At 38.9% G+C, this 72,089-nt stretch overlaps 2 protein-coding genes across 2 annotated transcripts; both read right to left on the reverse strand.

Moving 5' to 3' along the window:
- Positions 1-591: 591 nt before the first annotated feature.
- ptcd2 (pentatricopeptide repeat domain 2) lies at positions 592-4,453 on the reverse strand. Its single transcript, XM_023279549.3, has 10 exons — positions 4,308-4,453; positions 3,852-3,944; positions 2,708-2,837; positions 2,438-2,555; positions 2,235-2,313; positions 2,056-2,147; positions 1,815-1,928; positions 1,644-1,718; positions 1,448-1,561; positions 592-1,278 (listed from the first exon to the last, which is right to left on the reverse strand). The coding sequence occupies exons 1-10, from the start codon at positions 4,435-4,437 to the stop codon at positions 1,057-1,059; spliced, it is 1,167 nt and encodes a 388-aa protein (XP_023135317.3). The 5' UTR covers positions 4,438-4,453; the 3' UTR covers positions 592-1,056.
- A 6,035-nt stretch (positions 4,454-10,488) lies between these two features.
- On the reverse strand, positions 10,489-31,652 carry map1b (microtubule-associated protein 1B). The gene is made up of 7 exons (XM_023279537.3): positions 31,240-31,652; positions 29,024-29,125; positions 19,832-19,914; positions 18,858-18,998; positions 13,444-18,616; positions 13,105-13,343; positions 10,489-12,857 (listed from the first exon to the last, which is right to left on the reverse strand). Exons 1-7 carry the CDS (start codon positions 31,412-31,414, stop codon positions 12,702-12,704), a joined length of 6,069 nt encoding a protein of 2,022 aa, XP_023135305.2. The 5' UTR covers positions 31,415-31,652; the 3' UTR covers positions 10,489-12,701.
- Positions 31,653-72,089: the final 40,437 nt, after the last annotated feature.

Here is a 72,089-nt window from a genome sequence, read left to right on the forward strand (position 1 = left end):
TCTCATATCTCCCAATTGGGGGGAATCAGAGCAGAGTCAGTCGTGGCCCTTAACCCCCTGGAGCAGGAAGGGTTAAGGGCCTTGCTCAAGGGCCCAACAGTGGCCACATCGGGGACTGAACCTCTGAACTTCTGATCAGTAGTCCAGAGACTTAACCGTTGCACCAACACTACCCCCATGAGGAGGCTTTGAGGATTATGAAAACGTCTTCAGTGCAGGGGTGTTTTAAAATGACATTCTGAACTTCTTAGAAAAATCTCTGGGTTTATGTTTTTCAGAAAAATACTTGGCAGGATGACTCAAATTATTTAATCATAATATAGAAGGTATCAACCGTGGGCGACTGCTGGAGAGATGACAGTGAAAAGCCAGTCTTTGATTTTATCACTCTATAACCATACATTTTCAAAGCTAATGGATAAATCAAAAAGCCTTCGAACTGAATGTGTGGCATTTGAAAGATGTGGGAACGTAAAAGACCATGTAACACTATGTACTTCCTCTGTATATTGTGTCTGTCACATTCTACATTAATAGTATCCCATCAGAAAAGCAGAGTAACCCCCCCCCCAAATAAAAACAAACAAAAGACAAAATCAAAGATTTTATTATTAAATATGTGATAAAGTTTAAATCACTCATTCCAACACTTATATGTACACAACACATTCCTCCCAAACCACTCAAGACCTCCTTGTGAGAATCGTGCAAAGAAATCTAGACCCATTTAGATGAAGTCATTTCTGTAAAGTTCAGCAGCTTTCTGTTGAAGGATAGGAAGGACAGAGTTAAAGGTGAGGTAGAATTCAGTTGGTTGCAATCTGCAACGTCACCACTAGATGTCCCCAAATCCTACACTGACCCTTTAAAAAGTATTTTTCCCATCACATTTTGCATTCCTAAGGTCAACACTGTAGGTTCTCCTATCTGTTTCAGCAAAAATGTGCAGGTGGTTACAGGTTATTGGTAACAGCCCTGAAATTCCATATTGGTGTATCGTTACTGACAAAATCGTCTGTTGCCAAAAACACAGTGTTTAAATGACCAACTCTGGCTTCACTCTGACAGCAGACTGGACTGTAGAGGCTTCAGAGTCCTTCGACTGGTCTTCCTCTCCTCTATTATCATCATTGGTTTCTTCTTGCCTGTGGGCGTTCGGCACAGCATGTCATCAAGGGTCTGCTGAGTCACCTGGCCGGCTTGTTCAAGCTGAGTCACTGTCTGCTCCACTTTCTTTATGTGTGGTCTGCCCTCACTCCGCAAACGGAGCAAATCCACCTGAAACAGGTCACAGGAGGCCTTCGAGTCCACTCTTTCACAGCAGTAATTTACATCTCACAGAACATATAGAAATGTATCAGGACCCCTTCCCTTTGGATGTAAGCATTAAATAATTACAAGAATGTTTAAACAATTCACTCCATCCTAACATCTGTGTTTCACTTACCACCTCTTGTGAAAATTCAAGCTTTTTCACAAAATAAGGGCTTTTGGGCAACAAAGCCGCTGATAGGACAGAAATGGCGTCTGTCACTGCTCCTGACATCGCTAACATTACAACCTAAAACACAATACAAAATGCATTAAGCACTCTGCACCTGCAAGAAATAATGGATGCTACAGTTACAATGCTGCACCTTTACCTTAAAATTTTGGCACAATTTGCCGTCAATGCTCATAATTTGTGAATATAACGACTGTGCTGTTTCCAGATCATTCTGGAACAAAAAGAAAGAAACAGACAATATTTCAACATTCTGCACATCTCTCTGCTTGCATGGAAGGAATAGACAAAGAATATATATATAACTCACCCGTCGAAGTGCTAATGCCACAGCAAAGCAGTAAGCATGCCTGGGGATGAAGTTCCCTCTGGTCTTTTCCTCTTCTAGCAAAGCATTGCAGATCCTGTAGGCCTCCGCTGTGTTCTAACCAACACAAAAAAAGGACATCAGTTCACAGGAAACACCCAAAAACATAAACTCCACACAAATATAAGTCTTAGGGCTTTAATGTGAAATTATATTATTGTAGCTTAGTTATTTGAAATATTACCAGCTTGTAGCAGGTGCCAGTTGCCAGAGTCATTGTGTCTTTGTTGAATGATATACCTTGGTTCTTCATGGTTCTTACTACCTCCAGAGCACCTGCAAATAGTCAAAATTTGGAACATTAAATACATGTTATAATAACTGCAGAAAAACAAAACACAGAAAGGGTAATTTGTCACTTACTTTTATATGAGCCTTTCATGAATAGCATATCTATAGCAATGTTAAAGGAGGTTGTGTCACTGAAAAATCCTTGCATATTCTGTTAAGACAAGCGAGATGAAATATTGTCAATTCAGGTCAACTCACACTAAAACACCTGTCTTCATATTGTTGTTGAATGGCACTTTATCAATAATCACAGCGTTGGTTAATGTAATATTTACCTTATCTGTAAGTGTTGCAGCAGCTAAGCCCTCCAGATCCAATTCATAGCACAGTCTCATGAAGAGAGGACCAAACTTGAAGTCTCCAGGCATTATGTTACGGTTCTCTGCATGATACCTTGAATTGGAAATTACAGGATCATCTAATTGCATTTCAGATATTTTACACATGACAGCAGTCAAATTTTTATGCTCTGTGAGATGGAAATGATTGCGAAGAGCAAAAGGCCTCGCATGGTTTCAGAACTATCACTGAAGGATGCGGTGTACCTGTAGATGGCATCTCTGGCTATCTGCATGTCCTCTGCAGACTGGCAAAGATGAAGGAGAAGCTTCAGCTCATCTCGTAGAATCAGCTCATTCCTTTGTAGTTTCTGGTTGAATAGTTCAATATAATTTCCTGTAAAATTAAACCACAATAACAACAACAACACATCATTTCATCAATTTCTTTTACTGCTTGATATGGGAAACCAACACATTTGTAATTTTTCATGACTACGACAAGAGAAATCTTTCTGGCAGACCATAATTTACTCTGATTTAAGTTTTGTTAGTTGCACTGTGTTTTTGCTTTAAACTTTATTTTTGAGAGAGTTTTTTGACTTTTAGGCTCCACATGTGCACAGCAAAATGACTGAGAAACAGGACAGAAACCCCGAAAAGGAAGATTTGGTTGAAAAAAATCCACCCAAAAAGCAAAACACGAAGTCATCCATCCATCCATCCATTATCTATACACCGCTTAATCCTCACTAGGGTCGCGGGGGGGCTGGAGCCTATCCCAGCTGACTCAAGCGAAGGCAGGGGACACCCTAGACAGGTCGCCAGTCTGTCACAGGGCTACATACAAAGACAAACAAGCACTCTCACATTCACACCTACGGGCAATTTAGAATAATCAATTAACCTCAGCATATTTTTGGACTGTGGGAGGAAGCCAGAGTACCTGGAGAAAACCCAAGCATGCACAGGGAGAACATGCAAACTCCATGCAGAAAGATCCCGGGAAAGCCGGGACGCGAACCAGGGATCTTCTTGCTGCAAGGTGAAAGTGCTAACCACTACACCACTGTGCAGCCCAACATGAAGTCAGTTGTATGAAATATTTTGGCTTAGGTACTAATCTGACCATTTAAATCAGCACCACGAGGTCCTGTATGCAATGTGAAAAGCCAGATCTCAGCACCACTTACACCAAAAAAAATATTTTGGATGCCTTTGCTAGTGTTATACTATATGAGAAGACTTTGAAACTGCTTTTTTTCAATGCACTCTACTACAAAATGATCCCAAACATTCGAAAGTAATAACTTATTTTCAAATCAATCATCTGCAGTTTTCCATATTGCAATATATCTCAAAGAAATATAAAAATCATTCCCCCTCTGTATAATGCAACCCTGTACTCCACCTTGTGATCCAGTGACAAGGTGAGCCACAGCCAGCTTCTTCTGCTGGAAATCTTGCAGTTTGATGACATCTTCTGACAACAGATGCCTTTTAGCTGCAGAGAAAATCGAGTAGGGGTTATTAACATGATTTATACATATTATACGTTGGACAAAGTAAACAATTTTTTAGACAGGCTGGCTCCTCTCAGTTTCTAACATCATAACTTAGCTGGATAATTAATGCAAAGATTTTAGCCACATTCTTACAAGACAAAACTCAATTCAGTCAAGCTTTAGTGGATTTTAGTGTAAACTCAACACACTTTCACTAAGGTAATTCACGGCTAACTGATGTACGTTGTTCACATGTGGATTGTTTACAGGCTACTCGCTTCTCACTGACTGTAAACAGGTCAGTTTTTGTAGTCTTTCGTGTAACAGACGTGACACTTGTTAACGAGTTTTGTCTGTCTTACCTCCTACACAGCTCTCAATCCAGCCTGGCCGTAAAACACCACAAAACACTCCTTTATGTGGTTCATAGAGTAACGACCGACAACACCTACTCAGTCTCCCCAGCGCCATGTTGCCCACTGACTGTACCATGACAATGAAACCGGAGGGGGTGTTATTAGACTTGTTGTGTTTTACAGCGCAGACGACCTCCCAGAATACTTCTAACCATATTGTCAGAAATCCTGAAATACTGTAAAGAAATTAATTTGAAATTGTAACTGTGTCCAGCTATTTGTTTGTTTCCGCAAAACGCAGCTTGCAGTTGGTATCATCCAATATGGCGCCGTCCTGTGATACGGCAGAGAAGTACATTAACTTTTAAACTTTACAAAGTCATTTAGTTCAGCTCAGGAAAATGCAGTTCTGTTTTTTTTCACGTATTTTTCCCTTTCCAGAAATAATAAACAGCATTTTATTCTAAATAACACAGCAGCCAATCATTTCTTCATCATTTAACCTCCAGGTGGTGCTGTTGTTCTGTATACGATGCATTGACAGTCTATGGTAAGATGTCTAAAAGTTTGTTTTTTGTTGCCATATCTGAGGCACTGCAGTATGTGTACTACTACTACTACTATTGCTACTACTAATAACCCAAATAATGATGATGTATGCTAAATGTGAGACAAGAAACTTAAAATTATTAACTGTCCTGAAGGACTTTGTAGATTCTCCTTTATTTTTAGTCTTTAAAATGGCTGAATTTAAAGACTTGACCCAAATTCATTCTTTTTACATATTAGTAGTTTATGTTTTGTTTAAGGCAAAATACATACATTTTGTATTGCTATATTAATGTATACAAATAATAAATATATGCCCCAGTTAAACTACCGATACAGCATTCAAATATTGCATTGCTGCAATGTTACAGCGCAGTGAATAATCAACAAACATGGAGAGGAATACTGTTGCATAATTCATAAGTCCTTATGAATGCTAATAACTCCTGCAGTCTGACTCGTTGTCAGTCTTTGTATTTTAATAAAAATATTTTCAGGTCTGCGTGACTTGCAATCTTGAAAGATATTGAATATGATTCCAGTATACCTTCTATAGCATGTGTATATGGTCTTCTGTAAAATTATTTCTTCTGTTTCAAACAACTTTTATACCAGGTCCACACACACTATGTTCTGAATGTGGAAAACAAGCACTTGTGTACAATGCACCCTGAGCATATAAGGGGAATATACAGGAGCAGCAACTGGGCCTGAAAACAAACTTCTCATCAGGCATTTAAACCATTTAAATGTCACATCCAAAACATATAAAATGTATGTGTATGTGTGTGCATGAAGCATAGATGAAGAATGTAGCTGTTTTAAATTGCCGTGCCCTTTCCTTCCTTAGCCTCCTTTATTAAAGTGACTCTGTTTAATCCTCTGCAATGATGACCAAGTCCTCTTGTAAAACAGACATTGAATTTTGAGATACTTACTGGTTAAGCAAAGGTTAAATGCCCAAAACAACAACAACAGCAACAACGACAAAATAGTACTGTTAAATATTTATTTATGATCAGTAATCGAATTAATGCCACAGTTGTGATTTGGCAAAACATTTCACACAAAATTTGATTTTGGAAAATACAAACAGTACAGTTTTATGTTTTAGAAAAACACCAACTATTATTTATGTTACAATTGATGGAAAAAATAAATAGATGATAATACTGAGGTTACAATTAAGCCTATCATTTTATTTCAAATGGTGTAGTTTCGCCTATTACTTTTGCATAGTGTAGAAGGCTGCATTGAGCTCCATATCCTGCCACTAGTTAGTGTACCCAATGACCTGCACAGCATTACATAACAAAGGACTCACTTCCTGAGAAGAGCTTTCTAGTGCATTTCCTCTGTGATGGTCATGTTTATATCACACATTTGAAATACAGTGTATATATATGAAAATACAGCATGGCTCCTTATGATTACATAATTTTATGTGGGGGTCAACAATTTTGATGCAAAATATTTATGTACACAGCATGCAGGTGTCAAGTTCATTGTACTTAAAATAACATAGCTTTATCTTTTTCTTGTTTTTCATGAAGAGCCTTAGTGGTCAGATGTGATTTTCCACCACAGGCAGTAGGCACACATTAGAAGAAAAATGTCTAAAACTGCAACCGTTTGGGGAAAGTAGCATAAGCTGTATGTAAGTTTTAAAATATTAATTCCAGTGATTAAGGTGCAATCCTATATGAACTCCTTTAAGACAGACAATCTTGCACTGAAAAAAAATAGGGCTGGGACAGGGAGGTTCCCCACTGTTGCCTTAGCAACATGATCTCAGCCCATCCAGCTGAGATTGCTTGCTCAGCCAATCAGACACAGGGCCTTGGATAATTTATGGTATCCTGCAAGGTGTATGTGTCTCAGCAGGGTTCTGTCTGCATATGCATGTTTGCATGGATTTTAAAATTTTTCTCCTACATATAGCTCATCTGTAGCTACAGGCTGAGAGTGTTGTGTGGCTGTAGCTCACTTTAAGCTGCTCCAATAATATCATAATCAACAGGAAACTGTTTGTAGAGGTTCCATTTTAGCACTCAGCTTCTGATTTCCCCTGACAAACAGCCAGGTTCTGCTGGCAGATAGTGGCTCTTGCATCTTCTTTGATTTATCCCTGTGTGCATTTCCCTTTGGTTTGGAAAGTGCCTGGGGTGTCCCATCATCATTAATAAGTGTCCCCACTGAAACAGTTTTGGAACAGAAAAAAACAGCTGTTACTGATTACTGTGATAGACTGGCTGTGCCACATTTATAAAGCCTGTCCTTGAAACACAATTAAATAGGTTAGCCTCCATTTGTAGCAAGACTCCTGATGTACATTGATATGCAGGCCTATTCACCCACTGAATGATTTTCTACTAAATCATGAACGCCTGTGGCTGCCTGCTGGGGTGGGTGCAGGGATGCTCTCTCATTTGCATAACTTGTGTAGATTATTGTAATACTATATGGAAGAAAATATAAAAACTTTCCACTTACTGGTGTGCACTGTATTTGCTAAAATAGCTCCAAGAGCCTGGCTCACAAGCACAGTGTTCACTTGCTGAGAGACATCAAACGTGTGGATCTGTGGTCCCCCACTGTACAACAAAAGGATGCTGAATTGTGGAGACGTGTCCTATTACCTTGAGCTGCTGTGCTTCTTCTTAGTGTTCGCAGCTTCCTCAGTCAGTATCCCTGGGGTGTCTGATCAGAGACGCCCATCAGTTCACTACATACAGAAGGAGCTAAATGTAACCTCTAAATTCATGTTAGTTCTCTCTATTTTTTTATAGCCTTCGAAGGCATTTCTTATTTTATATATGCTTAAACATTTATTTGATATGGGCTGCATATATTTTATTCATTTGTTATATTTTTGTCTTTACTTTTCCTTAGATTAGCACAGTAGTTTCACAGCATCGTCCTGGTTCAAGCTGATACTGCAACCAATTAACATCTTCTTTCATTGCAGGTGTTCCGTTATAATACGAAAAACGAGACACATGCATTGTTATTCATTCAGGTACCATTACTATTTATGAGCTACCTCACAGGCACTGACATATGGCTGCTCCTAAAGAGCAATATGAAAGGCAGATGACAAATTTAACCCCAGGGATTATTAAAAAAGAAGAAGAAGAAGAAGAAAGTTCAGCTGCTTTTACTCTGCACAACTTGATTTTTAAACTTTTCATTCATTCATTCATTTCTGTAACAGAAAAGAAGGTTGCACACAATGATGGACCAAATGTAATGCCTTCTACATTCAAGGCTTTTTGTCATAGCAGTGCAGGGCAAGACAAGTAACTCGAAACAATTTAGTGCAAATATGTTTACTCTTTCAGTTTGGAATGCTGATATTTTCTAATTACCACTAAATACAAAATTGGAAGAAGTGACCCAGCGATGGTCAAAAGTTAATGCATTTCAGACTTAGGGGATCAGAAACGTCCATCACATTTAATTGATGAAAAGCCTGAAATGTTACTCTACTCATAGGACTAGATGAAAAGTAAAAAGATTCCCAATATCTGTAAGATACGTGATCTGGGGACTACAAATATCTGTACAAAATTTTAAAACACTCCATAGCTCTTTTATTTTTATTCTTGACCAGGGTGGTGGAGCAGAGCAGTGCCACCTCCAGATCCACTAACATGGTTAAAAATATTCGTACAATTTCCACACCAAGATAAATTACACACTACAAAATATAGACTAAGTTAAATGCTTACATATAACTCTTAAAAAAATAAACTAACTCAAACTAAATTAGTAAAACTGAGCCTTCAGTCTACACTGTGTCTCTCTTGGGAACATAAATCCCTCCTCATTCCTGTCAGCCTCTCAGGGACATTTGTCACCAAGGAGGCAAAAAGAAGCAATTTCCCTCCTGGGCCACAATGTCACTTGAAGCCGATCATATCACCACGAGTGCAAGGCCTTACCATGGCAGCCACAATTCTGTTCTGTATTGTTATGATAGGGGAGTTTATATGGAGCAAGTAAGGGATTTCTGTTTCTGCTTACTAACCATATATTTAAATTTATTTAAGGTAGGTGAAGCCAAAATCCTACTTCAATCATGTACTTGATGAGAAACACCAACAAACACAGTAGCTAAGACACAAACGCTAATTCTATTGAACCAGAGGTAACATCTTTGTTCAGGTACCTGTCAAGATTGCTTTATCAGCCATGTTTATCTAATGTGATGGCAACGGCATTCTGTTCACCATGTTGGCTAAGTAAATATTTTACAAAGATTGATATTCATGGTCCCCAGAGGATAAAGCTAACTGACTTTAATGAAACCCTGGCTGATGGTGTGTCTTTTTAATATAGTTTTTGTGAAATGTCTCAGCAGCTATTGAATGGTTTGGCGTAAATTTACCTCAATCTTAATATCGTAACATCTGTCGAATTAATTGGTATGAAGTTTTCTTTTTATATAATTTGTGGTCCTTATGGGATAAAACTACTGATGGTGATGAGTCTTTGACTGTTTCTCTGGCGTTAACATGAGAGTCTTTTGAGTTTTTTTACGTTTGAAATTGTGACATGTCTCCACAGGTATTAGATAGACTGCCATGAAATTTGGAACACGAATTTTCACCATAGCATGAACTGTAAATAAATTTCTTGGTTCTTGAATATGTTCCAGCAATATCCGAGACACAGTTCCAGCTGACCAATGGGTTCTAGATACATAGTGTCACCTCCGATTTGTATGATTAACGTTCCCCACCAATGGCAGATGTAAGCCATCAATGTGACCAACTCTATACAGATTATGGGATCCATGGAACCACGTATCAAGTACTTATAATGTAGACTTGACACCTCCCCCAGAATTAACTTTAATACCATGAGTCATCCCTGACCTGGTAGTTCCACAACTGGTCACCCAGTTAGGGGTTGTTAATAATAATGATAATACTACTACTACTACTACTACTACTGCTACTACTACTACTACTACTAATAATAATAATAATAATAATAATAATAAATTATATTCATAGGCACCTTTCAGAACACTCAAGGTCACCGTACAGAGGAAACACAAATAAAAACACATTCAAATATACAGTATAAAATGTAAGAATTTTTAAAAAATTTAAAAGAAGAATGGTCTGTTAACCATGTGATCTTGGGGTCACAATTAAGTATATCTGGGACTTCTCATCAGTCAGTTAGACCTGAGGAAGACTTGTGGATAATTAGCATGTGCTAGCATGCTAGCAACTTAAACCGGTGGTTATCAAAACCTTCAGAAGCCATACCACATTTTGTTATCGATCATTTGCAGCAACAGGGGAAACAACTCATAAAAAAGTAGAATTTTAGTTAAAATAAAGGTAAGCATATTAGCATCATCGGTGTCTTCTTTATTTTCCCTACATACTTCAAATACATTCATTATCTGCATCTGAAGCATCCTGACTTAAAAGTAAGAGATTTCAACGCTTGTTAGCTCTGCATTTGATTTAGTTGAGTCTGTACAACCAAGACCAGAACAAGCAGAACAAACTATTAGTAAAACAATATCAGTATGTTTTTTAAGGAAAATATCTGCTTTAGGGATATGTGATACCACAACTGAGCTCTATAAGCACATAAAAAAAGACAAAAACACCAATTCTTATTTTTTTCACAACCGATTTTATTGTGGTCATTTTTGAATGTTTGTTCTTTAGTAGTGGTTCCTCTTACATTAGATTCGCCATATGGATAGAGGAGCTATTGCACACAAACATCAGAAAGCACTAAGGGATATCTTCACTTGAAACTAATTGCTAGAGGTTACATATGAGTTTGGGAAAGGGGCCAAGAGGATGCGAGATCACAAGACAAATATACCACACAGCTGCAGACAAACATTATTAAAGTTCTCCAGAGAGAAAGATAAGGAGAAAAGGCAGATAAATAGATGGAGAGAGAAATAGAGGAAGTGTAGAGAAAGAAGACAGAGAAAAGAGAAATGTCAGTTCAAGAGAAATGCCAGTTCAGAGTTTGTAGGTATGTTGTTGATTGACGGTAAGGTCACGGTGTTAGTTTGAGGTTCCTCTGCAGGAAAACTGCTCTTTTGTGGTATCATGAACACCTGACGCCATTTGAGGAATATCTGGTGAAGTTGGTGAGTTGACTGAAGAGCCCAAAGTACCAAAGCCTGTAATTGTCATGTTGCGATTTGTTAAATGTTTCTCCAGAAGCTGTCAAAGTTGATCTGTGGCCTCTGCACTGTTAGTCTGGTATGTGTCTTGTTTGTGTATAAAGTGTCTAGTTTTTGTCTTACATACTTTCACCTAAAACAGAATCACTCTCACCTCCGTGTGCTGCCCTTTCTTAAGAGTACGCTTCTACTAGAAGCTGATTCTCTTTCATTCTGGCTTAAGTTTTCAGCCTCCCTAAATGCTCAACATCAACCTGGAAATCTACAATGTGCCGCACCCAAAATCAAGTCTCACATCAATACAGTGCCACTGGCAATTGCTGGAGTTAGTGAAGAGTACATACTGTAGGTCATGGCACAACTTGCAAAAATAACAAAATGCTCCTTCCTTTTATTTATTTAGCCTATAAAGCCCTGTTGTTCTTAATGCAAGTCTGAGCAAAATCCCCATTTAAAAAAAGAGAAAGATCCTAATGTATCATAACTCATGCAGGTCTTCCAACCACTCCATTAGCCACAAAGCTATTTATAATTATAGTACAATGCTATAGAAAAACAAGACATTTTAAGGTTTATGAAAATATCCTGCTTCACCAGCTTTACAGTGGGAAAAGGCAAGCTTCCCCATAGCTCATTGATCACATAAAAAACAGCTCTAAGAAATAAGATCAGGTTTTCTCTTCTTGAAACAACTTAAAATCTGTAAATAAAACAGACAATCTGAAATAAAAGGCAATCTTCTTAAGAGATTTTACAGATGCGCTGAAGGCAAGGGAGAGTATAATGAAGCAACGTCATGTTGCACAAGTGTGAAAGGCTGTCTGGACAATCAAGCACAATGATTTAAACCTAACATAATAAATTATTACTAATACATTAGCAGCAACATAAGCTGGACAAAAATAGACATTCATCAAATAATAAATAAATAAATATAATAAAACCCAGCCAACTTAAAAACACAGAGAACCATTTCAGAATTGTAAGTGCACTCTGATTCACTCATGATGAATAAGAAATCAAACGTCATATCATTGTTAATCGGTGTTGAGTGTCCCTTCAAGTTAAGTTATATTTACCATCATTCAACTCTGTATCCATTTAACAGTCATTTTTGGAATCAATCTCTGGTGTTTAGGGTTACCTGTCCAATCTTCTGCTTGCTGCGCCAGCTCTTACACATTCATTTTGATTCCCTAAGGCAATAACAGAAGAAGTGTTGTTTTATCCTTTGGTGTGGATAACAGCCATTATTTCAGAACATACCAGATCCAGGAAAGTTTTGTTCCTTCAAATCAGTAAAAGTGAATAAAAGCTCACCTATATTTTGATTTGGGGATGCAGAGGAAACTCAATACATCAATGACAGCGTTATTTTTTTGAACTGGAATCAGCATAATTGGACAGTCGTGACTCGGCTGGTTTATTTGGTTTGTTATCCCCCCTAAGTTCAGTCTGTTTATATTTTAGAATCAGATTGAGGATTTCAAGGATGCATTACTTTATACATAAAGTAATGCATCCTTTTGCATGGACCCCTTCAAAGCTAATTTGTATCAGTGTTAGTTAATCCTCATGGCAGATATTTATTTCATTCTAGCATATAAGTGTTTAAGTGTCAGCTTAGACTTTATGCTACATGGATTGGGTTTCCACTTCAAATCTCTCGCGGAACATTCCTACATCTCTATCTTACAAGCTGGGAAGGACTCATCCTGCATGACAACAGTGCTGCTGCTGGCCAGGACCATGATGTTCTGCTCTTGCTGCTTGTCATGAGTCTCCTGGTACCACTCTCTCATCACATCGGTGTCATGGGTTGGAATCAGAGTGACCTGACACATGGGAGAAAGGCCTTTAAATTTATGCCTTCACGTACATTTCCTTCTACTTATAGAAAAAAATATTTCTGTTTATTTATCTCCTTTCCTTACACTTCTCTTCTGATATCTTAAATGTAATCATGATGTTTTCTTGGATGCAAAATTTGGTAGCATTGTTAGCAGAGGCCAATGGAACTTTGTTTAATTTGACAATACTGCATTATTACAAATAACTGCTACATTAATACTTGTAACTTACTTGCATATTGTTTCCCCACTGGGCCTTTCCTTCCAGCAAAGCATCAAGGACAGCCCGATTGGGTTCCTGAGCTGTCTGGTCATTGCCACTGACCACATAGTAAGACGATCTGACACGCTTAAAGAATTCAGCATCCACATTTTTGGCACTGCAGTGATTGGGGATGTAAACCAAGTCCATGTACATGGGAGGGCAGTTGGGCAAAGATGCCCCACCCGATACCTTTCCACTGCCTGTACCTGAAAGCATATATCTTTCTCTTAGATAATGTTTCAACAATATGAAGTTATAATGTGTGGTAGTAGAGACCTAAATAGAGACAGTGAAAAAAGGACTCACCTGATGTTGCACTTTTTACACCTCGGGATGCAGAGGTGTTGGTTGCATTTTTGGCATCTTTCCCTTCTCCGACACCCTTTTTAGGAGAGACAGTCTTTGAGTCCTTCACCTTTGATAGACCACTCTTTCTAGCTGGTGATGAGGATTTCTTCAAGAGCTTTTTCTTATTTGGTTTCTCTCCACCAGCTGTGTTTGCATTGTGGAGGTTTTCTTCAGCCTTGAGCGCCTCTGGGTCCACCATGCAGACATCATGGTGGCCTGAAGATGGAGCAGAGTCCCTGAGTGCCACCGGAGGAGGATCGGCATGTCTGTAGGTCAAGGTTCTGTCAGTAGGTAGAGTCTCAGAGTCGTCTTCAGAGTCAATGTTGGCATCAGCTGTGATGGAAGGGCACTCTTCTGTCCCTGGTGGAACATCTGAATCTGTCTGGGAGGGGGCAGATTCACTGATGGATGTCGGAGGGGTCTCCTCACATTGCTTGGCAGAAAGCTTACTTCCTGGTGGTGGGGGTCCTCCTCCTGACTTAGCCAAAGGCTTTTCCTCATCCAAGGCATTCTCTTCATTAATGAAGTATTCCAGGGGGTTGGGGTTGATGAAAGATGGGGATAATTCTGTCTTGGGGTGACGGTACTCACATGAGGTGACTAAGCAAAGGTCGACATCTGTCTTGGATGGAGCACAGGGACTCCTCTTGGAGTCTGGGTTCCTGGAGCCACAGGCAGAATCGTAATTAGGGGAGAGAGGTAGATATGATGGGGAAGGAACTTTGGGACTCACAGGGGATTTTTTCTCAAATGTAGAATCCTCACATTTAAAGGGATTTGTCTCCTTTGCTGGGGAAATCGTCTCCTCTTTCAACACAGTAAAAGAGGATAATGGGGAAGTAGCTTTAGGAGGTGAGGGTGACATGTCATATTTCTGCTGTGTGCCAGATTTAGCTATGCTCTCCACAGATGGTGCAGATGGTAAAACTGGGCTGCTGCTGTCTTTAGCTGGGGGACTTCCAAGCACTGGGGATGGCTCATTGGAATGGGGGTAATTGGTGAGAGAGGATGCCTTTGGGGTTGCAGGAGACTTATCTGCTTGCTCAGGAACAGCTTGTGATATATCCGTCATTTGACATGGGGTTGTAACTGATGGAGTGGACTGAGATCCATCTGACGGAGTTGCTGACATGGCACGGGCTGAATCACTCTCTTCAAAATGCAAAGGGTTATCTACTGCAGAGTTGGACTCTCCAGATACTCTTAAATCTGTTCCATCTGAGGGGCTGTAGTCCACCTCAGTTGGGCCATTCTCTGTAGCCCGTGAGCTGCTGCCAGCTGATGGGTGCTCTGGAGATTGTTTACTGAAGTCCAGGGCTAAAGAGTGGTCAGGGGACTCCTGGCCAAACTCTATTGACATGGTAGAGTGCTCTGGGGATTTTGTGTCCATCATCTGTGCCCTGCTTTTTGTTTTCGGTGAGACGTCTGGGGAAATAGACATTGGCCTTGGACTATCTTCTTTGGTTGGAGATCCCTCAGCCTCATGGAATGTGGTAGGGGTCTGAACAACAGAAACAGACAAAGAGTCGTCTACTTCTGTGGAGTGAGGAGACCCCACCTCGGCATGAAGTGAGGGAGAGTCAGTAGTTGGTTCTGGCAAGGAGCTGGTGGCCAGGGAGGCTGTGGATGCTGAAGCTAAATGTGAAAATGTGTCTTCTGCCACTACTTCCTCCAGGGGAGTCCCAGACTTGTCTGATGTGGTGCCTTCGGAAATGGACATTTTACTTTCTTCTTTAAAAGCTGTGAAAGGATTGGTGTCTGATTCATGTTTGGTCAGTGGTGCTGAGGACAAGACTGAATGGCCATTTTCTCCAGATTTCTTAGGATCTATGTCAAAGGGTGACTTTTCCTTCTTCACTGGGGAATCAGGCTCACTTAGTGGTGGTGGGCTCTTGGGAGAGGAGACTTCCCTCTCTACTGGTGAGGAACTTTCTGGTTCTGGTTCATCAGGCTCTGGGGTAACTCTGTTGGAGTCTTCTTTATCACTTGTGACCTCCACAATTAGTGGGCCCTGTGCTTTTTCTTCTGACACAGGTGGCATAGCTCCTGCTTTTTCATCGACTGGTGATTGATAGTAAGGTGTGTGACCAGAAGACTGAGGTGAATTAGCTCCTTCCAATGTCTTGTCATCTGGGCTGATGGAGGAATCAGCTGCTGCTTTGGTACATCCAGCCAGTGTGGTGGACAGTTCTATTGGAGCTGCAAACACTGATGGAGAATCAACTATATCCTTGCGGTCCACTGAGGGAGAACGTACAAGAGGTGTTGTTGTGGATAATGAACTGAGTCTATTTGGGTCAGCATCATATCTTTCAAATTGTTCTGCTTTCCCTGGCGAGGGAAGTTCCTTACAGAATTTATCCTCTTCCAGTGATGAAGGGGGAGATATTGTAGACGCAGAATGGTTGTAGTCCTGGCCTTCTGTGGCTTCACTCTGAGAATGATCAGACCCTGGAATATCCTGAAGTGGAGACAGCTTCTTCCTATCAACCTCTCCAGATACTGAAGTCCCAAACTTGCCAACATCCTGAGATGGAGATTCAGTCTCGTCATTGGTGGCTTCATCACTGGTAATGTCCCTGGGAGTCAACATCTCATCCATGGGAGTGGGCACGCTAGAGACTTCCATGGTGGATTGAGTGTGGCCAGATGTGTAATCCTCAAGGGGTTCATCTCTGTTCTCATCATCTGAAGCTGTTGAGCTCTCAAAGCCAACTGGAGGCAATTCATCATGGATAGATGCAGCCGGAGAAACTGGTGAGGACACTTTGGTTGAGGATGATACAAAGAAGTTCAATTTCTCTGTACCTCTCTGAATTACATGCTCATCTTCTACATTTTTATTAGTCACATCATCATTGTCCTCAACAACCTTTTCTTGTATCATTTCATCATGTTTAGCTTGGTGTGCATCTATACAGGGACTAAGATTATTCTTATCTAATTCCACTCTCTGCGGTTCATAAACTTCTTCTGTTTCTCCTTTCTCTTCATAATCTCCTCCCTCAGATGTCTCCTCCATTACAGTCCCCTCATCTTCAAACTTCTCAGATACACTTCCATTGGGCTTTCCCTTCAGTACTTGCTCTTCTGGAGTCTCTCCATTTTCTCCTTCTGCCTCTGTTGTTGTTATACCCTCATCTACAGATTCTAATGCTTCAGGGGACTCTTTGGTCTGCATCATTTCTTCATGGTGGATCACAGCTTTTTCTCCCTCATTTTGTTGCACAGTTGCATCATCCTCCACTAACTCCTCAGCCCTGAGCTCTTCAAAATCCTTGGTGAGGTCCTCTGGTGATGACATCAGAGATCTTTCTGCTTCAGGATCTTCTACAACAGCAGCAGCAGTAGCTGCCAGATTGCTACAGTTCACCTTTGTGTCTTTCTTTGTAACCTTTGACTTTCCTTTATCTTTTAACTTTGATAGAGCTCCTGTGTCTTTCTTTGAAGCATCATCTTTTTTCAGAGGCTTTGGTTTGAGAGTCTTGTCTTCACCTGCTGTGGATGCCTTTTTCATGTCTTTAGAGGGCCTTTTGACATCTTTCTTTAGGTCTTTCTTTTCTTCCTTCTTCTCTTTCATTGGTGAGTCTCTTCTGATGTCCTTTTTAAGAACTTTCTTTGCCTCCTCTTTCTTTACTTTTTCCTCCTTTTTAGCTTCCTGTCTGAGGGTATCATCTTTCTTTGCTGCTTCTTTTTTAACCTCCCTTTTCTTCTCCACAGATGCTTTGACCTCCTTCTTCACAATCTTTTCCTTTTCAGTTTTGGGTTTTATCTCAGATTTCTTTTTCTCTGGTGTTTCATCTTGGGCTGTTTGCTCCGCCTTTGCTTTTGATTCTTTCTCGGGTGCCTTAGCCTTTTCCTTCTTCAGTGGGACTTTTTCTTTTTTCTCTGCCTTTTGTGTTTTTTCCTGAGCTGATTCTCCATCTGTCTTTGCCTTTTCTGGTGTTTCCTCCTTGGATTCCTTCCTGGTGTTTTTGCTTGGTGATGGCTTTGGGGTAGACTTCAGGCTCTCTTTGCTGTCTGTTCTGTGTTTCATCTTAGCTTGCTTTAGTGTTGGCGTTGACGGCATATCAGTAGACACTGATTTTTGAGTGACAACTGGCTGCTTCAAGAAGTCCAGATGCTTTAGCTTTTCTAAACCATCAAAGATGTGATGCTGGGTGGCATTTCCAGGAAAGAGAACACGCACAACCTTATCTGAGGGATTAGCAGGGTGCCACACAATCAGTGAAGAGATTGAAGTCATGTAAGAGAGAGGGAACTCAGATTCTTTTCCATTCCGAAGTAGAATGGAAGTGGTGTCTTTTTCACTACCTGTCCACTGCTTCATGAAGTGTTGCATCTCCTTGCTGTTCTTTGATGGATTAAGCACATACATTTCCAGCTTCCCGACACCCATTTTCTGAAAAAGTGTGATTGGCTCTATAGTGTTTCCTACAGGCCTTTGCAAAGGCTCCATCCTCAAATTTAGCTTGGTGATGAACTGCTGAGTGACCGCTGCCTCCTCAACATTCCTGCGCACTCTGTAATTAGGTTCAGGGGTTTCCAGGCTTTCAGGAAAATTGACAAACACAACGCCAATATCTGGAGAAATCATGTTCTTCACCCAGTCACTGTTAGCTGTCGAACCCTGAGACTGTTCCTCTTCAAGCTCTGCAATCTTCCTCTGCAGCATGCTATTGATGCCCGGCAGGTTGTCATCACCAATGTGGGTCAGCAGGATGGAGTCCACCCGGTCTAGATGTCTCACCAGCTTCCAGAAGCAAGACCTCCTGTCTGAACCTCCATTTATCAGCATGTTGAAGCCATTGACAGCAAAGAGAGCAGAGTCACCGCGACCACCTGGGAAAATGTAGCAGCATGGTTTGGAGAGTTTGAGGAATCCACCTGAAGTCGGAGGTTCTAACATGTCAAAAGGAGATGGGATCTCTACGGATTCAGATAAATACTCCGTGAACTCTGAAAGACCCTCCATTTCGGGGAGGATGAGAGTGGAGTTTAGTTTCATGTTGATGAAGTCCTGCAGGTTGTGTTTGTCCAAGTTTGAGTTCTTCCATTCGCCTTGTTCGGGGCAGGAGAGTGTAAGGTTGGCTTTGTTTGCTGGGTGAATGGTGCTGAGCAACTCACCAATCTGGGCATGAGAAAAATTAGACGACTTTTAATTTTTAAACATATTGAAATCAGTGACGCAATTTCAGATTCAGTATATGACAGTAATTTTTAAGCGTGCGTTATGTGTAACATTGTCACGTTTCCAGCTGTGTAGGAGGTGGGCCACCTTGCATTTTTTGAGTTTATAGAATATTACAAATTAAACTAAGGCTTGTCTGTGAATTTTATGTTATCACAAAAATTTCCTAATGTTAACGTACCTCTTGGTCAGTGAATATGTCTATAAAGTTGAAGAAAGAGAAAGATCCAGACTGAAGAATCAGCTCCCCTGTGTTTTCAGAGCATTGGCCTGAGAGGACCAAAAGCTTGTGTCTGGCAGTGTCTGAGATCATCAAACGAGCCTGAAAACCAAAAGAAGAACACAATATTTATCTGTACTGAAAATCTGGATAAATGTACACAAGTAAAATGTTACAAAAACCTGTATTTATTTATTGCGTCTACTTAAGAAAAACAAGAAGTGCTTGGTAATACTAATATTACAGAGAACAGGAACACAAAACCTTACTGCTGCAGCAATTAGCTAAATGATTTTGTGTATTTGAAATACCGCTAGTTTCGCGTCATTCAAATCCATTAGCTAATTAGCTGGCTTGTTCTCTTGCTGTCTGCTCTAAGTTTCCTTTCATCCCTCTATCTCTCTGCCTCTCCCTCTTTCTGCTGGTGTTTTTTTTTTCAACTTCAGCAACATCAGTTGTTCTGGGCAGCTGGCCAGGTCAATCCTGCTGCGCTCTGAGATATTATTAATGCACAGTTTGACTGCAGACATGGCTAGGAGGTGGAGGCAGAACTGAAAATGAGCAGTGACACAAGAGAAAATCCTGTCATCTATGCTCCCAACCCTCCTATTTCTTTCTTCCCATTAAAGTGTGGTGAAAGCTATACTGCAAAAATAATAAAACACTACACTTGCTTTTCTAGCAGTAAATTAAGCATTTATCTTGTCTCTTAGATATTTTATTGCTGCTGTTTTCTCATTTCAGCCATCAGCAACAGACTAGTGGAGACTCAGGGCTGAATAATAACCCTTTTGAGACTGTAAATCTTTTGGAAATGTTTAAATGGATCTGTGGAGCATGCTTTTGATAAGAGGAAAAAAAGAAGTTACACAAACAATAAGGGAGCGGTCATATTAAAATCGTAGCTTGTCAACAACAAATACATCTCATTTTACCTCGGTACTGACTGCTTCATCTGAAGGGTTGATAAGCACCACCGTCTCCAGGATATTACTTTTATGGTGGAGAATCCTCTGCCCTGGAGACAAAATAGTTGCAGAACAAAAACAAAACAAAGTCACATATTTTCATCATAGCAAGACACAGGACTGTTGTAGATTTCATGTCCGCATGTTTAATGTGCTGGTGTTGCCAAACATTACTAATGCACCATTAACTGCGTGTCATATTAGAGCTCAACGGATTACCATCTTAACTCCAAAACCAACCAGTGGGTTGAAAAGGCACGTTGTCTGTTAAAAATCACCACAATTCCACTATTTACCAGAGCCAGGAAGTGTAAAAACAGAAAGAATTGTCAGATTTTTTGACAGTTTTTGACTGAACTGCAGGCTGTGTTTAAACATAATAGAAAGGAGACAAATATGGAAACAAATACAAAATGTAAGTGATAAAATGCCTTTAGTATATGGAGTCACACTTTTTCCCCTCGTATTCTAAACACGTGTTAACTTGGATAAATTTTGTACATATTGATTCTAGGTTTTTTCAATCTTTGTAAAATGGATAATTAAAGAAATTAAACTTTAATTTTTTTCTCATGATTTATGACATCATAACTGTGTCACACTGCACTGAAGACATTTTTGGGTTCTTTCTACTTGTAGCCATGGTTGTGCTGTTTCCATAGTGATGCAGGACTTTATGTGGCAATGAAAAATGAGCCAACTGTGAATAAAAATGTGCCATGAAAAAAACACCCAGAAACTGCTTGGATATGAAATCGGTAATCGATAAACAAATTGGCTGATTAACATGAAAAATTAAAAACAAAAATGCTAAATATACATCAGCTATAGCCGAACATTAATGACAATTTGCTTTTCTTATTTTGCTTTACTGGAAAATAAATTGAATATTGAGAGGCTTTGGACTGTGGGTCGGACAACAAAAGACAGAACATCATCTTGGTGATGTACTGATTTATCAAGCACATTATCAGTTGGTTATTCCAGAACAATAATTGGCAGATTAATCAATAATGAAAATAATCATTTGTAGCAGTTCATATTATCTTCAGAAAATCTGTCAAAATTTGCTTAAATGCATCAAATCACAACAATCATCTCTCTGAAAACATTGATGCATTGCAATGAACAGGTCAACTTAACTTATTCATATGCAGAAGAGTTAACTATGGGTCAGTCCTTCAGTGCTGCTGTACTTTATTTAGTATTCAGACATAATGTAAGTCATGTGAGTCAAACCACCAAGGGGAAAATTGTCATATTTCATGTCTGTCCTTCTAATTTGACTTTGATCTCCAGGAAGTCTCACGTTAACCTAAAAAAAACCCAACCCCCTACATAAAAAAATCAATATAAGGATAAAACAACATGCAATATTCACTTCCGCAATGCCTTTAATAGTGTCATAGTTGGAGCTTGTCTGACATTAAACTGTGATTACAAAACCCCAATGAATCTCCGTTCTTCTGGTTCTTACGAGGGGCAGCGCTCTGCAAATTTATCAACTAATTCATCAAGGGCAGATGAACTGGCAGCTGCAATATGGCTGTGTAAATGTTAATGTTCTCTGCAGTGTACAGCTCTTTTATCACTAAGATGGATGAAATCTCTGGAGACTGAAGTGAAACACCCCCCTGAATCCCACCCCTCCACATTAAAACCTGCTTCTGAATTAAATTAGTTCTCTATCATCCTTTGTTGGGAGATATCGTATCGCTTACTTCTGTAAGGCTGCATTATGGCTGATGATCATACAGGAAGATTTTTTTGCTGTGTAATTAAATATCATTATGTTAGCTTCAAGAATTCACTACTAATTGATTTAGGGGACGCTTACTAATTGAAACGAAAACTACAATGATGGATTTTTTGTTGATTATGTTCATTGTTTGTGTTTGGAGCAACAAGGACATTAAAGCATTTTGCAGAGCTGCATGATGATTCTGGGATCTACAAAACTGACAATTGGAGATTTAAAGTAGTGATAATGCAACCTTTTTAAATATTCTTATTACAAATATTCCCCATTATTTATGCATTATGAGAAATCAAAGTGACAATGATTATTGCATTTTATAAATTTAGTTAGAATAAGGCTCTACAAAATTGCTAGATGTTAGAAATTAAAAAGCAGCAGCTAATGGTAATTTACATTATCGATCACTTTGCCATTTAGTTTCTCAGTTAATCCATTAATCATTGTCAGTCAAATGTTAAAAGCTAAATTGCCACACAAAAAAAGATGGTGCTTTCAAAATGTCATTTTTGTAGTATAACCAGTATGTCAAAACCCAAAGATATTCAATGTACCATAAAAGGAGACGATAAAAAAAATCAGCAGTCATATTTGACAAGCAGGAAAGAGTAAACTTTGCCCATTTTGCTTTGAAAAATTCCAATCAGTTATCAAAATAGGCAATTATTTTCCTGACAACAGACTAATTGTTTGAGCCCAACTTGACTTCTCCTGTCTGACTGTGAGATGACAAACAATACCGATGTGACTCAACGATTTTCTGCCTCACTGTACGGCTCAAGAATTGTTTAGTCTCTGTCAACAGGACCAGAAAGAGTTTAGTCGGCTGCACTTTGCAATAAGACACATTTTTACTCATAAAGGGTGCAAAATGAACAGTGGGGTGTGACAGGCTCATAATCAATCATCCTACGTTTTGGATGATTGATTATGATAATGACTTTGATCCGACTATATGTGTGTTTTGAGGGGGGAGGGTTCACTGACATGAACACGACGTCTCATTATTTTCCTCCAAACACCACCCGGTCACCCCCACAATGTCTCTTTGTTTCTCCTCCTTGTTATCATATTTCTTTTTGAATGCTTGACTCAATAAATTCCTACAAAACCAACTAATAAAATACAGCTTGTTCATTTAGATCAGTTTGCTCCATGAAAAACTAACATAAAAAGAGTGGCTAGAAAGCAAAAAATCAGACTAGACTCTGCTCTGTGTGAGGGCAGCAAGGTGTTGCTTGGATATGAGCTCTAAATTCTGAAGCACTTGAAGACAGACTGTGCCTTTTCTCCAGAGGCGTGATGCTGCAGCAGCTATCTGACTGCTCCACTGATTCCTCCATACATATTTCATGTTGCAGATTCTCATCATGGAACATATAGCCATTAACTTCACCACTTATCCCCGGAGGGCTGTCACTCTGTACGGAAAAACTCCTGCATTCACTGCTGTGGCTCCTTCACAGTATATAACCATTAGCCTCTGATAATCTGGGGGAGTTCAGTGAAGGTAGAAATAATGACTATAGGTTTCATTATTTCCCAGGCAATCATCAACCCGTTAGCAGTTTTGATTTTGCGCTCCCCTGTGTTTTATGGAATTATTCGTCTGTGGGGACAAGTATTTCTAGTGTGACTTTAATTTTGAGCTTTGGTATATCATGGCAGATGCTTAAATGAGTAAAAGCAGCATTGGGTTCTTTTTCACAGATTTTTTTTGTGTGGTGATTTTAAAATGCCTTAAAACCTGCTTGTGCCTCATTTTTAGTTTCATCATTAAGTAAATAAAATAGCAAAGTTTAGTAAAATGTGTAAAACGACAGTGAATTAGCACAAACAATGCATTGCTAACATACTTTGGAGGTGAGTGTGAAGGTTTTTGGCTACTTCAGTTTGAAACAAGACTAAAATACTGCTGTAGCAGACACTGGAGGGTAGAGCAATAGCTCATACTTATTAGCTTACACTGAAAAGTCAAGAAAAAGACAGCAGTTTGTTTAAAAGGAATATTGCTGTAAACATGTTGCCTCATGTAGACTCTTGATTTGAAGGTGACAGTGTTATACCTGTCCATCTTGCTTTATTTATTTTTATTTTATTGGTTTAATTCCAGATCAGAATTCAGCTTTTTTTGTGCGCATGAAACCCTTGAAATATGAACCTACAGCTTATAGTTTCCTTTGTGTTCTACCTGATCAAAGACCAAAATGTCAGGCCTCAGTTTTTTTTTTTTTACAGTTTTAAAACAGCCCCACATGAAAAGCTGTTTCCTTTGCATGAGCGAGCAGATTTGTGTTGCTTTAATACCACCATCATCAATATCGACGCTGGGAGGAAGCAGGTTGGCTGAGACTGAAGAGGCAGCAATCTCAAACTGATGACCAGAGCCCCTCTAAAAGAACAATGAACAAAACACTTTCACTAGTCGGTGAAATGGGAGAACAATCAATCCACATCCTGCCCATTCTGCTGTGCACATGCCATATCTGTAATTGCTGATGTAATAGACGGGCTTCTTGTTTTTCTTTGTCTGCCTGTGTGGGTTACGCCCTGCTTACTGGCCTTTTGTGTGATGAAACAGAAAACACAGCCGTCCACTAGCCATCAAGACCACCATCACTCCTTGTCTCAGCTAACTCATCAAAAAAATGACAGATTGTGCACTGGAGCTTGCTTGACCCTGACAATTACCTTGATCGATATGAGAACCCTTAACACCCAGCGAGGCTCTGTCTCAGCAGGAAGCGAGGTAATGTGACATGCATCACTGAGCATTCGTCCTGAACAGAAAACCCGGGGCTGGTATAGCCCGCCTGCCACAGACTGAACCAGACGGGAACATCAATGTGGATGGCACCGCACCAAAAATAGATCAGTGGAACAACTAAATTCAGGGCCTCCTTCCGTTTGCATTTAAAAAGACCTTGCATTATAATTCAGGTGGATCCCCATCTCTTTTTCTTCTCTACTGCAATAGAATAATTGACCCTGGTGACATTCAGCAGCACAGATGTTGCCTCTTGAGCTGAATTTTTCCTTTTCTTGCCCCCTGCAATAAACAGGGAACCAGCAACATGTCTGGGTATGAAGTGTGACTCACAGTCAGTCACCTCCGTCACTGCACCGATGCCTATCGATAGCATTCAGATTTAAGCTCCTCTATAGTAATTATCCTCGGGAATTAACCTGTCAAATCGAATCATAACCCGGCAGGAAAAAGCCAAGAATTACTACATTATAATGCCGTCCAACCACCTGTTTCTAGCACATTTCTTCCAGCTATAAATATGAGCAGACACGTGGCTCGATTGATGCCTAACTGATCAATCAATCTGCTGATTTGCAGCCACCAGCCAGGAGTTCCTGTTTAGAAGAATCAATAGAAAACGGGAAAATGCTGAAAACATGGAAGATCTACATCTCGGACGAATTTATTAATAGAAGTCAACACAGATTTTAGTTACTATTGATTAGAAACTGCAATGCTGTCTTCAGCCATCTCATAGTCAAAGGTCCCTAATGGATTTGTGGTTCAGAGATGGCTTTTTAAGACTTAAGTGTTGTCTGCACTGAAGGCAGATTGCTGGGAAATCTATGCATAAGCAGGAGTATCATATATCCATCTGGGAGAGACTGGGGGTCTCCCATCCTGCCCTCTTCTTCTTCCTGTCTTTTCCTCCCCACTGTGGGGTCCAGGCTGTCTCTGCTCTAACGCAATGTGACGGATGGTCTGTCGACTACCAAGCAGACGGGTAATTGCATTTGTCCTGCTGTACCGGATACCACCTGCTGGCTTTCCTTCAAACACAGATCCATAAACAATAAATGCACTAAAAGTCAAAGATAAACTGAATAAAATGCAACATGTAAAGGTATTTCATTGAGTTTTCTTTTTTAAAGTGAATGATAAAACTAGTCATAGGCCAGAAGCTCAGCTCACGAAGCGGCTCCCCAAAAACCTATCATTTGACATTTTAGGAAAAATGCTGATTCACTTTCTTGTAGAGACTTTTATGAGTAACTTGAAACCGTTCTTCTGCGTCACAGCTAGAACTTTGTGTGTAGGATGTAAACCAGAATGTCTGTTAATTTTCTACATCTCACTCTACTCGTATGCTTTTGTTTGGGTGATTTTTAAACAGATTAATCGTGGAATATAGTTTGATATATTTATGTTTATATTGTCTGGGTTTTGGTGATCAGTGTTGGTTGATTATCATAGAAGAACCAGCAGAATGACCTCAAAAATGTCCTTTGTTCAGTTTTCAAAAGTTAAAATGACATAAATCATAAAGAAAGAAAGCTACATTTCTTTTTTCCCACTTTGTAAGCACAGCCTGCAGTTCAGCCGAGTTCAACAGAATATACCTTGAATTTTGTCATGTGACCATTCACAGCTGAGCCACTAACTTATTTTTGCATATTTGTATTTTGTTTTTACGACATAAGGAATAAAGTGCTGTTATTGAAATATCACAATTTGAGGCTTATATTTTGTTGATTTGCCTGATAGAACGTGATACCACAGAATTTGTACACAGACTGTTGAAAAGCTGAAGTCCAATGATTTTTTTTTAAGTTTTTACAGTTTATAATTGGTATAATCTGTTCTAATTTTACAATTTTTTTTAAAGCTAACATGCCTTTCAAACCTGGCGGCCAGTTTTGGGCTTCAGAAAGGTTGATGGGTAAATAGATTGAATCTTTAATCCTTTGACCCAATCGACTGCTGGCTGTAGATTCATATTGATCTGATTCACTGAGAGTGCTGTCAATCTTCTATTCTTGCACTTGTGGACAAACAAGTGTAAAATTTCACACTATTCCTATAAAGCTTTTTGCAACTCATATCCCACAAAAGACACTGTGCTAGGCATTAGCCTTGCTACAAGTAGTGGCGTAACTGGTTTAACCTCATTTCTCAGTAGCGTGGTGGTAATGGCACCGTTTTCTGAATGAAATTGCTTTTTTGCAGGAAAACATCTATTGATCAAGAAGTGTGGTATCATCCACATGACCCACATTTCCAGCATTTATGAAGAGATTAGCACAGTGGAGCTTTGAATGCAGTCTGAAATAACAATAAGGATTAATGCATGATGCCGCCACCATACATAAAACCTGCATTCCAAATCACATACTTCTTCTTTTCATTTTCAGTGTAGATTCAAGCTATCCTTGCAAAGTATATACAGTTGCAGGCAGTATGCATACAACTGGGAGACTTTTTCATAATATTGCACCTTAAACATTGATCGTCTTGCTGATCTTCTGATGTAGTTAACTATTTTTGACATGCTGATGTAGCTTAGCTTGCTATGTTTCTCTGGTGAAGGTACATTTAATGTAGTGTATCATGGAGCTTAACTTATTACACCTTTCACAGAACTTGCCCAACACTGACTATAACGCTAATTCACATGTAAAATTAAAAAATCTTGACTCTATGTATGCTAACTGTAGGAGCCAATGAGCGCTACGTTATAAGTAGGAACCAGTCTTTGTCCAGGCAGGTGTTCCGCCTGGAAGGTAAAACACTTTTGGCCGCTGAAGAAACTGGTCATGGTGAATTGTTTGTTTGAGATGAAGAATGTTGGATTACAATTGCTTTGGAGCAATAAATGTACAGATTATTGAAACACAAGCTATTGTCCCAGGCTCTCTTCATCAGATGCGGTAAAGTTTGTCAGTGCGTCAGTTATTTGAATCCTGGTGAAGCACCTCAGAGGCTTCAAGCACTGGCTTAACCTGTACACTAACAATCCCCATTTATGCTACGGTAAATAGTGTAGTTCACATTAGGCAATTTTGAGTAATAAAAGTCCAACATTTCCTTTGATAAAAACACTTAGCATACAATTTAAGAGAGTGAAACTATTTTAATTCTACTGCTTAGGTAGTGTTGAATTTTTTTTTAACAACCTGTCCTTGCCATCTTTTCTCTTCCTTAACCCTCTGTATTATTTTTTCTCTCACTCCACCTCCCACCCTTTGCTTTCCCCTCACCCTCCTTCCTTTGCAGCGATGCCCCTCACCCTCTCTGTTCTCTCCCTTCCTTATTTTCATGGACAACCACTCACCACTGGGGATTCTACACTGCTAATTACTCCTGAATCAACAGCGCATCTAGTTGCAAGGCAACAGCACACAAGAGGAAGAAAGAGAGTGAAGAAGGGAGGAAGGGAAAGTGGTATAAACAAGGTGGAATGAATGTCATTGAAGACAAGTCATCACATTTCAACCTACTGTATTTCAGTTCATTATTCTGAGATCTGATACAGGAATATTAATGCATCCAAATGAATCTGCAGATTTGGTTTTGCTGCAGTGTTTTTTTGTTTTTTTTTTTGGCCGGATCAGTCCATTATATGCATCTAACCAAGTATGAAACCCCTGCTGGTCTTTTCCAAAGTGGAGCAGAGCCAAGCAGAGGCTTTAACTGCTGCTGACCGTCAAGGCCATACTGCCCACTGACAGACCACATGTCCTGCCACCCTGGATCTGCTCCATCTTTATGGAGCCGCTGCTTCACCTTGCAAACGATACGGCAATAAAAGCGCCATGCAACAAAATGCTGAGAGGTTCGTATCCAGGGGTTGGTAATAAAAGTGCGTGCTTAGTGTACTGCAAGGAGGTTATAGCTGACTGCGATGAGACGGTGTACTGCTGAGAAATTTAAGTATATTCATACATGTACTGTACATTCATACAATTCTGAGGTAATTGCACGCTACATAAGTCTTTCCATTTGCTGATATATTTTTTCTTTGCTCCTCTCTTGTTTCTTATAGCTGTAGATACTGGTGACTATAATACAAAAACTAAATGCATGTCTAATTAAAATAAAAATTCAAGATGTTGTGAAAAACATCTCTCTCTTATTAAATCATTTTTGGAAAAGATATTATCCATATATTTAAAGTAATATCACACAATTCATAATTCTCATGCCATATTCTATCCGCTACAGTCTCGTTTAAAGGTTTAACGATGCACCAATTTCTGGAACATTTATTAAAGTGAACCAACTATTTGTGTGTATATGTTTGTTTTTGCATTCAGTTACAGAAATCTCATTATAACTTTGGAGATTTTACACTAAGCTTAAAAAGAAACTGTCATTATGAGTCTTTTTACTTCTATTCCTTTAATTTTTGCCCACAATTCAGCTACTAATATTTTTGTACTGTCACATGAGTAAGATTTTGTAAGCAGGACTTTCTTATAACAGAGTATTTTTACATTGCTGCTTGATTTGTGAAGATTTCTTCCAGTTATCACTGGATAACTGCATGTCCTGTGTTATGTGTAACATGCCATGGAAGCTGTTAGAAACATATTAAAACATTAATCAGTGTGAGTATGAAACTGTCAGGGGGAAATGTCTTTTATTTCCAGTTTACCTCTGACATCTGCAGAGAAACGAGCTGAATGTCTGGAGACAAACAGCTTCAGCTCCTGGTCCAGGTTGCAGTCGATAAGGTTGGTGTCCCACGAGCGAATCCCTGTAACACAAACACACACACACAAAGGCAGACAAAAAATGAACAAGAACATAAACAAACAGCAAGCAGAAGGAAAGACGCCAGCGTAGAAAAACATATGTTAGCTCCGCTGTCTGGTGATGAAATGAATCAACACACAGTGGATTTGCACCGAGAACTTGGCGCAGGTCTCTCAAATGTGAAAAGTCTCACCGTCACCCACACATCTATTCTGCTAATCCTCTGCCGCCAATAGATTGGAAAATCTTGGAGTCAACATGTGTAGGCTTGTTGCTGGTTTGGCATGAGAAAAGAAATCTATCATAGGAAATATCTATAGCCCTGCTTGTGTTTTGAAGCCCAGAAGCACTGATGGCCTCCGCTGTGCTGCTGAGTCATAGTGGTATGATGCTCCTAATATTTAGAAGGCCTAATGAAGGCCTCCATAAATATGGGGAAAAGTGACATAAGAGAGGCAATTCAGTGTGATTTTCTGGGGTAAACTACACACAATGGGGTAAACTAGTAAAAAAGAAAAGTTCACTTTCAATGTGTCGCAATTGAAAGTCTAAACTTAAGGCAAAGACTGTGGCACTATAATTAAACTATTAATGAATTAAAATGAGCAAAAAGGGTGAAATGATAAATGTAGTTTTACTTTATCCAATGAAGAAGCTTCTGACAGAGCAACAATAATGACGTTAATCCAAATACGGTTGGTAGATACTGTAAACAAGACCTTGAGGGAGTAAAAACGTCATAACAAAAGGAGCTTGGAATTTTCCTAGTGTCAAGTATAAACTTTTATTCTGAAAATTACACATTAGCGCCCACACAATTACCTTTAAATAATAATTTAAGGAGACAACAAAATAGACTGTGATTCCAACAGGTTGAACTCTTCTCAATGTATTGCACACAGATGATAATTCCAACCTTAACGTCTAAATATACTCATTCTTATGGCTACATAGTTGCACATTTAACCTTCAACTAAATATAACGCCTTATCTGGACTTTGTGGAGGGTTTGTGACAAAGTGCACAAAAATATAGAAGTCCAAATTTCCTTTTAGGGAGCTCTCTGTCTGCTTATATATTAGAGCTTATTAAAAAAAAAAAAAAGCTTGGATTTTACTCCCACGCAGTTACTGCGCCATATTCTCCTCTCTCACACAAACAGTGCTCTCTGGTCAGGGACGCAGGTCACTACAGCAGCTGGAGCTTCTCTCAAACTCCCTGCTCCGTATGAAGATCGGGCCTTGTGGCTTTCCGTAGGGACCGCAGTGCGGACCGAGCCACGCCCACAAGCCGGTGTGGGATGAGAGAGCTGGATGCGGGATAATGATGATGATGATGATATTCCCACAGGATGAAGGGGGGATTCATTTATTACTCTTCACGGACAAGTAAACATTTTTAGTGCCCGAAACACAATCTTGGTAGAGCTTTTTGCAACAATAAAAGACAAAAGCAGCTACAAAACCCTCGTTGAGTCCCCCTCCCAGGCTGTGGATTCCAAAACAAAAGCTTGACGCACAAGATTAAAAGCTCGCAAGGTTCTAGTGGAGAAAATCGCAGCTGCACTGGATCCATAGAAACGCGATAGGCTGCATTGTTGACGCATCGTCCAAATGTGATGCTGAATCATTGCTATCAGCTTTATTACAGCAGGCCCACGTGTGTGGATGACAACAACCGGGCCTGCTGATATTATTGAGACCGGAAAACAATCCAAACTAAGCCAGACTGCTTTTAAACACAGTGGGTTTGTGGTTAGGAAAGTACGTGTGGATTGTAAGAGGTGGAAATGTGATTATTTGGCGATATTTTATGATGATGTTACAGGGAGGGGCTGATCTAGATCCCTGTTGTGAACAACATCACGTCTACTTCTCATAGTTGCACACTAAATACGGTTTAGATACGGTTAATGAGCAATTAATACGCGTAATGCGCATAATCGCACGGTGCGTAAAATCCGGCGTAGCAAACAGGTGCAGCTTTTAAAGTCATCCAGGCTTCACGACTTTAAAAGCAGCAACTTAAGAACTGTACATCCCTGTTCAAGTCATTATAGGGACGTTAAGTTCAGCTGCCGGTGGCCTACACCCACCTCGTAAAGCTCCATCTTACCTTTCTCTATGTCCGCAATGGCACACTTGAGGTGATCCTCCGTGATGATCTCCCCGATAACCACCAGCAGGTAAAATTTGCTGTCATTGAAGTGATGCGAGGGGCTGGAGGACGTGGGAGAAGCCCCGGTGTTGCCTAAAGTCTCCATCTCCGCGGATTCTACCAGGGTGGCCATCCTCTCCTCTGTCTGCCTCTGTCTCTCTGTGTCTCCTGCAGGCGCTGAGGATCCCAGCAGTAGCAGCAGCAGCAGCAGCCTCCTCCCTTTATTCGCTGCAGAGAGCCGGAGTGGTCTCCAGACGTACAAGTGGAGCCCTGATAGGAGTGGCCCTAGCTTTTTATACCAGCAGACATTGTGTCATATTCGGTAACCGGGGAGAGAACAGAGCGCCGGCTTCTTTTTTTCCTTTTTTTTTCGCACACTCACTCCACAGCTGATGTCATCCGCAACGAATCAAACGCCTCCGGAAGCAACAGAGATTTGATGCTTTCTTACTGAACATATTCATCAGTGTTTGATCCTTATTACTTGTTACTTCAGTACAAATACTCCACTGATAAAGTAATAAACAACGTTTATGTCTAATCCACTATGTACCTAAAAGCGGTTTTAAAACCCTCCTGAAAAATGTAAAGAAACATTTGGTCTAATACTGATGTTTTTTTTTTTTTGTATTTTTGTGCTACAATTTTAGTGTATTTTTACAGTGTTACTGGACTTAAAAAGCAAAGCAACATATTATGTCAATCTTTTGAAATTATGACAACTTCTACTGATGTTATGTTCAACCAACAAAGTATACTGAATTTTAATAATTAGTGGCATAAACATAAGTTTTTCAGTTGATTACTCACAACAATTAAGCTGTTCCAATTAGTGTTTACATATTTTTAAAAAAATTAATATTCCAAGTGTTATGTACTTACAAATACAAACACAAGTTTTTAAGGTAGCAAATTTGAAAAAAAAAATCATTGTTTCAGTGTTTAGTAGATAGGGGAGGCAACTTAACCCTTCTGTTATGTTGTGGGACAAAGTGACCCACTTTAAAGTAATAAAAAATAAAATGTTTGAAGTATTTTTAGGTATGAAACCTCTTGCGCTTGGTTTAGTAAGTGTAATCAACATATAAAATGCAGATGGTTCATTTCACATATATGCAAACCCACTGAACAGCGGAAGCATCTTGTGTTAATTTATCAACTCCATAAAAAGAAAACATTTCAAAACATAAAATAACATTTCTCAAAAAATAATGTCATATAAAACTATTATATTTATATGTAGATCATTCCAATGTACATTAAAACATGTTTTCTGTGAGAGGTAAAGAACACAATTGCACTAAAAATTGATTGAAATGAAGTTAGTAATGAGATTGATGGATTTTTTGGTTTCTGTCAAATTGACCCAGGAACATCATTGCTATTCCTGAGAAATAAACCTAACAGGAAGGTTAAATCATGACCTCAAAGTAAAGAAAGATTTTGTCTTTAAGCCAATTTCATTAAGTTACCTTCACTTGAATTTAGTCTTAAATCAATGAATGCAAAAATTTGAGTTTAAATTACACATAATATTAAGTTGATGCAATTTTATATATATATATATATATATATATATATATATATATATATATATATATATATATATATATATATGTGTGTGTGTGTGTGTGTGTGTGTGTGTGTGTGTGTGTATATATATATACACACAGTTGTGCTCATAAGTGTACATACCCTGGCAGAATTTATGATTTCTTGCTCATTTTTCAGAGAATATGAATGATAACACAAAAACTTTTCTTTCACGCATGGTAAGTGGTTGGGTGAAGCCATTTATTATCAAACAACTGTATTTACTCTTTTTAAATCATACTGACAACAGAAACTACTCAAATGACCCTGATCAAAAGTTTACATACCCCACTTCTTAATACCATGTATTCCCTCCTTTAACATCAATGACAGCTTGAAGTCTTTCATGGTAGTTGTAGATGAGGGTCTTTATTTTGTCAGATGGTAAAGCTGCCCATTCTTCTTGGTAAAAAGCCTCCAGCTCCTGTAAATTCTTGGGCTGCCTTGCATGAACTGTACGTTTGAGATCCCCAGAGTGGCTCAATGATATTGAGGTCAGCAGACTGAGATGGTCACTCCAGAACCTTTACTTTATTCTGTTGTAGCCACTGACAGGTAGACTTGGCCTTGTGTTTTGGATCGTTGTCATATTGGAACATCCAAGTATGTCCCATGTGCAGCTTCCGGGCTGATGAGTGCAAGTTTTCCTCCAGTATTTTCTGATAACATGCTGCATTCATCTTGTTTCCTGTGCCTCTGTAGCTCACACATCCCCAAAACATCAGCGATCCACCTCCGTGTTTCACAGTAGGGATTGTGTACTTCTCATTATAGGCCTTGTTTACTCCTCTCCAAATGTAGCATTTATGGTTGTGGCCACAAAGTTCAATTTTGATCTCATCACTCCAAATGACTTTGTTCCAGAAGTTTTGAGGCTTGTCTCTGTGCTGTTTGGCATATTGTAAGCCGGATGCTTTGTGGCATTTGCGTAGTAACGGCTTTCTTCTGGCGACTCGACCATGGAGCCCATTTTTGTTCAAGTGCCTCCTTATTGTGCATCTTGAAACAGCCACACCAGTTTTTTTCAGAGACTCCTGTATTTCATCCATCCATCCATCCATTATCTATACACCGCTTAATCCTTACTAGGGTCGCGGGGGGTGCTGGAGCCTATCCCAGCTGACTCGGGCGAAGGCAGGGGACACCCTAGACAGGTCGCCAGTCTGTCGCAGGGCTACATATATAGACAAACAATCACTCTCACATTCACACCTATGGGCAATTTAGAGTAATCAATTAACCTCAGCATGTTTTTGGACTGTGGGAGGAAGACGGAGTACCCGGAGAGAACCCACGCATGCACAGGGAGAACATGCAAACTCCATGCAGAAAGATCCCGGGAAAGCCGGGACGCGAACCAGGGATCTTCTAGCTGCAAGGCGAAAGTGCTAACCACTACACCACTGTGCAGCCTCCTGTATTTCAGCTGAAGTTATTTGTGGGTTTTTCTTTGCATCCTGAGCAATTTTTCTGGCAGCTGTGGCTGAAATTTTTGTTGGTCTACCTGACCGTGGTTTGGTTTCAACAGAACCCCTCAGTTTCCACTTCTTAATTAATGTTTGAACACTGCTGATAGGCATTTTCAGATCCTTGGATATCTTTTTATATCCCTTTCCTGTTTTATACAGTTCAATTACCTTTTCCTGCGGATCCTTTGACGATTCTTTTGCTTTCCCCATGATTTAGAAGCCAGAAACATCAGTGCAGCACTGGATGAAAGATGAAGGGCCTGTCAAGAGCCCAGAAACTCACTGACCTTTTATAAACACACACTGATTACAAGCAAATAGATCACAGGTGAGGATGGTTACCTTTAGTAGCCATTCAAACCCGTTTGTGTCAACTTGTGTGCCTGTTATCAGGCCAAACCTCCAGGGTATGTAAACTTTTGATCAGGGCCATTTGGCTACTTTCTATTGTCATTATAATTTAAAAAGAATAAACACAGTTGTTTGATAATAAAAAAACTATAGCACAACACTAACCATGAGTGAAAGAAAGGTTTTTGTGTTATCATTCATATTCTCTGAAAAATGGCCAAGAAATCATAAATTCTGCCAGGGTATGTAAACTTATGAGCACAACTGTATATACACACACACACACACACACACACACACACACACACACACACACACACACACACACACACACACACACACACACACACACACACATGTATACACATGCATACATATATACATACATACATACATATATATAAAATAGATGTATATATTGCAACCATTCAATAAAATGGCTGAAACAGGTCCTTTAAATTACTTTTAAGAGTGTAATATTGTAATTTATTTAAACTTATTTACAGTAACATCTATTGCTGCATTGTCCTAAAATTTCCTTTAAAATATAAGGTTGACAGATAAATCCTTGCAGCTATATTTGCTGTTATTTTACAGTACATTACATGTACTATAATTTACTTAAATGATTAATTACTGTAGATTTGAATACAGTAATCTATAGTGGAGTATGAGATTTATTGTTTAATACTGTAACTAGACTTCACAATAATATATTGTGTTTATACAGTGCTGCCACTGTATTCAACCTTAACTGGCTGTAAATTACAACATTCTGTAGCAACTCATAACTTAAGTAATGTATGAAAATTTATTTATTTAAAGGCCGCAATGCATGAACAATTACAGTCAGATGAGTGTATTTAGAAAAGAAAAGAAACCAGGAAAAAAAATTTTCAACTAAAGCAAGAATCTCATGGCAAAGTTATTCATATTATTCTGAGCTGCCTATATCAACTCACTAAACTGTGCTTTGTGAACCGCTGTGTGAAAATGTTTTGTTCAACTCAGTCAGTTTTTACAGTAGCCTGCTGTTAAAGGTCATTCTTGCTTTTGCCTCCACATAAAATGTCATATCTATTCACCATATTTTGGAGAAACAGTCCACTACTGTTAGAATTATAATTACATACAAAACCTGTGAAAATGGACTCAACTTAGCTTTGTAAACTGATGATGTTTTGGTCTTGACGAGAACAATAAGCTTGACAAAGTGTAGTTTGGAGTTAGGTCGACATTTACCAGACAGTGAGGGTATGAAGTGATGGAAGATCATGTTACATTACATTATGGTTCTGTTTTAAATTGACTGAAGCACACTGTCTAATTTGCAAAATTACATTTGTTGCAATGTTTAGGTGGTAGACGTTCCTCAGGCAAATGCTTTGGCACAAAAAGAAGCCATCTTAAATCAGGAGTAACTCTGCAGTCGATCAGCATAGAAAGCCATGCATTTAAAAAAAAAAAAAAACACAGGATATGAATATTTAAAACTCCCAAGAGCCAAAACTGTATCCTCAAAAAAACTTAGACTTACAGATCACATATAAACCTACAACTCCAATGAAGAAAATCCACAAAATATACTAATTAAGCAGATAACATTTTAGAGGAAAAGTATATTTATTATTGAGAAAGAGTTTAATATTAGATTTACTCAAGACCGGGCTGCACAGAGGCGTAGTGGTTAGCACTTTCGCCTTGCAGCAAGAAGGTCCCTGGTTCGCGTCCCGGCTTTCCCGGGATCTTTCTGCATGGAGTTTGCATGTTCTCCCTGTGCATGCGTGGGTTCTCTCCGGGTACTCCGGCTTCCTCCCACAGTCCAAAAATATGCTGAGGTTAATTGATTATTCTAAATTGCCCGTAGGTGTGAATGTGAGAGTGATTGTTTGTCTTTGTATGTGGCCCTGCGACAGACTGGCGACCTGTCTAGGGTGTCCCCTGCCTTCACCCGAGTCAGCTGGGATAGACTCCAGCTCCCCCCGCGACCCTAGTGAGGATTAAGCGGTGTATAGATAATGGATGGATGGATTTACTCAAGACCCTCCTGAGTACAATGCAAACTGAGCTCCCAGAATCCATGCAGCAGTTGTATCAGAGTTGCATTGTGGGAAATGTAGTAGTCATGATATTGACTTGCCTGTTGCATCAGTTTTGACCGCTGTTCTTTAATCCATCGACTGCAAGTCTCTTAAACCTCATGCACGTGTAATAGAAAACTGCTGGTCTTCTTGTTTCTGCTCTATTTTTCTGTTTCATTAGTTTGCATATTTTTTGTGCATTTATTCCACTGAAATGACCCCAGTGGCTCATTCTCCAGGTGCAAGACAGTGCTCTGGAGTGACAGTTTCATTTTAATTTTGGAATGGTTCAGTGTATTTGGAGCAATTCAGTCAGGAGATATATATTTTTTGTCATTTACTGCATGGATAACAAAGATCCCTGTGAATTATTTAGTATCTGTGAGGTAAGGTTCAACCAGACAGTCATACAGTATATCATGATATTTTGCATTTGCTATAAATGCAATAAACACTTTCATTTTTGACAGAGCCTCCATGGTAACAGATTCTTCTAGCATTAAAAGCCATGTGCTCAAAACCAGTTACAGTTTGACTGGAGTCATATTTCTGTCACATATTAAATCAGCTGAAACCCATCTGTGAAAAACTGGCATCTCAACCTTAAATGATCCTACATATGGCTGTAAATATGGACATCTGATCACAAAATCCACCTTTGATCTCCTTCACATTCTGATGGAGAGTTTTCCGAGATTCACTTGAAGAAAACTCTATGGAAAGCTTCCTTCTGACAAAAAAAAAACAAGGTTTCATATGAAAGAAAAATCTGATCAGAGGGTGGGTTAAAGATGGGCAACTACAAGCGAATAGAGAATGAAAAGAACTGAGATCACAGGATTTTCAGTCTGTCATATTTTATGAGAAAGGAACTCTCTGTGTGTGTGTATGACTATGTGTAAATGTTAAATGCAGTTGGCAGTGAATAATGAGCCATTCTGTCTTATGATGTGAACATAAAAGATGCTCCGTTTTCCCGGGAGGGTAATCTAACTGCTGAAACTTTGGAAGCAGACAGACTTAAGAACTGTAGTCGAGTGTTGCAAGAACAAACGTCACAAATCTGACAGGGGCAGAACTGGATCTGTGGATACAAAAGGATGCACAAAGGGACACGCACACACAAAAAAAACAAAAAAACCCTGACTTTCACCCTGGATTCCCCCATGTTAAGCCTCATTGATGTGGCTGAGCATAGATGGAGTCACTGCAGGTGTATTATTGACTTAAAAAGCCCATCAGGAGGAGGGGTCCACTCAGCAGCTCCTGGATGTGAAAATTTCAGGGCCTTTTGTGTCCTGTTGGGCTCGGTTTGGTCATATTCTTCGGCGGCCGTGGGAGGTCGTATCAAACATTCATTATACACAGCTGGGAAAGAAGGACGGCATTAAAAATACAACAGGGGGCCACCAGAGGTCTCCCAGATGCAGGTTGAGATGGATGGGTGTGTGTTTGGGGAGTGGGGGGTGGAGCTGTTGTTTTTGGATGGGGGTTTGATGGACAGGACTGCAAGGATTTTTGCTTGCATACAAATGTACTTGTATCTGTGTGCAGGCAGGCAGTCGAAAACTGAACATGGAAGGATTTGAATAATTCAAAAACCTTAAATTCTTAGGGGTCTTACAAAACATCAAATCCTGTGAAGCCCCAGGCCACTTATAAAAACAACAAAGAAGTGGGATACACTGTATGATGCTGCCTGGTAACCAAAGAAATATATTTTGCAAATAAAGTAAAGGTGCATTCAAATCTGAAAAAAGAAGAGAATATTCATGTACAGATGACCAACCTTAGGTATGATGTAGAAATCTTCAATATACTGTAGATATATACAGCATATCTTCAATATTGCTGATTATTCAACTGTTAGAACTGTATATATCCAACAGCTTTGCAGCTTTTTTAAAAAGTACAGCTGCTCAGTCACAGCTGCCTTTGTTCTCTCGTGTCACTTTGAAAATTCACATTTCAAAGTCTTCCTTGCTGAACCTCTCCCAGCTGACAAATGCCAAGAACTGACATTCAAACAAGTGAAACACACCTTGGCATCAGCGTTCTTTAGTTTGACTCACATTAGTGTGATGGTGGCATAGTGGATGCACTTCAGAGTTAGTGCTTTATTTTTTTCTGGTGGAGCTTTGGTTCTTTTCATTGCACTGAAACCTGCTCATCAGTAAGTGACTAATGATGTTTAGATGACTTAATTCAACTAAATTTCAGTCATTTTTCATACTGATAACCACCCATCCTCCAGCTTTTGGGATTAAAGACTCGGTAAGCATCCCCTTTTAGTCTTTTTATTTTTAATTCACACTATTAACATCATAAAACATTATTTTCCACATCTATGCTGATGATGCACATTTGTATGTTCCTCTAAAACCCAGTGACAGAGCAAATCTAGTCTGACTCACTATGTCTGTCAGACCTTAAAGCTGGATTTATGTGTAAGTGTGCTACATATGGCCAGCAGTCATGCTAGAGTAGCTCCCATAGAGTTCAGTGATTTTCAGGAGGCTTCTGAGATGGGTCAGTTCGGAAACGAGGAAAATAAATCCAGCCCTGTTCTGAATGGAACGTGAAATGTGTTCTGACTTGGGGCAAATGGAAACTGAGCAGAGAAGATAGAACATAAAACATGATGAACAAGGGCACCGTTAAATCTAGCAAAACCTCCTCCACTGTAAAGCTCACTGAGGCTTTGAAAGAGTGAATTACATTCACATAAACACAGCAGCTACATACTCAGTAACAGTCACATATTCAGTAAAGATAGACAGCAGACATTCTCATTGCTAGTGCAATACCAGACTAAATGAAAGACTGTAAATGCAAACGCTGAAAAATATAATGAAATGGTTGTCTATAACCTGATATAGCCAAAAATCTGCTCACAACCTTGCATTTATCCATATTAAAATTTGACAACTAAGTCCAGGGTTGTGCATGCTTGGTCCCTTCATGCCTTTATTGGAGAAGGTTTAACTCATTGCCACGACATGCCCCCTATGCTTGCTGTAATTTCTTAGTTGCAACATTAAACATAAGCCAGCTGTACTCCTTCAGCACATTCAGAATGCTGGAATTATTCAAACTCAGATCAGTTTTATGAATAATTTTAAGATTTTGTTCATTTTTAAGGGTCTGTGTGGTCAGACTCTGAGCAGTTTCCATGTAAACCGAGGTCACAGGATTAATGAGCTACTCACTTTGGTACTTGACTGTTTTTTGTTTGTGCCCCCCAGTTTTGAGGTTCCTTGGAAATCTGCATAATCTTTTCAATAAATGATAAAATATCCCGAAAAAGGTTCTATATATATTCTTCTTCTTCTTCCTCCCACTATCCTTGTTGTACTTGTACTTGCTGTAAGCGAGATCCACATATCACTGAATCAGATCTATCAACTAGAAATACCTGTAAGCATAATAATTTCTCCACAAAAGGCTGTTATTTTCAGGATTTCTTGGCATGGAAACAGCCATCTGCCCTCACTTGGCATGGAGCTGCAATTAAGACCTAAAGAGAGATTGGGTTTGGAGGAGAACATCTCTTCACTGGCTGCATCTCGCTGGCTCCTCCTGTGCAGAGTTGGCACATAATGTTCATAAAGGCACATATGTGCGAAGGAGTTACTATTTATTATTATCATATTTTTATGATTTACAATATTAAAAAACATTTTTGGGGAGAGATAAAATCTCTACATAACATTTACATGTCTGGAAAAGCATAGATGGAATTATTTTTTGTTGTGAGTCCTTGTAAGTCATGTGAATGCCGGTAGCCACAATACCAAGACTCCAGCAGTGACACAGCCAACAGCGCCATGTGTTTGACAAAAAACAAAACTGCTCACCTTGAGAAAGGTCAACATGCAGTACCTCTTCATTTTACAGAAATCACATGAGTGTTGGAGGTGCACGATTTATATCCCATAAGCAAATTCCCACGGAAATGTTATTTGTTATTCACTTCACAAAGGTAGCAATCGTGCATTTACCTCTTCTGCTTCTTTGTCTATAAGAGAAATATTGTACAACACTGACACCGACTCTGACAAGATGGATCAAGCTCTGCAAAATTCAGCGACAAACAGAAAATGTGTTTTACAGCAATTCGTGCACACCTCTAAAGACAACAAGTAAATGATGCAAAAACAGGTTTTCTGCAGTATTGTGTGCTGCATTAATAATGAATGTAGGTCTTCGAGTAAAAACACAAGGACAAGATATCCAGGAGAGGAACACACAGGTGCACAGACTACACTCCATCTCTGAGGAGTTCCTCGCTGCTCTCTGCCTGGTAGCTCTGTGGTATTTCTCTGGACCGGTCTGCACCCTGCTGAGCCGGCATCACCACTGTGTCACTCTGGTGTGTGTGTGTGTGTCTGTGTGTGTGTGTGTATGTCTGAACACGCAATGGGAATAGGGAGATGAGAGAGAGTTCAATCAATGAAGTTCATATGAGCACAATGAGAGTTTGACCTGTTTTTCTGGATGTGTCTCACAAAGACAAGCTGACTGTGTGCACAGCAGTGTGTGCATGTGTGTGTGTGTGCGTGTGCGTGCGTGCGTGCATGCGTGCGTGCGTGCGTGCATGCGTGCGTGCGTGCGTGTGTGTGTGTGCGTGTGTGTGCGTGTGTGAGTGTGCCTGAACCAGCTGAATCCTGTTGTGTCTGTGTTGGATTATTATTGTGCTGGGTTTATTAGCTTAGATTATTACAGTGGATAGTGGATGTTTGCCAGTTGAGCCACCATGTCCTGATATACGTCAGTCACTATTAACCAACTGTTGATTCCCATGAAATCCAGAATAAAAATATTTATGTGTCCCAGAAGATGAGTCTGCGAGCAGATCAAAATTTTCATGAGTGAGAAAATCTCAAAAATATACAACAGACTGGCACAATTATTGACTTTGGTGACGGCTTCATTATTCATCTGGAACCATCATCAAGTCACAATTCTAATTCATTAATTGAACAAATACCTGCGAAACTGATGACATTTGCTTCAGCCTGAACTGTTCGTTGTTTTTAGTCTTAATCAGCAAATGAACCACTTATTTAAAGATAGTGGACATGATAAAAATCTGAATTGCTAAACATTAGCATTGTAGCAATTAGCAGAATTGACCACTGTCCACCAAGCCACTAGCTGCTTTTCTGCAGATTGTAGAGAGAACTGGTTAACACTATTTTTGGATTCTGCATTAGATATTGCGCAACATTGAGACGTATAAAAGCAACATTAACATTCATGAGTCAGTCACGCACTTTCCATTTTCAAATATCTGGTGCTTTAGTTGCTAAATGCAAAGCTATGTTGCTAATGTTTTCTGCCTGCTATTTGGTTTTGGGAAGGTTGGATACACTGGACTTGAAGAACCTTATTTACAATCAACAGCTGCTAGCTGTTGATTGTAAAACCAAAACAATGATTAAAGATACAGGAACACTTTGCAGAGGTAAAGGTTTGCACTCAAAGCAAAGCCTTTCACAAACAGATGCAATCACTATACTGGCGATATATTAAGTGCAGTAAGTAAAAAAAGCACAGCAACCTCATTTTCTCTATAGGAGAAAACCCCCATAAGAATAGAAAATACATAAAGGAGGAAATAAATCAAGATAATATATATGCACTGGATTTAGAAAAGATTCAGACCTCTCCACTTTCTTGTGTTTAGATTCTATTTAAAATAGATAAAAACAACATTTTGTCATCGATCTGTACTCAACAATCCATAATGGCAAAGTAAAAACACGTGTTTGGCTATTTATCATAAGAGAATTTGACTAGAATCCATTTGTAATGACCTGAAAGGATTGGATATAGTGTGAAAAGGCACACAATTCATTCTGTACATCAGGACAAAAACCCATTCTGCACTGAAAAGTATGGAAACACTGACAAAAAAAGCAATCATGGATGTCTCATGTTGGCCAAAGTCTGCTACTAAAGGTAATAAAAACTGAAAAAGAAGTTCTATATGGAACCAGCAGGGCATGTCTAACCTGCACACTCCAACTCTGCAGTTTTCAGTGAAGAATTTTTCATTTTTTTATTGATTAGGACTGCTGGAAACTCTCCACTGATGACTAGGGAGCAGCTGATATGTTGTCTTGTCTGATGAGCAATCAAAAGTTGTGAAAAATTGAATCTTTACCAACATTAGCCTCCGTCCCATGTGAATGTGGAACTGAGCAGGAATTCTGGTTCAGGAAGCTGACATTACATTTGGTTTTAGACGCTTTTATTTCTCTTTCATTCTTTTGCTTTGCTAGTTCAAAGTAAATCTCGCCTTGTTTTTTAGGCTGGAAGTCACATTGAAAGGAGACACAGTCGCTGCAAAGTCAACAGCCTCCCTTCACGGTCCTCTAATCTGCTCTTTACTAAGTGGTCTCCTGCCGGGACTAAAGAAAGGAAAGGTATTACTGGCTGCTGCGAGGTAAAACTGCTTTTTGGTATCGATCCCAGGAGGCATTATTTCTGATTTAAGGAGGCTGAGCAGTAAGCAGATGACACAGAGGTTTCACAAGCTAAAAATAAAACGCAATCAGTGCTTTGCAGTGTTGAAGAGTGGTGCAGGATTACTGCGAAATTCTGGGATGACAGAACACAAGAACAGAGAGGAATGCTTCATCATGTCACCTCGTCTTAATGTGCACAAGATGGTTCTTAGTTTAGACCACAGAGGCAGCTGTTGCAGATGAGAGCAGGAGGGGGGATTTCATAGTTAGACTAATGGCTCCCTCTTGTGGTGATACACAAGGATTAAATAGGAGATTCTGGCCCTATTACAGTTAACTGTAAGAATTTCAGTGTTTACAGTTTTTATGAAGAATATACTTAATTGGCCTGCAGATAGAACAGGAGTTTACTGTGATGGGATGAAGAAAAATTAGATTACCCAGCTGAAAACATATTAACAGGACAAAAATAATTATGAAATGAGAAAAAAGAAGCTAAAGTAGATTAGTAAGAAAAAAAAGATTTCAACAGCATTGATTCAAAAAGTTAAATGGGCAAAATAATGTTAGTGATGTCTGCAAACAACAGCAATTAAATAAGGAGGAAGGTTTTAAGTATGAGATTTTAATGCTTCCAGCTGCTTGACTGCTGAAAAGCTTCACCAATCATTATATTCCAGGAGGCTGTTTACTTTACTGTAATTCTGACACTGTGGAAAGTTCACTGCTCCTTGGTTGACCCATTTTATCCACTCCAAACTGATATTGCACGGATTTACAAAACAATAAGATTGATTTCTAGCATTTTTTTTTTAAAGTAATGTTGTCTGTTTATTCTGTATGTTCTTTTTTTTTAGCACAAAATAATAAAAAAAATAAACATTGCTCTATTAATGCATTTTGCATTTTGGTTCCTTTCTGGTTGTGGATTGGACAGAAATCAGGAACTTGCTTCAAGCAGTTCAGTAAGTATCGAAAGTCAGAATATTTAATTAGCAGTTCAGTATAACTGATGTTTAAATTGCTTGTTACTGGTGAGTTTGGTTTGTATATTGTTGATCTATAACTGTGTGTCATATTTCATATTCAGGTGATATCCATTTTTATGAGTTTTTATCAGGCCACTGATACAAGCAATAACCCACTGTAAACAGTTTGGTCCTGAACTGATGCTTGGGAATCAAACACTGAGGGTTTTATTACCTTTACAACTTCTCCTAAATTGCTAGTTAGTGCTTATCTTCCCACAGGCACAGAACCTGATGACTAAACCTTCTGCGTCCGAGCAGTTAATGTCAAATAAATCCGTTCCGCTGGTCGTGACGGACACAGGGGAGAACATTTCATGTCACTTACGGCTCAGCTTACTATCCCTTCACTTGATCTCTCTGAGTCAGCGTTACATCACGGTGTGACCCTGATAACACCTCGATCATTACAACATGCACTTCCTCTCTGATTCCCACTTAACTTGTCATTACCTGAAACTCACACAAAAAGAGCAGGTTTTGGCAAGAAGCTCTCCACAAATTACAGAAGGCACAGGAGCAGAGTCTGTGAGGTCTTGTTTTTGCACAATGCAAAGCTTTCATCATCAGCCAAATGTGTGTCAGTGCTTTTTCCACAGGAGCAACTACCTGCAAAGTCAGCCTGCTCATTATGTGAACACGGCCAGGACTTACAGTTAAAATACAACCAGAGTGTGGAGCTGTGGAGCCATAACATGAAGAAATGAGGAAGGGAACCACTATTTTCTCTGATCCTTTCCACACACTAGAATACATGCAAATAGTAAAATCACAACCACAAGCTCTATCAAGATGGACAAATTGTCATTTGCTGAAACAAAAAAGTAGAATCATGCACTGTTATAGTTGCACCCAGATGTTTCTTAGTTCTTAGCAAATTGAGAAGCTGAGGAGTCGTACAACTAATAAAGCAACTGCACCATTCAGGTAAAAGAGACTTAATATGAATTTTAACTGGTTGGTCTAGTTTCTGTCACAGTGTCACATATATGGAACACAAGCTTATAATCTTATCAATGTGACTGAGACAAACCATCTATGAAGGTTCTGCCATAACTTTGTGGTGTGTACATGAAGTATATCCATTCAGTCTGAAGTCATATCATACAAAATGTAAACGTCTTTATGTCTACTGACTCCTGGTGGCTGTCAAACCATCTTATATTTAGACATTTAGACTGATATGGAGCAGTAGACTGTAATAAATTGTGGGGTTTGGTTAGCTCAGAGTAGAAAGACTGTGCATCAAGTGTGAGTCAAGCATATTGTAAGCTGGACAGCAGCTTTCTTCCTGCTGGGGCCTCTTGCCAGGTCATCATTGTAAATGAGAAATTGTTCTCAACTGATCCTACCTGGTAAAATAAAGAATTAATAAAAACAGACCAAAAGGCAACAGCTTGGACTGAGGACTTCACATTCAAGATATAAATTCTCAAATGTGCTGGTTTGTTTCCATTGTGGCAAAAAAGAAAAGGTCTATACACTGTAAAGCAAATCGGTAGTTTATTTATTTTTTTGGGCAAAGTTTTGATCTTCAATGTCTTTTGCAGGCAAATACATTAAAGACACAATCACACCCTACTTACATAGCCAGCAATCACCTCAAATCACTATCACCTGCTGGTCAGTAGGTAGCAGGGAAAAGTAAGACTTTAGTATTTTTTGTGGCCACTATTGACTGAAAAATCATTGCTTTTTCACAAAATGATTACCGTATGTCTTCAAGTGTTCTCACACTGACACAGTATTCTAAAAAAATTCCTCTGGATTGTCTGGGGTTTCTAGAGAACTGTGATCACCACCTCAGTGTTTTTTCTCGTCCTTCCTGCGAAACAGCAGGCGGTAGTGATTTGAGGTGGTTGCTTCCTATAAGGTGCTGGTAATTTCCTTTTATCTTCTTGCCTGATGAAGAGCTTCTCTCAAAAGAGAATTAAACAATCGAACTGGAGTCTAACAGTGCACAGACTTCTGTTTTTTGGGACCTAAAGAGACATTTGAATGTGTACACATTTGGTCCCACTTCTGAATATGTTTCCCATTTAGGACACAGTTGTCTCCTATGTCATGGTGTATAAACACACACACACACACACACACACTTCAGTGCTCTACAGGCTACAGGTGTGGTTCAAGTGAAAGACCCATTGTTTCTGTCCGTCAGTTTAGGAAAACATTGTACAATCCTGTTGCTTCTGTTAGCATCTGAGTTTGTGGTTGAAGTTTGGGATCATAAGTAATAGTTTTGGTATGGAATCACACTTACTGGAGGTTAATTTCTTTGTGAGTCAGATGAAATGAGCAGCAGCCGATCTTATATGTGCAAGGTGATATGAAACAACCAGCAGCAGGTTAGCTTAGCTTTGCATTAAGACTGGGTTGTAACAAAATCTGTCTACCTGCATATCTGAAGGTGATGGTTCTTTTCATTTATAATATTATTAATAAACTTTGCCATAGAGCACCTTCCAGAAATAAAGTTCTTTGCATTAAAAATATAGAATTACTGAAACAGGAATCAAAACTTACGATACAAACAAAACAAACTATTGAAATAAATGCAAGAATAACCATTTGTTAACAAAAAGCTGAAGAAAAAAATGACTTTTAAGAAAAGATTTAAAAGATGACACTGATTTTGCCTGGCTGAAAAGCCTAGTCACCTTTAGTGACAGGATGAGAATTCAGAGCTTTTTGTGAGGCCCTACAAGAGGACTTCAAGCAATGATCAGGTTCATTAGCAGTTAGCAGATCACAGACACAGGCAGGAGTCAGACAACTGAAATATTTACGTGTTGGAGTTTGTTTTAATGTAAAAAAACAAACAAACAGCCTTTTCAGGAAATAATGTGTACCAGGACTGCAGGGTGTCGTTGCTTCACAAAGCCCTGTGCATAACATGAAACCAGCTTTCTATCTGTAGAGTAAATGTGAGCCAGAGACTTTTAGCCAGTGGGCTTTACCCAGCATAAAGACAGAACACAATTGGAAACAGCCAGCAAAAGATGGCAATATCTGTGGTATATTTCCCGAAAAAACAATTCCTTTGTCGTAAAAAGATCTCTAAGTAATTAATATTCCACATAAGTTCTGTATTAGCCAGTGGTAGGTCTTAATGTTACTCTGTGCTGTGCGTTAACATGCACATGTATGCCAAGTGTTTCCATTTCAACAAGGGCTTTCACTGGGTTACTTTAAGCCCACTGACACCATTTCGTGGAAATACTTGGCCCCCTACAGCTCAGCAATCGCACATGGCAGCACTCTTCCTGACATCTCACAGTGCTGGAGTGGCTAAAGGAGTCAACTCCACTCAGTGATGGAAGCAAACCAAAGGAAAACCCTGTGACTAGATGTTGCACAGTTTTCTCAACCAACATTACACCAAAGCACAGATGTACAGAATAACACACTGTAAATCCTATTGATGTAGTACAGCATCCAATTTGACATTTATCAGTGTAGATGGAGGATATTGTTCCTCACATTATTTCAGTGGAACCTTTAAACATTTTCCTATTAAGAGCAGTTAGCGCCTACTCAATAAATAACAGCCTGCTCAGTATTTTCCATTAATTGAAAATGTAGGAATAGACACTTGCCTATTGGACTATGACTGGTAATTTCCAGTGGAAATCAGAGGCTTCCCATTTATTATCCTGGTCTTTCCTTTGATGAGCTCTGTACATTCTCAGCTTCAGTTTTTAACTCTGAAACATTCTGTTCTGTACAGCAGGAAGCTCTCACACGGCCATACTGTGCTGTGTTCCGCTCTGGGTCCTGTCAGTTTAAAGGCTCAGCCAGTCTTATCTGACTCTTTGGCTCTATGTTATCCACCAACGGGTTGACTGATGTTCATCCAGAACTTTTATACAAACTACACACACACATGGGTACACTCACAAACATACATTCCTTTGGCTGACTTCATTTTGACCTGCTTACGAACCACTTCAAGTAGGTAGCAATGGGACTGGTAGGGCACTCAGTACTGCACTACTGTTACAGTGGCAACACCTTTATGTACTCCACTGCTTGCTTACTCCACTCAGTGCTTTTTATATTGCAGCTTTGTATGAGGCAATTTATAAGTGCAAATATGGTTACATTTTATTAGCTACACCTGCTGTAGCTGAATGCAGTCATCTGCAATAAAACCTAACTTCCTTAAGAGTGTTAAAAGCATTTTCAAAATGGTGCTGATTTAATTTTCCTGTCATTTTAAAGGCTGTATTATATGTTTCTGTGTTATACTGAGGTATAACCCCATTTATATCAGTGTGGAAATACAAGAAAACCTCTCTGTACCTCTGTTAGGTGTACCTAAAAACTGGTAAGCGTGGAAATTAGTTCAAGGACTGGAATTATTAATATAATACTGAGACAAGCACTGATTGCACGATTACATCTGATCTCACCAGCTAGAATGACTATGTTATCCTTCTGGTTTCTAATTTATATAAAAAGAACAGAACTATTGAAGGTCTTGTTTTCTGCCCAGTTTACCAAGTGTAACAGTTCTGGCCTATAATAAATACTAAAAGCTGCAGTTCTTCAACTGGCCACTTGAGGCTGGCTTCAAAAGTGACTCAATCCTATAGACTGTATGTAAAAGATGAGTTGCAGCTTCCAGGTTTGAAAAGTAAAGTGCCACAAACCTGCATTCTTCCTGATGGCCAGCAGGGGATGACTCATTTGCTTCAAAAAGAAGTCAGCCTGTATAGAAGTAAATTAGAAAATAGCCTCACTTCTCACTTGGTTTGTTACTTCAGTAAACATTTATCTAACAGGTTTGTGATCTCAGTTGCTAGCTTCAAGTCTTTTCAAATACTGCATGGTGATCATTTATTAATTGTGATCCCACTGAGAGAAAATGGGACCATGTATCTGTCACTGTGTATCGCTGTGCATAGTGTCCTTAAATTCTCTGTCAGATCCACTCATCACTTATGTCTGTTTATAAATGACCAATGAGGCTTCAAAACAGTAGTTCACAAATCAGTGGATGGCGTCACCATGCCTATGTCCACCTTTAATGTACAGACTATAGTTAATCCTCATAGACACCCATGGTAAAATGTCCAACTTTACAGCAAAAATTTAAAAAAAAACAAAACAAAACAAAAAAATGTTTATGGCATGGTAAAAAAAAAAAAAAAAAAAAAAAGTTTTCTTTTCTATCATGATTTTTGTATAACCTAAATATGTTTTAATTGTATTAAGGCTGAAAATGAGGCATAATTAAGGGAGTCACTTTGACAGGTAGTTACCATCACAGGACAGTGAATGTCCAGACCTTTTTGCTCATTTTAAAAATTGCTGGGTCTTAAAAGGAGTGAGGCACTGCTAAGATGGCAATAGTTAGAGTCACCACACTGAGCCTAAAAACCAGAAAATCTGTGGATGACAGTACAGAGGGTTTGTTCATCTTTATGCACAGTCTGTATAATTCATTAATAGAGACCATGAATTTCTCCAGGATGGAAGTCACAGCTGCAGTAATAATCAATATAGCATCCTTTAGATGATGGAATTGTTTTTATGGCTGCAACTTAAAGGGGCCAGTTCGCTTCTTTACAGCTGTTTGCTGGATGGTTGAACAGCTTCAGAGACCACCACATCGACAGCCCTCTGAAGCTTTGTGGGCGACCGTTTCTGTTCTGTTGCACCTCCTACGCACCGTCAGACACCAGCCTTCTCTCGTAAGCTCTCTGTTTTCACTCCGTACACAGCTACTTCTACAACTTTTTATGTGAACAGACAGGTGCACAACGATGAATGCCTACCAGGAGACACCGCCTGCTTATGTACTTTACACAATATCACGGCTCGTCTCTCTGGAAAGGCCTGCGATTCAATCCACCCTCTGAGTGTAGCTCTTTGTTCTTACTGTTTTCATCAACTTCAGCTTTGAAATTCCTTTACCTTATCCAAAAAGGGGTTATTTAAAAGATTTAAATGTGTGTATACCTTTAGACCAAAACATCACAGACTCCATATCAGATATTCAGATATAAGCAGAAAGGTCTCTCTGTTTGATTAGTCGTTTTTGCCAGTGACTTCACATTAACTGAGAACTAACATCTGGGTCAGATGCTTCCCAGAAGAGCTGCTGCTATGTTGCTTTTGGTTCCTGTGGAGCTTCCCTGGAAGTGGTCTTCACTGGAAATGCTGCTCCCAAAATATTTATTGATATACCTGGGAAAACACATGACTGCTATCCCTCCCACCAGAGACAAACAAATATTTACAGCAATTTATCATATTTAAACATCCAGCAAGTAAAAATGAAACATTTCACATCGTATTGTGTATCTCAGGAAAATGAATAATGAATTAATACCAGTGAGTTTAGCTGAACTTTGGTGGATTCCTATTGTGACTTGGACAGTTAGAGATACTGCATGTGAACAAAACCTAAACTATTTAACCAGTTTTCTGTAATCAGAGCCAGTGGTTTAAACTGTATGTACACATGGTACAAAACGACCATTTAACATGTTGTGTGCAAGTTCATCAACCCAAATCCAAAGCTGATAAAATCTGAAATTCCTGCCTTGATTATGATTTGTACGCCATGTATTAAAACTTAAAAATGTTTAGAACAGAGCTGTCAGCAGATATAGCCTAGAACATCCATAACCGACAGATCAACAGTTAAAAAATGATCAATCAGACAGCATAACTTAGCTCTACTCACGTTTAATCGCACACATTAAAAACAAACGTATTAAAACCTTATGAATGTGCTAAAAATCCCCCCCTAAAAATGGGAGCATGAAGCAGCATCTCATGGCCTTCACCACTCATACTAAATAAATTCATTTCATTAGTAAATATATCCAAAACTTAATGAATGTGCACATAAATATTTAATTCAAATTGTGTTATACTGCATTATTAATCATTCACGGAGTTTACAAACTAGTGAGAAAGATGACTCACGGGAGAAGTTGTGGTTTTTGACATTTACAATCACTTTATAATGAGATGTTTATGTATTGTTCATGTATTGCTCAGATCGGCAGTTAAAATGATTTTGAAACAAAGAGCATCATGTGAGTGAAAGTGATGTTTCCAGAGTCGTGGTAGTCTCCTCTATACTTAGTAGTAAATGCCACAAATCTGAGGAAAATCAAAAAAATATTCATAATTAGTAAAAACTTGAGACCCAAAGATTTCTGTCTGTATTCTGTCATGTCTGCAGTTTTCCTTTATTCTTCCTGACTGTCCACTTCACTATCCATGGAGGTTTTTATCTCTATCTTACTGTGCTTTCACTTCCTTGTCCCCAGAGGAACCATTAGGGGAAGGACTGCTTTTAATTTTTCCTTGAGCCAAACAAAACAGGCCACTGATACAACACAAAGACTAAATAAGCGGATGTTTGAACTTGTGACTCTGTTCAAAATTTTCCGTTGATTCAATAGCGAGAAATAACTTGTCACTCAGTGAGGCGTCAGCAGGGTCACGGCCAGGCAGCTTTACTCTAAACAGGTGCTACTTTACCTGAAAATGTGGAAAAATGTTCTTTGAATTTAGTTTTTTCCGCCTGTATTTGAATGAAGGACTTTTCTCTGTAAGCTATGTTTCTTTAAGCCTGTGTTAATAGTTTTTTTGGCCATTTGGGGGAACCAGACTTGAAATATAGTGTATCAACAACTGATATCCTCCTATAAAGTTTCTGTATTACAGCAGATCGCTACTAACACAGTTGCTTATTTACAGATATTGTATAGCAAATATGGAACATTTGCAATCATTTGAAGTTGCGTTTTTGGCAATGTGGAGAAAATAAGTTCAATATTTAGGAGGTGTAATGTTTTCAGGTTGTTCGTCTGTCGTATTATTGGGAATTTCTTCAACTTTGGCTGAATAGATTTTTTCGTGATCAAAGGCCAATGTGACCTGATGCCTGTCTCATTCTTGTGATTGCAATGTCTCAAAAACACCTGGAAGTAGCTTGATTACATCTGGAACAAAGGTTTACTTGGACTCAATGAAAAACTGATTAGATTTTGGTGATCAAAGGTCACTGTTACCTTGCAAAACACATTTTTGTCCAGAACTCAAGAATTCATACGGTAACTATGGCCAAACTGCACCCAAATGTCTAATAGGATAAAATGATTAAGCGATGACATTTTAGATACAAAGGTGTGGGTTTTTATCACGGCTTTCTCTCAAGCACCAGCTTCCTGCTGTGGCTGGAAACAAAAGTGACGGCATGGAAGAAAGAGTAAAACAAACCTTTAAAGTTGCTGGCTGGAAAATCAATCAGCTAGAATGTACATTGCAGGGGCGATGGTACCGTCTGATTTATTGTCAAGAATATGAGCTTGAATATCAGTGGTTAAAGTGGTTGCAATTTCTTGTCAGTTTTTCACTAGAATGAGGAAATATCAGTTTTTAAGAATTATAATGTCATGAATATGCTGAGTCAAAGTATGGGCTGCAACAGGAGCTTTGTTTATTGGTTATTTCTTCACTTTTTAGAAAATAAAGTGCAACAAATAAGCTAGTCGGTGTATTTTATTTGATATACTGTCAACTATCACTGAATTACTTTGATACCTGATGATTCTCAGGTAGTTCTGAAGTGTTCCTATTCCTGTCCCAGTAATTTTTTGGGGCATTATTTGGTTATTATGACACAGTTTCTCATAAGTATGAGATTTCATAACTTTTTCTGTGGTGTTTCATAGTATATTCAGCTTTACATGATATTGTATGCTGACTCCCCAGTTTAAATAGAAATGCTTCAGTGTCTCATATTTCTTTCAGGTCTCTAAATGTTTTCATTATATAAATGTCAAAGGTCAGTTGGTCTGGTTTCTCTCTTGTCTTTCCATTTCCATCATCTCAGCACAACCTGAAACAGACCTGCTGTGTCTGTTCAGTGTATGTGGTGTGTGTGGCAGCAGTGGTCAGGCCTGGCCAGCGTTACCGTCCTCTGCCAGCGGAGATGCCAGCTGGTTACTGATCGTGCTTCCAATCCCACAGTGCTTTCTCAGACAGAGTGTTTACAAAACCAAGTAGGGCCAGCTTTTAAAAGGCCAACAGACAGGCATCCTTGGGAATGTTTTTGAAATATTTTTTGAAATCGTCACCGCAAAAAAAAAAAAAAAAACAATAAATTGAACACGCAGACAATGGCCACATGGGAGAAAGAGGACTCCAGTTTGTCAAGCTGATCTTCAACAAGAGCCACCAAATCACCTAATATCTACTCATGAAACTGAGAAAGAAAATGACTTTCAATTACAAAGGATTGTATGGCAAACAACATTTTTGTGGGTAACTTGGCCAAGATGTTTGGTACAACCATTACTCCTTTGGTGAGAAATTACTATTTTAAAAACCAAGATGTACATTTCAGTTAAGACTGAGTATTAAAACAATGACCAACTATCTGAGTTATTGTTTTTTGATTAAACAGACAAACAGTGAACCGTATGATTTTGCTCATTTCTAGTGGTGACATGTTGCTATCAAGACATGAATGCTCAATGCATTAATGCCAAGCAGATCTCTGAGCCTTTCTCCACAACAAACTTCATGCCTTTGCCAATTTCTTCATTTAAAAATGAAGCTTTAAATAAAATTTGGTGTTGAGCTACTGTTTTCACTATACAGTCCAGAGTTAGAATACAGTTCAACAACACAGCTGTCTCCTGACCGTCATTCCAGCAGCATTAGACAAGGCAGAAAGCTTTTAACAGCTCCTGACAACTGCAGAGGTGGAAAAAAAAAACCCAAAAACGCTCACTCAACAATCCCACACCGGTTTTCACTCCTCCGACACACAGCAGTGCTGCGGTGCAAATGAAGCACAAACACACAGCGGCATTAGTGGAGCATCAGATGTCCCTTCGTGCTCTGGGAAAGCGTTTATCTCGAAAAGATCACACAGAAGTTTTTGGCCCGGAGTAGTTGGTCAGTTGGGGACAGCAGAACTCGCATCCTGAACACAGACGGAGTCCAGCTCGGGTCATTCAAAGTGCTGTGTGGCTCAAACTGCTTTAAGTTTCCCACAGAAACAGTAGCTGATGATGCAGTCTGCAAGGATAATGGCCTTCATGATCTCATCTACTCTCTGATCATTTTAGCCAGTGTGCTTTGGGCCCCAACACTTACTCATCAGCGTCTTTCATGTGATGCTGTTCACACTTTATTAAGGTGATGACAAGTAATTATCAGTGATGTATAAAATGTTAAGATGCTTCTGAGGCTCTGTTTAAAACTTTCCTGCATAGAGTTAACTGGATAGCTTATTTTAGTCTGGAAACAAGGAAAAAGCAAGCTTGACTCTGTCCACAAGATATGAAAATCTGCCAACTAGCGCATCTGAAGCTCCATATTTAACACAAAAATGACTCTTTTTTGTTTAACCAGTCCCGTAAGTGTCAGTGTTCTGTATTATCTATATGCAATGGATGTGATTTGTAGTTTTCTTGACAGCTGAAATGACAATCTGTGAACAGACCGAATTTATTATTGATTAATAAAACAGAGATAGTAGACTGTTCGAAATTTGAAAGTTTAAATTGATTTTCTTTCATATTTTTCTATTATTTGTTCAGTGAAGGTATTTTTTTTATTACATATAGGTGGAGCTGAACAGTTACATAATTGTTTTTATTAATATTCTGGTAACAGGGTTGCCAAAAAAGTACTGTATAATAACAGAAACTTTCCAGAATTGAAATACAGTTTCAATTTTACACAACACTGTAGGTATTTTTTCATCTTTTCAGTGAAAAAGAATATTTCCAAGTGTAAAAAGAGTTAAAAAATAATGGAATACTTAATTTTTTGTTCATTGTCCCTAATTGTATCAAATTACAGGGATCTTTTCAATCTGTTAAACTTGAATTTAACAGTTTCCTGTATTAAATAAATAGTTTGTGAAAATATTATAAACTTGTGAGATTAATCCTTAGATGACCAAAACATCAATTTTCCTAAAAAAAAATCTGAATTTTATGGTTCATTGTTGTAATTTTATTGATTTGTATTTCAGAAATACAGAGAGAAATGTGAAAAAAAAAGAAAAAAAAATCAGCATCCCTCAATGACAAGACAATAAAACTAACTTTAATAACACGAAATTCTCTTACTATGGTACATTCAAAATTTTCCGTAAATGGTTGTTTTGTCTCTTTTGTTGCTTTAGTTCAAAAAAATTTCCAGTATCATCAATTAGATGTTACCCAGGAATGAGGTGATGTGACCTTTCATTTGCTTCCTTCCTTCACATTTAACTGATTTGGAGTTCAGAGGCAGCAGTTACTGATATAATAAAACAGCTACCCAGATGGCAGTGCTATAACAGGCGGCTTTAAATCATATCCCAGACATTGTTTTTCCTCTTATTCCTTGACTCGGTATAAATCCGCTGCACATTTCAGACTGCCAAAAATGTTTGAAAACATAACAGCTTTGCATTAGTCTGATAAAGGTGATCCAATCTGGCTTAGACACAACAACATAAATTACAACCATTATGAAAATCTTGTAAATGGATCAGGGAGCAAGATATAATCCCAAAGCAGTAAAATGAAGTCATACTTGGAAGAAGTGTTTCTTCACAGGAATCAAAGTTTACAGTCCGAGCCTTTGGTGGAATATTTAAAGACACTTCAGCACTGATAAAGGAGCTTCAAACTGGGCCTCTGTCTTTTTATTGATTATGATGAAGCTGCTTTTATTACTCCGCCAAGGAATGCAACAGGGTTTTGTGACGGACGATCAGTCTAAGTTTGTCTGTCTGTTTGTCTGTCTGTTAGCAACATTACTCAAAAACGGACTGACCGATTTGGATGAAATTTTCGGGGAAGGTCAGAAATGACACAATGGCCAATTGATTAGATTTTGGCAGTGATGCAGCTTATAGTCTGCATCCACAGATTTGTTAAAGATCTCTGTATCACTCCGAGATAGTGGCGTGGCGTCACTGTAACTATGACAACAAGTGAACACTACGTCAGCTGCCTGCTGACGATCACATGATAGCGATCCTGCTACAAATCGACCGTTGCGGACTTATCGAGACTTATCCGTCGAAAATGGTACAAGGAACAACTGATTAAATTGTAGGGGTGTTTCTGAGTCCCATCAATTCCTGCAGCCCGCTACATATTTAGGTCATGCAATTCGATGTCTGTACATAACGTACACATGCATGACACCAGCCTGTGCTCGGCACAAGGTCATTTTGTTTGTGGGTACATCTATATTAAATGGTGACATTCTATGTTGCGTTGATTTCTTCTGGGGGAATGAACAGCCTTGGTGGAGTACTGCGCTTTTCTAGCTGTGAATGTTTGCTTTTATTATTATCATCCTTATATTGACTGTGTTCTTACAAATGAACTGTAGTTGTAGTTGAGTTATTTCACATAGAATCTGTATCTTAAAACATCAACAACATGATTAACACACAGCAAAATCAAGTTTTGCTTCACTTCAGGAATGTGGTTCATAAATCCAAAAAGGGGAGAAACTGTCTTTTGGTGGCTCCCTTCACCCTTTTTAAAAAAAAACAAAAAACAAAACTTTTGTCAGTTGATCTTTGCAGCACATTCCTCAATGTGGCTCATCTGCAGAACATACCTTTCTGTTTAAACATCATTACTTTGTTGCATAAATCTGAGGTATACATTCCCTTTCATGTCTCTGCAGGTCATAATGTTATAAGTTCCTACGAAATACTGCCTAAAACAACACTGATTTTGATCATTTTTTTCCCCCCAATGAGAATTTTCCCAACAATCAAAGTATTTTATCGACTCTCTGGCAATGACCAAGCTTGCGTAAGTGAGTTCAGCAGAACTTGTTGCTTGTGAAAGACCCCCAAAAGTATTTTATCTTCTAACCAGCAATCAGCACACTCAATAAGTTCTGCAGAAAGGCAGTTTTCGGGAAGACTGACCATTTTTTGATATCTCAGGAAAGGAAAAATTTCTCCTGACATTAAAAACACTGCGTTTTACTGAATTAACTGTCTGTCTGATAAGCTTGTTCACTGCAGGCTAATGATCTGTGCAGTCACTTCTGCTCCTTCTCTACTTGAACATATCATCTTCAGCTCAGACTTCAACTCTAGCCACGTAATCCTGCTTGTTAATACAAGTCGCAGCTGTTGAGATGATTTTTCGAATCTCTCTAAGAATCTCAAGCCTCTGAGACATGTCAGTGCTTTAATAACTCCAAGCAATATGGCTCAGGAATAAAAAATGTTCTTGCTGATAGAATCTGCTCTACTAATTACTTTGTGTGCTGGATGGTCTGTCCACAGTGATACTGAGCAGATGTGGCCACAGTGAAATTACATTTCTAATCTACAGACTCACAAGATGCTCAGTTTGATTTATTGCAAATAAATAAAACACAACACACATATATAACGGTACAAAGGTGAATGATTGTGGTGTTAAAGGTGATTAAAAGCAACAATTTTTATCTTATCTGCATGACACAAAGCTTTTTTGAAATGTTCTAGGAAGTTTCAGTGTCCCTGAATCCAACTCTGCTTAAAAGAGCAAAAATGCTGCTTTGTTTATTTCTTTGGGGTCCGAATCCATCACCGCCACAGGCATGATTCCCATAATTATTTGTAGATAAATAATTTGCAAACAAACTACTACATTAGCATGTTTGTAGCTTTTATAAAGTCCACCTTATCAATTAATCTGTTTAAAGCCCTGCTGAGGAGCAATTCTTTCCATTCTACTCTTGTTAATAAACATTGACATGCCTCTAAATGAGTCACCACAAGAAGCATCAGTGGGTGGTCGTACGTTTCAGTCACAGAATGTGTAATGTATCAGGAAGAAACTGGCTCTCATTCACCTCTGGAACAGATCTATGGTTTATCACGGAGAGGTGTCGCTTCGTGTCCCTGCGAGGAAACCGGTGGTAAAGACAATAAAAAAAGAAAAGATTCAGCTTGATTGCTGTACGTTCTCATATTGATTTCTTTACTTTTCTCACAAAGGAAGAATATCGGCACCACTCTCATGTCTGTAAGTCTCTTCAAAACTACCAACATTGTGAAATCTAAAAGTGCTTAGTGTTCTTTAGTGGTGTTTTATGTTTCACTTAATCAAAATGAGTGACATTGATTTATTGTTGCAAAATATTTACACCCACTACCTGCCAGAAGGTTTACTGTGATGCCAATACTAAAATCCCAGTCAGCAATAATGAATATCACTACAATAGTCATCAGTGCTGTTAATGAAAATAAAGCAAGAGAGGAATGCTGATAGGAAATTGTTAATGATGTAATTTAATATATTTCCCTGGCTGGCCAGTGCACTCTCAATGCAGCTGCTTATTTCTAAGCTGCACATGAGAGCTGCTAAATTAAAATTTCATTCATTTAGCATAATACAAGAAGTGCATTTAGGTCTGAAATTGTCCATAATGCAGGATATGTGGAAATCTTTTTCTTTTAAAGTTTTAGTTGAACCAAGTTCTAAAATCTAAAATCAGGTCCATGTATTAAAACATTTTCTTTTTTTCTTTTATTTTTACACTTTCTGCATCACCAGCTGAATAAATGTGGATTCATGTGACAGTACAATGCATACAGTTTGACTACTATACAGTGGCTTCTTTCAGTGGCTTTACTAACATACAGTTGAATAGGTTTTCAAGATATAATGTATTATCTATGCAGAGAATCTGTATTACTCAAAATATGGTCAGGAAAAGAAGCAGTGAAAGGGAGATGCTTCATACAGCTAATTTAATTCCCGATCTGAAAACAGAACCTCCTCTAGTACAGATTTAAATGGTTAAAAGAGAGCAGCCTTTGTGACACTAAAAACTATAACATACCTGCTAATTCATTATTCTCACTCCATAAAGTCCTCACATTTAACTTTTTCTATATCAACTGAACCAGCTTACATTACTGCTAGTATACAACCTGTTTAAAGTGAAGTGCAAATACAGCCTGATAGAGTGCCTATAATAAGTAGTCACCCTGGTTGGGTGTTTCATTTTTTGTTGCTTTTATACATGAAATCATGGTCAATATAATTTGGCTTTTTTGACAAGAATTTGCAAAAACAACCTCTTTAATATCAAAGTGAAAACTAATTCTTACAAAATCATGTCATTTCATTAAAAATATACAACGTAAAGTAAATGATTGCATAAATATCACTCCATTCAGGGCAGTATTTAGTAGAAGCATCTTTGGCTACATCACAGCACTGAGTCTGTGTGGATATATCTGACTCAGCCTTGCACATCCGGACACTTCTCCATTCTTCCTTGCGAAACAGCTCAAGCTCTGTCAGATTGTTCGGGAATTGGGAGTGAACAGCTCTTTTGAAGTCCAGCCACAAGTTCTCAATTAGATTGAGATCTGGGCTTTGACTTGGTCACTCCAGAACATTCATCTAGTTGTCTTTGAACCATTTTTGTGTAGCTTTTACTGTATGCTTGGGGTCGTTGACTTGCTAGAAAATAAATCTTCTCCCAAGCCGTAGTTGTCTTGCTGACTGAGTCAGATTATCCTGCAGGATATTTTTCAGCATTCATGTTCCCCTCCATCTTTACAAGCCTTCCAGGGCCTTAGGATGAGAAGCATCCCCACATCATGATGCTGCCACCACCATGCTTCACGGTGGAGACGGTGTGTTTGTTGTGATGTCCACTGTTTGGTGGTGGCCAAACATAGCGTCTATTCTGATGGCCAAAACCCTCAATTTTTGTCGCATCAGACCAAAGAACCTTCCTCCAGTTGACCTTGGAGTCTCTTACATTCCAGACGAGATTTCATATGAGCTTTTACAACAGTGGCTTTTTTTTTTCCATACAGCTTTGACTGGTGAAGAACCTGGGCAACAATTATTGTATGTACAGTCTCTCCTATCTGAGCTACTGAAGCTTTTAACTCCTTCAGATTGGTCGTAAGATGTCTTCATCTTGCCCAATCAAACAGTTTGTGAGGACGACCAGCTCTAGGCAGATTTAAACAAGTGCCATACTTCTTTCATTTCTTAATGATGGATTTAACTGAATTCCATGGGATGTGGAAACCATCTCTTGACTTTTACTTTTCAATGACCTTTTCTATGAGTTCCTTGGAGTGTTCTTTTGCCTTCATGTTGTAATTGTAGCAGGACTACTGATGAACCAGAAACTGGACCTTTCAGATACAGGTGTTTTTAATACTACAATCACTTGACACATCAGCTGCACTCAGGTGATCTCCATTTCATGAATTGTGACACTGCTTGCATCAACTAGGTGGACTTCTGTTGAATTAGGTCACTTTAAAGGGGGTGAATATTTATGCAATCATTTACTTTAACTTATATATTTGAATTTTAATTGGCATGATTTAGTAAAAACCTGTTTTTGTTCATGATTCCATGCATAAAGGCAACACGAGTGAAACATCCAAGGGAGATGAATATTTTTTTTTAGGCATTCTATATAATTTAGATGAGAAAATTAAGGTAATTTAGATTTTTCTTCTCTATTTGAATCTACGAATATTAAACTGATAATTTTAAAGGGCCTTGTTTAATTTATATTTACTCACTACCAAACAGTTCATTTTAACCAGTAATGCTGCTTGTAATCTGTTGCCTTCATTCAGTGGTGCTGAAGCTCATTGGTGATGCTCTAGGACTCAAAATAATAATTTGAAAAAACAGCACAAAGTTCAAGAATCTAAAGAATTTGGACAGGAATTTACTGTCATACTGTATCTGCAAAAAACTGCTACTTGATGCAAGTCTACGCACAAAATGAGAGCATAAATTTTTGGATGGGGACACTTAGTGTAGCTGCACATAAGCCTTTCTATAATTCACGTCATTATACTACCAACTGGTATCAGAAAAATCTGGTGAAAACCTTTTCCCAGCCCACACAAATATGTCGGACTGCCTTGGAATGTACCGCATCCTCTGAACTGCCAGGAAATGAAAACTGTTGCAGAGTCTTCAGTCTCTCTTGTAGGAGTTTCTGTTCAGAAAGTAGGTCTGGGAAAGTTTGCAAGGTGCCATTTACCTTGTGACAGCCAGAGTGTGTCTTGACAATATGACCACTACTGCACACATCAAAAAGGGGAAACAGTGCAGCTGTATTTATCACTCAACATTGACTGTCAGCTGTTCACAAATATGATGGCTTTTGGGATAGAAATAAATCTGCATTGACTACATCTGAGTGAAAATGTCTTAACTTTCTTGTTCTGTGATGAAAATCTTCCCAGATAAGAGCTGATAGAAAAGCACCAACTGCTGTGAAGTCAAAACTGGAACCAAACAACCCTTTAAAATCTTTACGCTCCTCTGTTTTCTTTCACTGCTGTTACTCAGCCAGCATGTCATCAACCTTATCATCAATCTATGTTCAGTTTGGAGTCACAACACTGAATAAGGTAAACTATAACTGACAATGCAACAGCAGCACAAACAAGAGGGAAGAAAGGACTTTGACTTCTACAAGCTCGAGGCTTTAATCACCTCACTGATCAAGTTCACCTGTTCTAAATAAGGAGGCATGCTGAGGACAGTGTGAAGATGAAACTGTGCTTTAAAATAGATAAAAATAGCAAAATATTTTCAGAAAATTGACATTTTACAATATTTATAGCTATAAATGTAATTATACACATAGAGCATTTAATCTAAGTTATTCTTGTGTGTATACTTTGCTCAGTATCAAGTACAAAATCTGGCCCGTTTTGAGCATTTTAATCATGAAAATACATAATTTGTAAAAGTGATCCTTGTCTAAACATTCGACTGAGTTTATGTTTCAAGATATTGTGCAAAAGACCGGCTTTAAAGGCTGTCATTAGTCAGCCAGATGATTGGATTAATCCCTGCTGATTACAGAGCTGTAGGGAGTTAAATGAGATGAAGTCATCGTTGGTATTTTTTCATTAAATATTTAGTAGTTACTTTTGAGTGTCTGTTCTTAAAGGAGCATTTTGGGTTTGGAGTATTTAGAACCTGATGTCAAACCTTTAAGCATGAGGAGCCAAATACATCATATAATAATAATAATAATAATAATAATAATAATAATAATAATAATAATAATAATAATAATAATAATAATAATAATAAAAAAATAAAACAATCATTCAAATTCTACTTATTTGTACATTACAAAGCCTTGCTTATTTTTGAATTTTTTTGTCTATCTCCACATTTGTTCCAACCTTTTATGGCTTTAAAATCCTTGTATTTGAAATGTGCTGCTGCTGTAGTACAGCGTAGCAGATATAGACCTTCCTTACTGTGAACATTGTCACTTTTCATTGCAGAAATAGTAACTAATAACATTTTTGATTAACCTTAACTCTTCTGGACAAGCTGAAGATCAATTCATCAATTGTCTGGGAAATAATGCTGACTAAAAAGGGAGGAAAAGCAGCATTGTGTTGTGCAATTTTATCATGAAAGGAAAAATAAAACAGAGATCTGATCCAAGTTCAGAATTACATCACATCAGCCTCGTGACTACATGAAGCTTTTCACATGTAAAGCATGTTCTGTTCTGTCCAGATAACATATTAAACTGCATTACAGTCAAGTGAAAGTGACCAGCTGTGTGCTAACGTTAAACAAACTCCTTTCACAGTCTGTTGGATTTAACTGTAACTGACGGTAACAGTGTGAAAACAAGCAGGTGGCCTCTGCACACATTAACTCCAACATGAGATACATGGACTTCAGCCAAATGCCACAGTTTAAAAAAACAAAACTCAGACACGATTTGCCACATTAACTTCCCGCACATGCTTGGCACAGTTGGAAGATTTGCATATATGTTTAAAAATTCAAGATAAAAGCTTGCAGTAACAGCCAAAGGAGGAAAAGCTGTGTTTCGAAACAGCATCAGAGCTCCTCGATGGACCGTGAAGGCGCATCGCTCAGCCGTCAGCCCTGGACACACATGGATGCCAGACACACAACCCACTTTCACAGGCAGAACCTGACACTCCTTTTGTTTTCGCGAGTTCTGTGCTTGTTTTCTCTCGCACCAACCCCCACTTATAGCTCTGTGATGAAGATGGATGACATTCTACCAATCCTGTCCCTGCTCCTTGTGTTCCTGTCAGTTTAGATAGCAACCTGGCCGAGCTGGTCCGATACTCAGGAAGCCGCCTGTGCGAAACCGTCCGCCTCAAACAGGAAGAGTTTTGTTTTTCTCTGCAAATATTTCATCACTGTGCCTGCAGGCCCCAACGGCCCCTTGGCATTCTAAAACAGGGCACATGAAAATACACACACACACACACACACACACATCTGCTTTATATGATGTAGCAATATATCTTTCAAGCTGTGTGGGTGATCTGTAGCCACTCATCACTAATCACCTCATTTAGTCCTGCCAAAACACAGTGAATTGAAAGGAACATCATGTTTGTTGTTTTTACTGCATTTACCATTCAAGTTAACTTTTAGAGTTTTTTCACTCAAAACAACAGAACATGCATACAGTGCCTATGAGACATATTTACACTGTATTGTTTTTTTTAAAAATTGCTTTTCAACAGTGGATTGTGTTCAATTTAATCAACATCATAGTAGTCATAGGTGTCTTGGTGGCCTCCCTAACTAGGCTTTTTTTTGCACAGTCACTTTCAGATACAGGCATCTTTATACTACAGTTACTTCAGACACAAGGACTGCACTTGGATGTTTTCTTGTAACTTCTTGCACAAACTGGCTGCAAATCTGTTGAATTAGGTAAGTCACCTTAAAGGCTGCACACTTCAGGTTGACGATCTGTGACTTACTGACCTAGATTTGAATCTTTATAATCAATGACAATATAGTGCCAATGAATAGTAATTACCCCCCTTGGAAGTTTGATCCTTTTATTGGATTTATCATTATTTGTGGTCAATTTAATTTGACTTTTTAGCAAGAATTTACAAAGAAAAGACTCTTTCATGTCAAAGTGAAAACATTTTTTGACAGAGTAATGCCAGCTGATTAAAAATATAAAGTGTGAAATAAGTGTTTGGATAGATATTCACTCCCTTTAAACTGTTTAACGCAATTCACCACAGGGTCAGTCAGTTGGTGCTAGAAGTCACAACATTAATAAAATGGAGATAATCTAAGTGCAGTGAATGTGTCTCAAGTGATTGTATTATAAAGACACATGTATCTGGAATGTCTAGTTACTGTGAATCAGAACTCCTGGCTATAACTACACCATAAAAACAAAGGTAACATTTTAAGAAATGCTGTGAAAAAGTTACTGAAAAACAAAAGTCAAGGGATGGATACAAGAACAATTCCAAGTTACTGAATATCCCTAGAGGTACAGTTAAGTCCATCATTAAGGAATAAAAGGAATATGGCACATGTATAAATCTGTCTAGAGCAGAACTGGGTGACCTAGCAGGACAGCGACTAGTGAGAGGGGCCACCAAGACACCTATGACTCCTCTCCAAGAGTTCACCTCCATGCGTCATGGTGGGGATGCTGCGTTTGTGATGATGTGCAATGTTTGGTGTCTAGTCTGATCCCCAAAAACCTAAATTTTGCTCTCATCAGACCAAAGAATCTACTTCTAGAGTCTTTCTCATCCTCTCTGGAGAACTTTGGTTGAGATTTAGGCCCCGTTTACACAACGTTTCACCCAAAAACACAAAAGTATTTCCTTTGCCTTGTTGGGTTTACACGACAACGGAGTGAAAAAAAAATTGTGTTTACATTGGAACGCTGGAAGGACTGAAAACACTGTAGTGTGCATGCCAGGCCAGTAGTTGGCGAAGTTACTCTGTAAAGGCACCACCCCATGTGCCCACTACCCATTCCTCCACAGATCAGAAGAAGTACAGCCGCTGATGTAGAGGTGAGCTGATTATCTTTCATATATACTGCATGTGTCTTCACTGATTGCAGTAATGGTGCATCAAACGCACATTTTGCTGAAGGAGATTCAATAAATTCAGTAGACTCAGCAGCACAAGCCCAACATGGTAGTCCGCAATATTTACTGTTGTCGTCCGGTTTGCGCATGGCAACTAGAATTAAGTGTAATGCACATGCACAAAGTGTGACATTAGCATTCTCACTGAAAACTCCAGCTACTCATTCACACGGCGGCTGTCGTGTTTCAGAAAAATGTAACTCTGGAGGCTGTATTCAAAAATTTCCATTTTAGGTAATCTAAAACGCCATTTCTGTGTTAACGGGAGGCAGAAACACAACAAAACCTTTGCGTTTCATCCTAAAACCGTGGTGTAAAGTGGGCCTTAGTATGAGCCTTTTCCTACAGTGGTTTTCTCCTTGTCACTTTCCCTTAAAGCTTTGATTGGTGAAGAAGGCAACAGTTGTTGTCAGTCTCTCCCATCTCAGCCACTGGAGCTCCTTTAGAAGAGTCATAGGTGTTTTGGTGGCCTCCTCATTCGTCTCTGTCTTGCACGGTCACTAAATTGTGGAAGTGTGATCTTTTGTTGCTGTCTACTTCCCTCAATATGCCAGAGTGTCCTTGGGCAAGACACTGAACCAAAAGTTGTTCCCTGTGGTAAACTAGTGCTTTGCATAACAGTTCTGCCACCATTCGTATGTGTGTGTGAGAGAGAAACACGTTGTAAATCACTCTGTCAATGGTTCGCCATTTACTGTGAACACACCACAGAAATCTGAATCCTTTGTTCAGCAACAACCACTTGTATTGTCACAATGGATCAAATAACCATGTAATCTGAAAGATGTCACTTGAGAAGAAAAGCCACAGAAAATGGACTCCTGCAGATTCGCTCAGCTCTGCAGAGATTTTAAACATCTGTCAGCTTATTGTTTTGGCTCACAGCCTGCAGCCACTGTTTCAGTTCATTGCTCTCACTGTTGTTTTGGCCACAGCAGGCTGCTGCTTTCAGCAGAAAAAAATGAAAAGAAAGAAAGAAAAAAGTTCAGATTAACCACCTGTACACCATAACTACCCAGCTTTATCGTCAGGTCTGTCCAGTCAAAAATGACCAACTTTCAGTCTTTGAAAACTGTCATGTATCAGCATGAAACATCAAAGCAAGAAAATGGCAGATAGCCTTTTAAGGATACATAAAGTGTGTGATACATGAAAAGACAGAATGGCCTTAGCAATGGATCTCTTTGGTACAAAGTGAATTATCTTGCTGTCTTTTCCAACAAAGCACAGTTAAATTCAGACAAAGGTAGGCAGAGAATGATTTGTCTTTTGTCTTCCTGGATTTTCACTCCAGCTTCTCCATCCATCTCCTCCTCCTCGACAGTTTATCTTCCAACTACTCACTGATAATGGCCACAGACCTGATGGACTACGCAATAAAAGTGAATAATGCAACGTGAATCATACCTATTTAAATTGCACCGTCTTAACATATTTTATGTCCTGCTAAAAACAGTGATGAAACTTCAGAAAAAAATAGCCTGTGAGGTGTTTTTATTCAACCTCCGTTTAATCAGATTATTTCAAGAAGTACTCAGCTGGAAAATAAGCGACTGACAGGGTAGGTAACCACCAGACAGCCCAGTGATATTATGTTCTCCTTATGTTTTACCCATATCCTTTTCCTGTCATTTGATGGGGTGTCAGAGAATTAATGTCTTTCCAGAGGACCATAGTTTTGGACAGATGGACAGGAATCATACCTGTGTGTCAGGATGGAAGGTCAGAGAGTCACAGACAGCAGAACTTTGGTGTTTGTTCCAATAAACCTTCTACGACCAGGCAGGGCTGAAGTCACTATACAGACACATCCTGTCCTTAGAGACACACACACCTGCACAGAATACGTAGACCACATTATCCAATCAGTCTAGAAACTGTTAGAGCTTACAACATATACGCATCTTCAATATTGTCATTAAATGGTGAATGTTTTCTCAAGACAGAAGTTGAAAAAACATGATGATTACAACAGGAATTAATTTATTCCATTTGTGCTCTTCTGGGTATTCAGATCAGACATAAGATCGAAAGATTGTAGCATTCGTAAATTAATTTTAGCATTTTAGTCAAAATAAGACAAAGGGATTCCATGATAACCAATTTTTTGTAAATAATACTACATGAATTCTGTCTGTCAATATTTTTTTTAATATCTAACAATGGAAAAAAATGTATAAGGTGAAAATGATTATTTGTAGTGATGAATTCAGACAATTATCAGTAACTCTGCAGTCTGTTATTGTCTTTCAGCTACTAATTTCATTCTGTTTTACAGCTCTCCTCAGACAGCTGTTTTCAAAAGAGTCCCGATTAAACAGTTGTCCTCCTGCACCAAAGGGAGGCAGGTCGTCAATGTTAGTGAGTAGCTGGTGAACATAATGAAGTGTTTAGCACCTAAAGACCCAGATGTTGTCTGTAGGTCAAAGTGGAGGCCAGAACCCAGTTTAAAGAAAAGTGGAAAAGTGAACATCGGAGTTACACCATTTAGGGCGAATGCTAACGTTGCTACATGTCTGCTAAATGCATAAATACTGTGCAAAAGAAACAAAAGATAAAAGAAAAGGACATCTAATTTTTACCCATTTTTAAAAAATGTTTTATTTCACAGTTTTAGTTTTTTTTCCAGTATTTTTGAAATACACAAAAATGTCAATAAAACTATGAGCACAGACTATAAATTTACATGGCCACTGTAAAACAACATTAAATACCTGCAACTGTGAATAGCCATAATATTTGCATTTTAAAAAAATATTGAAATCTATCTACCTATCTATTAATAATGTTATTGTTTTTACATGTGTAACTATCCTGCATTAAACAATAAAAACCCAACGAATAGACATGATCTCATGCAGAATTAGAGCTAAAATGATTTTAATTCTAGAAGATTACTGTATTTTTATGATATTGTTGTTTAAAAGTTTGCATGTTGGTGTCCCAGGTGCCAGAATATAATCTTTTCTTTTTCTTTATTTACACTGTATGCTTTTCTGAACCTTTTTTTAAGCCACAACAATAAGACACAGATTGTGACCATATTTTACCTTTGGTCAGAAACTGAATTGGTGACATTAACATTGGCTCTCCATCTTGAAACTGTGGTGACTGTATAGATCTTCTGTACTGCCAGGTTTCCAGGTGGGATATACAACCACGAGGCAGTGAAACTATGTTTTTGCTGGTTCATGAATATGTGAAAAGACAAGCGCCTGAGGAAAATCAGGCGAAGAATCTGAAATTAAAGTGATTATTTTCCCAAGTGTAGCTGCCAATCACATTCAGGGTCTGAATGCCAGTTTATTTAGACAAAGGTTCCCTTGTGTTCCTGTAGGTAGTAGCAGTTATTATGTTTTGTTTTGAAACCTGTAGGATGCCCTAAGGATGAAGACGTGGAAAGCAGTAATAAGGAAAACTCTGAGAGGTGTTGGTGAGTGAGAAGAAGACAGATTGTGCACGTACGAATCTGCACGTGTGTGTGTGTGTGTGTGTGTGTGTGTGTGTGTGTGTGTGTGTGTGTGTAGCTGCAGAGGGTGGATCTCAGTGCTTCTCTTAACCTAAACTTCAAGGTAGTTTTGAACAAGAGGAAACATTTGTTTACATGCAAACACACGTGCACACCTACAAATGTTCTAACCAGCATGTAAAACAGTAGTGCAACCGTCACCATCGGAACATATCTATTGTGAAGCAATGCAGAAGAGGACAGGTGTGGCACTGTGGTAACACAACAGATGCCAGCACACTCTGTTCAAGTATCATGATTGTCTCGTGAAATTCCAACATGCAGCACAAGTGAATAAATCTGTTGTTCAACTTAGACAAGAAATGTAACTGAGAATATCATCATATTTTGTTGTTTGTAGTCATGTTTTTTAAAAAAATACGCCTTTAAGTAAGCTGGTAATGACTCATTAGCACATGAAGAGATTTTTTTTTTTTAGTTCTTTATTTTGCAGTTGTTGAATTAGAACCCGAACAGACTCATGGAATATCTTTAGATCTTCTGGTGTGTAATGTATTTGGCAGGGTTTGGGAAGTACAGAGTAGTAACAAGTTGATGTTGAGTGATTGGTAAAGTAACTGACTTTTTACTTTTCGAGAAATATGGAAGAAGCAAATGATTACATGTTTTTGTTTTTGTAAATAAGCTATCTCAAGAGAAACTTAGCCATCGTAGCTTCAACTTTTGGGCACATTTTGAAGCAGTGCATTAGAAAAACATCATGAAAACTGCACTATTGGAAGAAAAATTTGTTGTCGTGAACATTTAACTCATGTGACTGATCGGCTGTTTCCACATCATTCTTTTTCCTCACCTCCAGAGAGTATGAGGCCTGACCAGTAGCAGTTGACATTGAAAACAATTCCTGAAGTCTTCATTTTTTCTCTTATTGATGGCCCAATTTGTTTGTTTTCTCTTCTTCTTTCAGATTTTTAGCAGTTGGCAAGTAACTAGGGTGCATCCTAACATCCATAATAGCAAAGTGTGGTCGAATACAATTTAGTATGTTCAAATACATACTATGTCAAATGAGTCCGTAAAAATTAACAGGATGTTCTACTACATTTGGTCAAATTTTGCCGTGTGCTTTTCTGCTCATTCTGACCCACAATCCTCTGCAAAGTTACGTCACATGTCAAGGAATCTCACGAGAATATTAACAAGCACACTCACTTTTTTTTGCGTATACAGAATCACAGCTCTTGTCAATCAGATCTTCTTCTTTCTACAACTATGGGACAGATAACAGCTCATTTTGCACAAAAGTTTGAAGTTTATGATGTAATATTTTGACAAAGTAGTATATTACAGTTGTATGACTCATGCAAAAAAAAACAAAAAACAAAACAGTATGTACTTTGTATGGACAGCAGTAGTGTGTACATAGAATGACAAAGTATGTGATTTGGAATGCAGGTTTTGGTTGTCTTTAGCTTCTTCCTCTACTCTGCTTATTACAGCTATATGTAATGTAGCTTTTACCACCACCTTCTGAGGACACAAAGTAGTTAATGGAAACAAGCTTTTCCATGCAACTATTATTTTTTTTTTTTCCAAGATTTAGAAATCTAGCCTGAAATTCATTTGACAATTATATGGACCAAACCTTAATCCTAGTGTCACATCATACTCATCATACATAAATTTTTGTTGCACCAGTAGTTTGTTTGGTTTCTTGGTTTGGCAATTGGAAAAAAATTAGTTGTGATATGATCCTAATTTTAACTTCATTTGTTTGCATAACTTGTTGAGGGAAGCACCTGAACCAAGCTCAGATACCGTCAGATGTACGCATGATCATCACCACAGTTTGTCTCGCTGCTGTTGAGCTTAAGGAAGAGACAAAATTACGTTTAAATTCTATTCTAGGGTGGATTTCCCCGTAAATATTGGCTCATAGCAATATGCAACATCACCCATGAGACATGAAGTGTGCCATTCAACATGATGCCCATGCTTCTGCAGAGTAAACAGCTGGGTCAAATGAGGTCAGCTGTTCACATAGTAGGTGTCTGCTGAGGCCTGTTGGATTGTGGGTCATCCGAGGTGAAGTACAACTGCAACCCCTGTAGCTTTGTTTGTGTATAGGATGGAAAGTGCATGAAAGGTTTTGGCATCCATGTTAAATTGGTAATTATATAATGCATCTCCCCATGTTAGTCTCTCATTCAGTCTCACAAATGCTGTGAAAGCTGTGGGACACGAAGTACTTGATGTTTGCTCATCGAGCTGCCGCAGGGAAATAGTTTGCAACTGTTGAGACTTGCTCCTCTAAAGCTTATGTTAAAACCGCACCTGAGTGTCGAACTGATGAGCATAATTATAGCCATAAGTGTCTGAGGTGCTTTATGAATGTACTGATTGAGAGAGAAAACTGGGGCACATTATAAACAAAAGCAAGCAGACGAGCAGACGCATCAAAACAGATGCCAGAGAGAGCTCAGCACTTGTCACATATTTCCCTCACGTCCAAGGAAGTCAGGAAGTATCAGTCTGTGTCCAAGAAAAGAAGTGACGGGTCACATGTGTGACAGTTCTGCCTGCATCCTGCAGGACTGCTGGGTTTTATCTCCTAACACAGACGCATGCACACACACACACACACACACACACACACACGCACAGACGCGCACACACACACGCACACACACACACACACACACACACACACACACGCACACACACACACACACACACACACACACACACACACACACTACTTCTCCATACTGCAGCAGGCAAAGATAACATGTGTATGTCTCCATTTTCAGCACATGTTGTCAAGATAGTACAGAACAAGTCGTATGTTCCATCTACAGAGTTGGTGCGTTCAGGCAGTGAGTCATGACTCAGAAATGCTACATCTGCTCAGAGGTGGGGGGAAACGTTACATCTATTCCTGTTTCTGTAATTGAGTAGTATATATGTATACAATGATCATCCACAACACAAAAATATTGCTTCCAGATATTGTTTAGGTTCCCGTTATGCCACAAAAACACCTCTGACCTGTGGCAGCATGGATTCCGTAAGAACTCTGAAGGTGTTCTGTGGCATCAGGTCCCAAAATTTTAGCAATGGATCTTTTAAGTTCTGCAGATTGCAACGTAGCAGCTCACAACAACACAAGCTCTTTGTCATGTTTCTCAAATCGCTCCTGAGCAGTGTTTGCAGTGCAGCAGTTGCATCTAGCTGAAAGAAGCTATGAGGGAAACATCATTGCCATGTACGTAAAGTGCACTTGGTCTGCAACAATGCTTAGGTATGTTTTAAAGCAACATCCACAGAAATGCAGGATCCAAAGTTTCTCAGCAGAACATCACACTGCTTCCAATGGATTGTCCTCTAGCTACAGAGCATACTGCTAACA

This window comes from Amphiprion ocellaris, chromosome 17 (genome assembly GCF_022539595.1).
Source record: "Amphiprion ocellaris isolate individual 3 ecotype Okinawa chromosome 17, ASM2253959v1, whole genome shotgun sequence".
In the NCBI taxonomy this organism is placed as follows: domain Eukaryota; kingdom Metazoa; phylum Chordata; class Actinopteri; family Pomacentridae; genus Amphiprion; species Amphiprion ocellaris.

Coding starts and splice junctions, on each gene's coding strand:
- ptcd2 (XM_023279549.3), bottom strand. CDS start 4,437: ATGGTACAGTCAGTGGGCAACATGGCGCTGGGGAGACTGAGTAGGTGT. Junction 1,929..2,055: donor CTGGCACCTGCTACAAGCTG/GTAATATTTCAA, acceptor TGTGTTGGTTAG/AACACAGCGGAGGCCTACAG. Junction 1,719..1,814: donor TGGCATTAGCACTTCGACGG/GTGAGTTATATA, acceptor TTTTTGTTCCAG/AATGATCTGGAAACAGCACA.
- map1b (XM_023279537.3), bottom strand. CDS start 31,414: ATGGCCACCCTGGTAGAATCCGCGGAGATGGAGACTTTAGGCAACACC. Junction 19,915..29,023: donor TTTCTCTGCAGATGTCAGAG/GTAAACTGGAAA, acceptor TTTTGTCTCCAG/GGCAGAGGATTCTCCACCAT. Junction 18,617..18,857: donor ACATATTCACTGACCAAGAG/GTACGTTAACAT, acceptor TCTCATGCCCAG/ATTGGTGAGTTGCTCAGCAC.